At 37.3% G+C, this 72,089-nt stretch overlaps 2 protein-coding genes and 1 pseudogene across 2 annotated transcripts; 1 reads left to right on the forward strand and 2 right to left on the reverse strand.

Annotated features, from left to right (window-relative positions):
* Nucleotides 1-9,736: 9,736 nt before the first annotated feature.
* On the forward strand, nt 9,737-10,306 carry LOC133296830 (uncharacterized). The gene has a single exon (XM_061495888.1). It carries the CDS (start codon nt 9,737-9,739, stop codon nt 10,304-10,306), a length of 570 nt encoding a protein of 189 aa, XP_061351872.1.
* A 6,424-nt stretch (nt 10,307-16,730) lies between these two features.
* On the reverse strand, nt 16,731-23,345 carry LOC133296840 (uncharacterized; annotated as a pseudogene).
* A 9,016-nt stretch (nt 23,346-32,361) lies between these two features.
* On the reverse strand, nt 32,362-35,563 carry LOC133296850 (WAT1-related protein At5g64700-like). The gene is made up of 7 exons (XM_061495902.1): nt 35,391-35,563; nt 35,191-35,253; nt 34,922-35,038; nt 33,486-33,738; nt 33,211-33,369; nt 32,723-32,874; nt 32,362-32,470 (listed from the first exon to the last, which is right to left on the reverse strand). Exons 1-7 carry the CDS (start codon nt 35,561-35,563, stop codon nt 32,362-32,364), a joined length of 1,026 nt encoding a protein of 341 aa, XP_061351886.1.
* Between the last annotated feature and the right edge of the window lie 36,526 nt (nt 35,564-72,089).

The following is a 72,089-nucleotide window of genomic DNA, read 5'->3' on the forward strand; positions in this document are numbered from 1 at the left end:
TGAGACGTGTAAGCAAATGTTGTGGCTCATGCCAAACGCAACGGATTTAGACGTAGGTTTAAGGCCTTTGAATACGGACGCTGATATTGTGGAGATGGTCAAGGCTGCATTGAGTAATGGCAATCTCATAGAAATTTATTTTGAAGATTGCATTGCAACCCCTGTCTATGTTTCACCGGAAGAAGTTATTGCACATGCACATGAGGGTGGCAGTGGTGGGAAGGAGGTGAGGGTGGCAGTGGTGAGAGAAGGATGAGGGTGGCAGTGGTGATGGGTTGGAGGATGAGGGTGGCAGTGATGGTGATGAGGATGATAGCGGCAATGGTCATGGGTTTTCTACTGATTCAGAAGATAGTGTGGAGGATGAGGCATATAAACCTCCTCCACCTATGTATGATACAGAAACAGAGAGTGAAGAGGAGTGCAAGGGGAAGGGTAAAGCTGTCGAAAAAAAAAAGCAAAAAAGGAAGAAAAAAAAGCAGGTTGAAGAGTTGGCAGGGGAAAATACAATGGAAGAGGATGAGAAGTCAATGTCATTCGAGGAGGGTGGGTATGGGTATAACTCTGAAGAGTTGAACACGCCTCCTTCAAGTGGTGCTGAAGAGGATGAAAAGGTTGTCAATCCAAAATTTAATGTGCATGAGGAGTTTGGTCATGTACACTTAGAGGTAGGAATGGAGTTTGTGAGTCTTCAATTATTTAAAAATGTTGTCAAAGACTACAATATTGATCTAGGAAGACAATTCAAGTGGCTGAAGAATGACAAAGTGAGGGCCCGAGCAAAGTGTAGTAATGATGAATGTGATTGGATGATTTACTGTTCGTGGAACAACAAAATGAAAGCTTTCCAAATCAAGACTTTTAATAACATCCACACTTGCTGCAGACTTTTTAGAAACAAGATGGCAAGTAGGGATTGGGTTGCAAAGAAGTTAGAAAAAAAACTAATGACACAGCCGAACATGACAAGGGCTGAGGCCTACGACCACATGAAAGAGGAGTACAAAGTTCATGTCCATTTGAAGAAAGTGACCAAAGCACTTCAGAAAGCCAAGGCCAAAATAGAAGGGTGTGAAAAAGAACAGTACGCAAAATTGAGAGACTACTTAGGTGAGCTATTGAGAAGCAATCCAGGGTCTACATGTCAAATGCAAGTGATCCCACAACCTGATCCGAACTCCTCTCCCATATTTTCTAAGTTGTACATTTGTTTGGATGCATGCAAGAAAGGGTTCAAAGCTGGCTGCAGGCCCTTAATTGGTTTGGATGGATGTTTCTTGAAATAATATTATGGAGGTCAATTGTTAAGTGCAGTTGGGGAGGATGCCAACAAAAGTTTCTATGTCATTGCATATGCAGTTGTTGATAGTGAAACAAAAGAGAACTGGAAGTGGTTTTTAACCTTGTTACAGGAAGACATTGGCCCTCACGCAGTGTTTGGATGAAATTTTATTTCTGACCAACAGAAGGTGTGTTAAGCTTGTTTCATTTGAACTTGCTTTAGTATTCAGCCACATATTTGTTTTCTGATTTTTTTCTTCAGTCAATATACATTTGGTTATTGGTTATTCAGTTATTTGTTGAATGATTTTTTTCTTAGTTACCTGCTTATTAGTTATTGGTTTTTTTGTATTTGCATTCAGTGTATTGCTTATTGGTTTAAAAGCCAATGCTGCATTTTCATGATTACACAAACTGCATTTTTTACTGCATTGCTGATGTTAAGTGCATTGCTGATGTTAAGTGCATTTCTGATGTTAAGTGCATTTGTGTTAATGTCATGGACCAATTAGTCCCCCGTGCAATTTGTCAGGGACCAAAACGACCCTCGAGGGAAATTGCCAGTGACCTAATTGATCCTCGTCTATTTAAGTCAGCAACACTTTGTGACAATCTATATATGTTTTTGTGATACCTTTTTCTTTGGTGTCTGTATGTAGGGGCTGATTCCAGCACTGCAAGAGGTGATGCCTGGTGCATATCATCATTTTTGTGTGCAACACGTTTGGAAGAATTTCATAAAGTAATGGAAAGACAAGGCAATTCGAGCCATGGTTTGGGAGTGTTCAAGATGCACCATTGTCCCCCAGTTCCAGCAATGCATGGCACGGTTGAAAGTAAAGAATGAGGCTGCATGGAAGTACTTGGATGGCATCCAGCCCTCAAGTTGGGTGAAAGCTTATTTCAGCCACTGGCCGAAATGTGATAATATCACAAACAACTTGGCAGAGGTATGGAATGCCAAGATCGTTGGATATAGGTCAAAATCGATTATCACTCTATTGGAGGAACTGAGATGCTACATTATGAGGAGGATGGCTGCACATCAGAGGATGTTAGGAACTGTTCGGGGTAAAATAGCTCCTGCTCAGCAATTGAAACTGGATCAGTTAAAGGTTCTTAGCAATTCATGGACACCCACTTGGACTGGAAATCTGCAGCAAGATATGTATGAGGTCAGTGGGAAAGGTGATAGAGTTGGAGTCAATTTAACAACACATACATGTGCATGCAATGTATGGCAGTTGACTGGACTGCCTTGTGAGCATGCTATAACAACAATTTGTCACAAAAACGAGCCAGCCGAGAACTATGTCCATCAATGGCTTACAGTTGATGCATTGCATGCCACATATGAGCACACCTTAAACCCAGTGAACTCGGACAAGTATTGGCCTGCATCTGATGAACCCAAACCTCTTCCACCAAAACTGAAAAGGCCAATTGGGTGTCCCAAGAAACACAGGAAGAAGGACCCAACTGAAGACCAAGGGAGCATGACAAAGAAAGTTAAAAGGACATATGAAGCCAAGTGTAGTAAGTGTGGTCAGACTGGACACTATGGCAAGAGTTGTAAGGGGCCACCAGCTTCCAAAACAGACAAGAGCCAAGCACTACCACAATCTGTGAGGATTGACACAGACTCAGTAAATGAAATCTCATTAAGTCAAGGAGGCCCGTCAGAAATTGGTAGTTCTCAGGCACAACAAGTCAACTTGAGAGGATGCAGCCCACCTCCTTCAAATCCAGAAGAAGCAAATGCAGTGTTGACTGAAGAGACAATGAAGGCAGCCAGCACTGGCACACGAAGCAGATTTATGCACTTCATGACAACACCTGGTTTCATGCCACCAAGGAAATCCTTAAGAAAATGAGCTGCTGATGAAGAAGAACAAGGGAGTAGTGCATGAGCCAACTGAAAAGGAGTGGATATAATGCCCTTTTTTTGTAAATTCTGGCCATTTTTTTTGGAGGCCTTTTACAGATATAATGTAATCATTTTGATGAATGGCCAAGATTGTATAAATAGGCCTCACTTAAGATTCCTATTAGTTGGCTTTTATTTGTAATGCACTACTGTTTTGTAGTTCTAGGAAGACAATTATTGTGGATACTGGTTATATTCTATACATGCATGTTAAGTGCCATTTATTTTGGTTGATGGCTGATGAATGATGCAGGGTTGATGCATGTTATTATGCACTACTGTTTTCCTGTTTTTTAATTTTTAATTTTCTGATCATCTGTTTAATTTCTGATCATCTTTTTAATTTTGGACTGTTTTTAAATTTTGTCCTATGTTTAGACATATTGGACATCATCTGTAACTGAAATGTGTCTTCTGTTTTGAACTTGTACTGGATAGCATCTGTTTTGAAATGTGACTATTTTGATCTGTTTGGGGACCAAAGGCCCCGTGCATTTTGTTAGGGACCAAAATGGTCCTCGTGCAATTTGTCAGGGGCCAATATGGCAGTATTTATTTTTCCCTGGTGCACAACTATGGCCCTTTTAAATATGGAACTTCTATAACAGCAATTTCATTATTTATGCATCTATATCTGTACATGGCTTATTCATTCCATGCATAACTATGCAATAAGTTAGGGACCATTAAGTCCACTGTGCATTTTGTCAGGGACCATAATGTGCCTCGAGTAACATTTCCAGGGACCTAAATGGCCCTCGTGTTTTGCAATCGATAACAACATTATGCATATCAGTATGCAACTTCTGTATATGCAATTCATGAGTTATGCATCTCTATCAGTAGCAATCTAATTAGGCCATATGATAATAGACACAAACAGATTGGAACTAACACATAATTTGAATAACATAAAGAAGGAGTACTCATTACAATTCACTGAAGGAAAAATACATTTGGGTCACTTGTTTTCACTTTTACCACACTAACAACAAACATACAAATCATTACCACAGCAACACAAGCACCTAAGACCCTAGCTGACCGATCAACTGCCCTAATTTTTTTGTCCATCCTATCTAACTCCTCCACCATCTTCAGGTATACATCATTCAGTTTTCTTTCCTACTGATGAAGCTTCATTCCTTGCTCAGTAATCTTCACATCTTGCTCTCTCATCATCATCTCCACATACTTCAACTTGAAGTTAATTTCAGCAACATCCAACTCCACAGTGTGAATTCTTGCTTCTTCCAGCTCCATGGGTTCATTACACGTCATCTACCCATCTAAAAAAATCACAATAGAGCTTCTTCTCCTGAAAAAAATAAACACCATGGTTAGCAAGTGTTCCAACTCAATAAAGGGGCAGATTACAAATTCGTACCTTGAAATTAGGACACCCAAGGAAAGCCCTGTTTGGGTTCCTCTCAGTTTTGGAGGTATAGACAATACTTTGTCTCCCACATTTGCACCTCCAACCAGTGGTCCTTGCCATTGTTCTTCCCCCCATTGGTTTACTCCTACTTGACCCCCCCATGCCAGAAGAAACACTCATCTTCTCCCACGCCCAGAAATCCGGTTGATGGCTTAATGTCTTTCGTCGAGTTTCAATCATCAAAGTGCAAACATTCTGGGGGCGTTTTGTTGTTTACAGATTTGCACATCAATTTGGGGGATGGAGTTTCCGGTTTAGGGTTCGATTGAAGGCATTTGGTTTTTTTTCAATTTTAGGGTTCATTATTTGGGTTTTATCAATTAATTGGATTCAAGTAAAACGACGTCGTGCTTTCCATGGAAAGCTTTGCAATCCTTTTGATTCAAAACGTCGTCGTCCAGCTTTCCACTGTGTCCACCGTGGAGTCCGCGTCAGCAGATAACGTGCCACATGGGCACCGTTAGTTTGACCGTGATAGAGGAGTTGACAGAAGGACTAACGTGGCCCTTTTTTCATAACTTTAGGGACCAATTTGGTACCTTTCAATTGCCAGGGACTAAAATGGATTTCGCTAATATTGCTAGGGACCAAAAATGGTGTTTACTCTAAAATTTATCAGACTGTCACGTGTTGAAGTTTGCTACTATTGGTAGCGAACTTGATAGCCAATGATTTCGTGACACACTTTTTCATGAAAGCTAACCGCCACATGGTGAAGTTCGCTATGACTGGTAACGAATTTGGTAATAATGATTTCTTGACACGTGGCACACTTTTGCAGGAAAAGCTGACTGGACAAAATTTGTTATGTGGCACAATCTTGTTGTCCGATCAGAATTAATGTATCAATCACAATAAAAAAAAGAAAACGAAGGAAAAGAGCTATTTAATTAGTATACCAATTACAAATAATGTATCAATCATCAATCACAATTAATGTATCAATCACCAATCACAATTAATTTTGATCACAATTAATGTACCAATTACCAATCACAATTAATGTATCAATCACAATTAATAGGGATTTGTACGTTAACTGTGATTAGTGATTGGTACATTAATTGTGATTGGTGATTAGTATATTAATTGTTTGAGATACCATTGTTTCAAATTCGAACGATATTTGTGAGAGATGAAATATGTCAAATGAGATATCATTGCGTAGATCTCCAAAAGTTATGTGAAATAAAATAAAAAATTATCTGATTTGATATCTAAATCAAAAGTTATGGCCTTCCGAAGTGATTGATGATTGATATATTAATTGTGATTGGTACAATCAAAAGTTAGTCTCATTGGTACACCAATTGTGATTGGTGATTGGTACATAAATTAAAGGGCTTTATTAATCTCCATCAATAGGAGAGAAGTATCTCCTACCACTCTCACAATCATGTGGTGGGACCCGCATAGTTATAAAATAAAAAAATAAAAAATAAAAAAGCTCAAGGATCGATGTCTCTGTAGGAAAATAAACCTATCTCCTATGGCATAAGACTAGTTTTTTCCTAAATTAAATAGCCATTTTTCTTCGTTTTCTTTTTTTGATTATGATTGGTACATTAATTTTGATCGTTTAAAAAGAGTGTGCCACATAGCACACTAAGTTTGCAATCCTAGGTAGAGAGTGTGCACACTAAGTTCGTTACTTTATTTGTAATTGGTATACTAATTAAATAGCCATTTTTCTTCGTTTTCTTTTTTTGATTATGATTGGTACATTAATTTTGATCGTTTAAAGAGAGTGTGCCACGTTTCACTAAATTATTGGCTACCAAATTTGCTACAGTCGTAACGAACTTAGACACGTGGCGGTCAGTATTTCTTGCGAAAGTATGTCACATGTCATGAAATCTTTGGCTATCAAGTTCGCTATCAATCTTAGCGAACTTCAACACGTAACATTTTGATAAAAAATATTATTCGCGTGAGAGATCAATAAAATTTTTCCAAAAAACATGGCAATCTCGTCGCTATTCCTTTTTTGTAGCAATTCCAAAAACAAGTTTTGTTTTTGTTTTTATCTCGTGGCTCTGTGTAGCCGATCCCCAAAAGCATTTAATATAGAGCAATAAGAAGGAACAGAAAAAGAGGAGGTTTAATAAGAGCAATTAAGTAAACCTTAGAGCATAATTCGTTTATATGTTTGATTCCATTTAAGTATGATCTTATGTTGAAATTTTTGTGAATACAAAAAATTTCATTTAGAAGAGCTAGTTTTATTATGATATAAATTTTTTGGTTCAAACAAAATTATCTCTATTAGAGGATACTCGTGTGGTTTATATATATATATATATAAGAAAAAATATTTCTGCAGTTAATGCAGATAAGTTATCTGCATTTATTCCCAAAACGACGTCATTTTGGTATTGAAATCTTAAAAAATTATGAATATAAAGATTATTATAACTTTGAAATAAATTAAAATTAAAAAAATACCATGATTTCCGCCCCAAAACGACGTCGTATTGGTTTACTGCAGATAAGTTATCTGCAGTAACTGCAGAAAAAATGAACTCATATATATATATATATATAGGGGTTTACATTTGTCATTTAATATGACACAACCAACTTTTGTACACTCACAACATTTTGTGAGACCCACATTTTTTGAAGAAAAAAGAAAAAGAAAAAATTACAGCACGCAAAACGAATCTCTATAACCAAGGTTGTTAAAATTGAGATCTTAAGTAAAATCAGAAGGGGATTAAAAAATCGTAAAATGTAAAATCGTAATGTAAAAAAATTGTAAAAACGTAAAAGCGTTTGGAATATTAGTAAAATTGTTTTGGTGAAAAAAAATCGTAAAAATGTAAAATCGTAGTGATAAATCGAGATTTTAACAACAATGTCTATAACATTACACAATCACTTTTCCTACAACATAACTCTTATAAAACTCATATATATATATATATATATATATATATGAAAATCCATTTCCAAACTCTTAAAATATAGAATCCCAATTGAAAATCTTCAGATAATATGAAACTTATGATTTAATTTAACCTTGATTTTCATAGAAGTCCATGAACTAAATCAGTATCGAGCCGAAGGTAAAAAGATAGAATTCTGGATTGGGCTATTTTTTCCTTGAGCGCCCACTGGATCGTACTTTCCAATTTTCCATCATCATATTTCTAGCCCTTCACTTTCCGTATGCTCTTTTATATTAAGAGTACGTACTTTCAAGACAGGTCAGCTGTCGATTTCGGGGTCAGTGTCAACTATATGAGTTATGCCTGCGAGTTATAAACTTACATAGAAAAAATATATGTCATTTTAAAACAATTTAAGTTTTGAGTAAATATCTTTTTTAATTTTCAGCAAAATTTATGATATTCATTTTAGTTCCTAGTAAATAAAAAGATTATTCGTGGTTCTTAAGAAATTTAAAGTAGATTCATTTTAGTTCTTTTGAGTGATTAATGTGAGTCTTTTTTGAATTTGTGAGGGACCAAGATTTCAACTAAATAGGTCTATTTTAAATTTTTTAGGACCACGAATAGCCTTTTTATTTGCTAGAGACTAAAGTGGGCATCGTAAAATTTACCGAGGACTAAAAATTGTATTTACTCTTAAGTTTTTTAAAGAAATAGATGAATTGACATCTTATTTTTTTTGTCTTTATTTTTTTTAGTGGGACTCACTCCTCTTTATATTTATCTCTTTTTTAAAAGGACAAAGATTTATATCATTTTAAAAGGATATACACTTTTCTCATATATATATATATAATAAAAATTTAGGTGAGATTAAGACACAAAAAACCTTCAATATCGTGTAAAATTTATGAAAGAAATTAGGAACATTGATCAAAATGTCACTGTTCACTAAATTTTTTATCCAAATGCTACACTTTCCCAATATGTCACGAGAACAAGTTCGGGAACTATAGCAAACTAAGTTTTCTGACGTGTCAAGTGGACACCAAGTACCAAGTTCACTATTTGGGGTAGCGAATTTAGTGTCCACAAAAAACGTGTCACATGAGCATATTGAGTTCGATACAGTGTTCAGTAAACTTGTCCACGTGACATAGGGAAATAACACTGTTTGCATGTTATTTGAATAAAAAATTTAGTAACAGTGACATTTTGATCGCTGTTCCAAGAAATTACAAATCATTAACGAGATTTCAGTATTATTTGCATAGTACAAGATAAAATTATGTCTTTCAACTCAAAATTATATTATTTTGAGTTAAAAATACAAAATATTTTAAGAAATTACGCAGATTTAAATGCGTTATATACTTATATATAATAAAATGACAGCAGATTGGGGCAAGGACACTGCACGGATGTTGAAGCATTATCATGTTATCTAACTTTGTGCCAAAGGCAACAACTCATTCAAACCTGGGTACTCGCTTACTGCCAAAAAGATTTCAACTTAAAAAAGAGTGCCCTCACATCTCGCTGCTCATTCTGCTCTCAACTATTCTAACCGTTGGATATTTCAATTGGAATTTTTTTTCTTGGTAAATATTTCAATTGGAATTAAAACCCCATCGAGATCGCCACCATTCGTTTTTAATTAGGACTAACATTCTTTAACATCTAATACCAAATTTTTTTACCATTATTCTATTTCAGTCCATTCACTTTCTTTTCCGTCGTCTTATATCAAAATTTTACATTAGATTATTATGTGAAATGTTTGTATTTATTTATGGGATTTGCATCTATCATGTCATATGACACAAAAAAAATGCTTAGACATACAATATTTTGTGGACCCGCATTTTTTAAAACAAAATAAAAAAATAAAAATTAAAGTACGCAAAACGAATCTCTATAACATTACACAATCAATTTTTTTATAATATAACTATTATAAAACCCTTTATTTATTGACTCTATTATGAAAATTTAAGAATATATATATATATATATATATATATATATATATATAGAGAGAGAGATAATACAAAATTTTTACATGTCTGAAATTTTAACAAAGACACTTCACCTCTTTAATTTTTTGGATTTGGTAGCAATAACCTTACCCAACAAACATCCAACGTTCTTCTTGGGACAAAACACAATACAACCAAACAACCCTTCTGTGTAGCTATGGCCGACTATGAAACTCAGCACCACCATCACCACCAACAAGCTGTGTCAAAAGAGACAGCTTTTCAAGCCTTGAACACCATCATACAGCTCCATTTCGAGAAGACCCTGGAGAAGAAGCGTGCCATAGACCTCCAAAAGAAGGAGCTTCACAAACTATTCCAGATTTTCTTCATCTTCCTAAGCCTTATATTCCTGGCTCAATCCCAGTCGCCCCGTCTCGAATGCCGCCATTGTTGGATCCCCATCACTCTTCTCTCCATGGCCCACCTCATCTTCTATGTCTCCGTGGCACAGACCCTCAGGTGCATCAATGGCTTCAAGTACCAGAGGCGTTGCCACAAGCTCACCCTTGGCTTGGCAACTGAGAAGCTTAGAGAGATGAAGATGAGGCTCAACACCAACGCTGAGTACGATGGGATTGGTGATGAGGACTTTGAGATTCACTACCAGGAACCCCCTGAAAGCTATTTTGGTAAGTTCAAGAGGAATTGGGCTCTTCATTTTGGTTTCTTGATCTTGATCTATGGCTTTATGGTCTCTTCCTCAGTCGTTCTTCTCTGTTTTTAAGAACGAGTTGATTTAATTTCTTAGAGAAGAGAGGTGCCACAGTATTTATTTATTTATTTTTTTAAATATTTAAAATTGTATGTTTGAATTCATTTCAACTTCAGTGCTAATTCTGAAATGAAATCCACTGAAATGAAATCCATTCCCCTCATGCTAATCGCTCATCATTTCTTCTATGCAATATTTTCCTTTTTTTTTTACCATTAACCGTTATATATTGTCTCTATCAGTCCAAAAGGGCTAAGCGGTTAATGCCAGTCAAAAAGCTATATGATCTATGGTAGCCCAAGAGTATATTCTCTATGAATGAATCTAGTGTTTCAAAAGAAAGTGAGAACTGAGAAGTTTTGAAAGTGAGAACTGAGAAGATATTTGTCATAAAAGGGTTGCCACCATGGATAATCAGCTTCCAGGGGAGATATTCTTGTTGAGCTTCCTCCTTCAATGTTAAGTCCAAGTTCATTTGAGGGGTTTCTTAAAAACTCTAACCCTAATTTCCACCTCCTCTATATATACTCATTAGTTGTGGGTGGAGGCTAGGTCAGATTTGAGAGAACAAATTTGAGAGAAAAATTGTTTGATTGTTTGAGTAAAGCTTTATGCTTTGCATTTGAGAGATCTCTAGAGAGAGTTTGAAGGAAACATCTCTAGGGTAGTTTGATTATCACCATTGTTGGAGAGGTTGAGTTAACCACCACATTGGTGTATTTTGATTCGTTGTAACCATTATTTTCATAGTGAATTTCTGATCTGGACTAGGTCCCGTGGGTTTTTACTTCTTCATTGGATAAGGTTTTCCCACGTTAAATCTGGTTGTGTTCTTCTTCTCTCTCTCTCCTGTTTTCGTTTTGATTTTTCCGCTGCGCTGCCTGACCTGGTGAAGTTCAGGTCGAGGTTTTGCCGAGATCCGAGATCAGGATCTTGCTGACTGACTTCCAGAAAAGGCCCCTGAGCCGAGCTTGAGGGAACCGGTTTCCCAACAGTGGTATCAGAGCCCGGGTTCGACGGGTTCTGAGGGAGACGAGATGGAGACCAGTGGCATAACTTATGATGGAGATATGTTCAAGTTGACCGCAGACAACTTCACTTATTGGAGACCGATGATGGAAGATCATCTCTACTGCAAAGATTTACATGAGCCCATTATCCTTAATGAGAGACCGGCAGACAAAATCGATAAGGAGTGGGAGATCTTGAGTCGGAAGACTGTAGCCACGATCAGGAAATATATTGATAAAAGCCTCTTTGAGCACGTGTCCGAATTCACGAACGCGTATGAGTTGTGGACGAAGCTAGAGTCCATGATTCAGAAGAAGACTCACAGGAACAAAGCACACCTGGTTCGTCGACTTGTTAAGCTTGAATACAAGGACGACATGAGCATGATTGAACATCTGAACACCTACAAAGGTATTGTGAATCAGCTGTCAAAGGCTGATATGAAAATTGATGAAGAATTGCAGGCATTGCTGCTGTTGAGCTTGCTGCCAGAAAGCTGGGATACTCTGGTGGTGACCCTGAATAACTCGACTCCAGATGGAAAATTGAAGATGGATGTCGTGACAGACAGCCTCCTGGGCGAAGAATCCAAGAGAAGAGAACGAGGTACTTCGAGTACGTCAGAGGCCAACGTTGCTGAGAACAAAGGGAAATCTGACTCCCGCGGTAGAAGCAAAAGCCGAGGTAGAGGTCGTGACAGACGAGACAAGTCCAGAGGTCGGTCAAAGCCGAAATATGAGTTGAAGTGCTTTTACTGTGGAAAGACAGGCCACAAGGAGCCAGACTGCTGGACCCTGCAGAATGATGAGAAGAACGGCTCTGTGAAGCCGGATCAGATTGTTCCCAAGAAGAGGGAAGACAAGAGCACCACTGCGGTGGCTGCCAACCCTGATGTCGATATATTCCTCCTTGGTGAGGATAATTATTTGAATGTTGCATATGATGACTGCACCTGGATTGTTGACTCCGGTGCCTCCTTCCACGTTACTCCACACAAAGGTTTTTTCTCCTCTTATCGATGTGGTGATTTTGGAGTCGTGAAGATGAGAAATCAAGTGACCAGCAAGATTGTTGGTGTCGGTGATGTAACTCTGACCACGGATGTTGGATGCCGACTTGTGTTGAAAGATGTAAGGCATGTTCCTGACATGCGTTTGAACCTAATCTCGGTAGGCAAACTTGATGATGCCGGGTTAGTGAACTACTTCGGTAGTGTTAGATGGAAGCTGACCAAGGGAAACTTGGTCGTGGCCCGAGGTAAGAAGGAAGGCTCCTTGTACGTGATGCAAGGAAAGATCAATGGCGGAGAAGCCAACTCTATCCGAGATGAACCTAGCTTGGAGCTATGGCACAAGCGGCTCGGCCACATGAGCGAGAAAGGGCTCCAAATCCTGAACAAGAAAGGATTACTGACCGGGTTGAAAGGCCAAGCGTTGGAAAGTTGCACGCATTGCCTAGCTGGAAAGCAGCACCGAGTTTCTTTTGTGAGACCGGATCAACCTAGACGACGCAGGTATATTCTTGACCTCGTCCATATTAATGTCTGCTCCATGTCGGAAAGATCCCTTGGAGGAGCTCAGTACTTTGTTTCATTTATTGATGACCATTCCCGCAAAGTGTGGGTGTCTTTTTTGAAGTCTAAAGACCAGGTACTCCAATCCTTTAAAGAATTCCATGCTATGGTTGAAAGGGAGTCTGGCAAGAAATTGAAGGTGGTCCGATCTGATAATGGTGGTGAGTATTGCGGCCCATTTGATGCATACTGCAGAGCGGCCGGGATCCGACTTGAGAAGACGCCCCCCAAGACTCCACAGTTGAATGGACTGGCTGAGAAGATGAACCGAACTATTGAAGAGAAGGTCTGAAGCATGTTATCCAATGCCGGATTGCCGAAATCATTCTGGGGAGAAGCCGTCAAAACAGCTGTTGACTTGATCAACCTCTCACTATCACGGCCACTTGAAGGAGAAATTCCAGAAGAAGTCTGGACAGGTCGGAAAGCGGCCTACAATCAATTGAAAGTGTTTGGATGCCGAGCTTTCGTGCATATCCCTAAAGATGAAAGGGCCAAACTTGATACGAAGACAAAAGAATGCATCTATCTTGGTTCGCCGAGATGTGAGTTCGGGTTCCGACTTTGGGATCCAATCAATAAGAAGATCGTGAGAAGCTGAGATGTGATCTTTCATGAGCATGAGAACATTCATGACATCTCGAAGCCCAAAGTCCGGGTTACTGTCAGACGTGAAGAACCCATCCCTCCTGTCCGAGCTGAAGCAGGGGGAGAAAATCAAGAAAATGAAGAAATTGATGACCAGCAACAAGCTGAAGATGACCAAGACATTGAGGTCCGAGTTGAGGATGAGATCCGGGATGAGAATGATGAACCAGGTCCTCAAGCTGGAGAACAGCCGAGATATCCAACTCGAGAAAGAAGACCCTCTACGAGATACCCATATGATGAATACACCGTTATTGCTGAAGACGGTGAGCCTCAGAGTTATGATGAGACTGTGACGAGCTCAGAGAAAGAAGAATGAGAAAAGGCAATGCAAGACGAGATGAAGTCTCTGCACGAGAATCAAACTTATGAGCTGACTGAGTTGCCAAAAGGAAGACGAGCTTTGAAAAATAAATGGGTCTACAAGATTAAGAATGAAGAAAACGGGCAGAAGCAGAGATACAAAGCCCGGATTGTAGTGAAAGGCTGCAATCAGAAGAAATGAGTTGATTTTGAGGAGATTTTTTCTCCTGTGGTGAAAATGACCTCGGTCTGAACCGTGTTAGCCATGGCGGCTTCGATGGACCTCGAGGTAGAACAAATGGACATGAAGACATCATTTCTTCACGGTGACTTAGAAGAAGAGATATATATGGAGCAACCAGAAGGGTTCCAAGCTTCAGACCAAGAAGACTTGGTATGTCGGTTGAAGAAGAGTCTCTATGGCTTGAAGCAAGCACCTCGGCAGTGGTACAAGAAATTTGAATCATTCATGACTGATCATAAGTTTGAGAAGACTGAAGCCGACCACTGCGTATTTGTGAAGAGGTATGAGGCTGGAGATTTTTTGATTTTGTTGTTATATGTTGACGACATGCTTATTGTAGAGAAAGATAAATCGAGGATAACCGCCCTGAAAAAGGCGTTGAGCTCGTCCTTCGCAATGAAGGACCTCGGCCCTGCAAAGCAGATTCTCGGAATCAAGATCATCTGAGATAGACAGAAGAAGCTACTGTGGTTGAGTCAAGAGAAATATATTGAGAAGATTCTAAAGAGATTCAACATGGACAAAGGTGAGCACCCCCTTGCCGGACACATAAAGCTGAACCAGAAGCAATGTCCGAGATCTGATGAAGACAAAGATGAGATGATGAAGGTCCCTTACCAATCCGCCATCGGAAGCTTGATGTATGCAATGGTTTGCACTAGACCTGACTTGGCGTATGCTGTTGGAATGGTAAGCCGGTATTTGTCAAACCCTGGCAAAGAGCACTGGGAAGCAGTGAAGTGGATCTTCAAGTACCTCCGAGGTACGACCGATTTTTGTCTCCGATTTGGAGAAGGCAAAGCCGAGTTGCAAGGCTACTCGGATTCTGATTTAGGGGGAGACGCCGACTCGAGGAAGTCGACTACAGGATATTTGATGAGATTTGCCAGAGGAGCTGTCTCTTGGCAATTAAGACTTCAGAAATGTGTTGCACTATCGACAACTGAGGCTGAGTACATTGCCGTTACTGAGGCAAGCAAAGAGATGCTGTGGATGAAGAAGTTCCTCATGGAACTCGGCCATGAGCAAGACAAGTACGAGCTGGGTTGTGACAATCAAAGCGCAATCCATCTTGCGAAGAATTTGACCTATCACTCCCGCACTAAGCATATTGATGTGAGGTATCACTGGATCCGGGATGTGGTGGAAGGTGGAGAGCTCGAACTCGTCAAAGTGCACACTGATCAAAATTGGTCCGACATGATGACAAAGCCGGTTCCAACAAGAAAATTTGAAGACTGCTGTGAAGAAGCCGGGTTGATGCTGAAGCCGACGCATTGAAGTCGGAGGGGGAGATTTGTTGGGCTTCCTCCTTCCATGCTAAGCCCAAGCCCATTTGAGAGGTTTCCTAAAAACCCTAACCCTAATTTCCACCTCCTCTATATATTCTCATTAGTTGTGGGTGGAGGCTAGGTCAGATTTGAGAGAACAAATTTGAGAGAAAAATTGTTTGATTGTTTGAGTAAAGCTTTATGCTTTGCATTTGAGAGATCTCTAGAGATAGTTTGAGTGAAACATCTCTAGGGTAGTTTGATTATCACCATTGTTGGAGAGGTTGAGTTAACCACCACATTGGTGTATTTTGATTCGTTGTAACCATTATTTTCATAGTGGATTTCTGATCTGGACTAGGTCCCGTGAGTTTTTACTTCTTCATTGGAGAAGGTTTTCCCACGTTAAATCTGGTTGTGTTCTTCTTCTCTCTCTCCTGTTTTCGTTTTGATTTTTCCGCTGCGCTGCCTGACCTGGTGAAGTTCAGGTCGAGGTATTGCCGAGATCCGAGATCAGGATCTTGCTGACTGACTTCCGAAAAAGGCCCCTGAGCCGAGCTTGAGGGAACCGGTTTCCCAACAATTCTTAGTGTATTGTACTGATATACAGAGAGTACTCTTGGTTTAAATTACATTCTAAATACAACCCTCACGTAGTTAGCTTCCACGATTAAACAGCTCCGTAGTGTGTGCTGGAGAGCTAAATCTAATTTGTCAAGTTTGTATTTGCTTTGCCATCCATCTCACAGGTTAATAACTATTGGAACACACTTTGCTCTCTCAAATCTAAAAGGGAGGAATCATGAATGTAATTTCGTGGAATCCACGATCATTGTGCACATGGCAAAAAGGGGACTTTATACCCCATTCCACTGCACGAATCACTTTCTCTGGAGCATCTCATGATCTCTCTTTTGTTGCCTTGACTCATTATCAAGCAACACCTTTTCTGTGCTTAATTTTATGGCATAACCCTCTCGAGGGTATCTTTCTTTTTTCTATTAGCGGATTTCATGTTAAGAGTGCTCTCCTTATATGAATTGGTAAAGAAAACATAAAAAGCACTTTTATATAAAGGCTAAGAATCACTTCACCTTTCATTATCTGAAAGAATCGAACTAATTTAGTTTCGCGTAATTACGCTTTAAAAAGAGAAAAGAAAAATAAAATCCTACTTAGGGATTATACGACAAGAGGAATTTGGGTGTTCCCTTCTCACAAATGGGGAAGATAAAAAGGGCAAAAGAAGAAAAAAATATTGATAAAAATGGAAGAAATTTTTTCCCCTTGTGAGGAACCACCAAATATTTCAGTGTTCTGAACCACTTTAGATTTTTTCTTATCCGACTAGATATCACACAATATTTCTTGGGGGCATACAGTGCGAGCAGATAATTAAAATTTTGCGTAAAAAAAAAAAAAACTATTTCTCTGACTAAACACCTTTCACTTCTCTTCCAGTCCGAGTGAGCACTTATTTAACATTCAAAATTTCAATTCTCTCTCTCTCTTTTCTTTTTGGAGTGGCAAATATTGACCTTTTTTGTGAATGAAATACAAACAAACAAATAATTAAATTTAATCGTACAACATTGACCAGCTCCGATAGATGTCGTTACTGACTTGAAAGTTGTAACAAAGCCACATTGCCACCTAAGCCGGGGAGAGAGCATTGCATAATGACTTGTGTGCATCTACACAGTTTGAATTTCTCTTCGGCCATTGCCTGTTATCATGGAAAGGCAAAGTGAAAACATGGGATCAGAAACCAAAAGAAGGAAGAGAGAAAGGTAGGTTTATGATGCACTGAAGCTTCCTAAACATGTCTCATATAACAATTTTTGATAATTTAGAATCTAACTTATACAAAAGTCATGTGAATCAATGGCAAATATTGTAAAAGCCACCAGAGAAAAAATGATTGATTGTTTATTCATTTGTTCATAAATGTTGTAGATGGTATATAATAGCAATTTCACAGCAATTGGCAACTACTTTTGTGCTTACGAATATATTCATCAAGGGAGTCCCTATAAATGGTAGTTCAGGATGGTTTCACATACAGCTGGCAAAATGGGCCAACTCATCCCATTAGGCTCTAGTTCATATGGGTTAGAACCAAAAAATCCGCAAGATTAAATGAACCACAATAATAAAGGCCCGCATGGGACAAAAGCCCTATGGGTTAGGATCAGCTTGCGGGCCATCCAAAATTATAGTTTTATAAAAAAAATTATTATATTCAATACATTAAAAAATATTTTAACAAATAAATATTTAACACTTTCTTAACATATTTTATACAAATTATAAATTTTTTATAATTTAATTTCTTTAATAAAATAATATTTGTACGCAAATTTACAAGTGAAAATGTAAACAAAATTTTAATATAAGTGAAAATTTAGTTACTACATTCACTAAATTCATTATTAAAAGATACCATCAAATAAAGATTTTCTCACCAGGAGTAATAACAGAATACAAGAACTCTAGTGGAAAATTAAAAGAAATGATGAAAAAATGATCTTAATACCAGTATTGAATAAATGCTCTTAGTATGTTATATATTTCAAAATAAAACTATTGATTTTCTTCACTACTACCGTTACAAAAAAAAATTTAGTTATTATTATTATCCACAAAATTACTAAGGTGCATTGTATACAATATGTTTCAATACAAATTTGGATATATAACATGCTTAGATGTCAATAGAAAATTTCATTTGTATTGATGCACAGATGAAATTCTCTATTGAAACATATTACTGCTGGAAAATTTATTTTTGTTGTAAAATATTATGGACGACCTTCCACGTGGTTCATAACATGTGACTCTTTGTTTTTCATGTATGTATTTTATAACCATCACACTAATGATGTGTTGAATTGTAGAATACATCAAAGGGGGAATGTTGTAAAATACTATGGATGACCTTTCACATGCGACTCTTTGTTTTTCATGACCTTTGATGTATTCTATAATTATCACACTAACGGTGTGTTGAATTGTAGAATACATCCAGGGAGAGTGTTGTAAAATATTATGGAATATGGATGACCTTTTACATGGTTCATAACATGTGACTCTTTGTTTTTCGTGACCTTTGATGTACTCTACAACCATCACACTGGTGATGTGTTAAATTTTAATTATTCCCCTAATTATGTTTAGAGTCCTATATAACAAGATATCTTAGATGAAAAAGTGGTACTTGGTGAATTCAGAATATAATAATATTTTCTTACCTTCAAGAGCTCATACTTGTTTTTTTTCTTTCTACATTTCAGTTTTCTTTCTCTCATCTCACTTTCTCTTATATTCTTCATCAAATTCACAACAATTTTTACTTATATTATGTTTATAATTTATTTTATATTTAAATTTACATAATTTTTAGTTTTTTAAATAAATAAAAAATTGATGAAGGAAAAAGTTTGGACCAGCCCGCTAAATTATAAGGCTTTTGAGGGTTAGGGTTAAAAAAGGCCCTACCACAAAAGGCCTTAATGGGTTAGGGCCAAATATAGGGATTTGCGGGTTGGCCCGCAGGTTTCAGCCCATTTTGACACCTCTTTCACACTTGAGAGTATTTAGTTATTACTATGTGTTGAGTAGGGTGGGCTTGCTGTCAACCTAACACATGAAGATTTCATACACGGTGCCCCTTCCAATTTTAAGTTTCTAAAGGTAAACAAATATTTCAAACTCACCTGGGAAGGGCCTTGATGCTTATCAGGATGCCATTTTAAAGCTGATAACCGGTAACTACAAGGACAAAGAAGAAATTATCAGCAGTTTGTGATGTGTGTAAAATGTCTTTCATGTAAGGTACAAGACCTTGAACGGAACAGGAACCCTGAAGCACTTACGCATTTTTAACATCTTCAATCTGTAATGGACCTATTGGAGGTAGACCAAGAGTAGTTCTATCAGAACTTGATCCTACACAAAATGAATCATCATGATCATACTCAGCATCACTTGCACTTGTCCATTTGTTTGTCCGCGTTGAATGCTTCCTCCATTCAAACCCAGATGTGGAATATTCAGAACCAGATCTCCTCCAATTGCCAAAGGTCCAAGTATACAATTTGTTACCAAATGTTGCCTGGAAGATTTGCTCAGGATGGCCATCAAAGTCCTCAGAGGAATTTTCTCTTCTGATTTTTCCTGAACATATAATGATATCAATAGCTAGGATAGTAAATAAACGTGTTAAGAAACATTCACTCAGACAAGTCCTGGATGGAATACCAAAACATCTTTGGTATCAGATTATTTACTTATCTGCAATATACAAATAATGAATTGTAATGACCATAATGTGTACTAAAACATTATAAAATCTTAACTATAATTACTGCACTCTATAGCTATATATATAGCTGGAACTGGAAGTCTGAAAGTGTGCACTTTCCTAACTATCAGAAAATCCATTAAAAATAGTTGAATGAAATACACATATTTCCGGAGATTTGAAAAATTATAAACACAACTGTAAATGGGGTAAATTACAAAGACATTATTTGACTATGAAATTAAAGGTGACCTTTTTCATATTAAAATTTATAACAAGAGAGGTTCTAGTAATTCGTCCATTTGCCAGGGGTATTTGTAATATTTCAGAATCTCACAGGATATATTTATCCCTCAATAATTAGCTACCAGACTTTCAACTTATCTTCTGAACTAGAAATTTTAACAAATACAGACATGTGATTGAGGCTTGATGAGAGAAGAAGAAAAAAGGAGGAACAAATTGTATAAGAGAACTAAAAAGTAACTCACGTTTATTTTTCTTTTGTGCTTTTCCACCAAACCGCTGACCAGACTTTGGATGACCTTTATTGGAATAGCTATTTGAACAATCATCTTGGTCTCCATGCCATTTGGAGTTTCCTTCAACTTTCCATTTTGTTTCTTTGTCCTAGGAGGAAGCACGTAAAAAACATTACCATTGCAAATTGTTGATAGTTAAAATTTCTTCTACATACAAATAAAACACAATGTGAGGTATTAAGTACAAACAATAACATCATTCAATAACACCATTCAAGTGCGTGAAAAAGGACAAATTGCATTTTTAGATAAAGGTCAGTTCATTAGCACCTCTGCAATTGTTAGCAGAGGGGCATAATTCTGCGGCCACTGCTCATGGCACATCAGGGAGAGGCATTACTCTTTCTAAATAAAATCCAATTTGATTGATTAAATTGCATTTACCAGTTAAAATTTCTTGTATTAAACTATATGCTTGAGGTATAGGGATATTATATATATGCAAGTAATGCATTTTTGTTCTATTTTTTCTTTTCATATTTTCCCATCCTATACCCTTTATCTATGGGCAATGTTGAACAATTCATGAAGAAAGTCCCATCAGCATAGTGCGAAATTCTCATTTCAAAAGCAGCTAGTTCTTGTACTTGCAATCCATCTTTCTTTATTCCACAAGCTTTACCCACACAAATCCTCACCCAGCAAAATTTAAGCAATCATAGTGAAAGTAAACAATATAAAATGTATTAAGTAATAAAAACATAAAATGACAAAGTTTCTCAACATAATAAAGATCTTAGAAAGCATACCTCAAATGAAAATTTAGAGGATCCACTATTGTAAAGGAGATTGTTCAGAGCTTTCTTTGCATCAGCACGCTTTTGACGTGTAACAAATTTTATATGACTCTGAAATTGGCATTTCCAGCATAAGCGAAACAACTATACAAGGTAGTATTGTATATACATGTTAGAACGAGAAGGAACATAAGATATGGGTTTTATTCTATATTTGATGCATTTTAAAAATAAAACTATAAAAAACTAATTCAAGCCAAAAGCTTAAGCTCTATACCACTTGGTTGTATAGACATTAGTACCATGTCATGAACTAACTCTCCCAAAAGTTTAGGAAAAGGCAGATGAATGTTTATATATTATACTATATTTATAACAAAAACAGAACAAGACAGAGGGTTAAAAAAGTAATACAATTCGGTTTCACAAAAAAGGGTGGAACCAAGGAGAATAGAACATAACATAAAGTTCCATTTCATTCTGTTCGCAAGGCAAACGCTACCTAAATAATTATATGGATGTCAAACAAGCAGGGTTTTCCCCATAATAGTTGCATATAGACTGCATGACAAACAAATTTCTATTCAAATTCCTAATGAATCTCAATAGATATTCCACATCACACTAAAGATTCCATTGCATCTCAAAGTTAAAAAAACCCCAAGTGCCTGAGAAATGAGAAATCAATAAAACCTGCCCATAGGAGTGTAATACACTCTAATACACACGAAACTAAAGATTTGTCCAGCTATAAAGACAGGGTTGCACTTAATTTGAGTAATCAACCTTTGCTTTGTTTATAATATGTCAACAAAAAAATATCAACCAGAACACCAGTGCAATTGAAAGCCACGGTTTCATTAAACAGAAGCACATCAAAGACATCAAATGTTAACTAAGCACATTGTATGGTCAAGAAAAAAAAGAAAGAAAGATGATATATAGTACAACTTGTGCATATATCTTTTCTCCCCCAACCCCAACCCCTTCCCCCATTTCTTTTTAATTAGCGCTTGAAACCATCATCTACAAATAGAAAATGAATTTTCATTGCATGCCTAGTGTAAGGTGTACAAAATCTTAACTGCACAGAAAATAGATTAACAGGTTCCAGTTAACTACGGTGCTGTCATGTGTAAATGTGTGCAAGAAGCATGCAACAGGAAGTGTCGAAATTGCTCTAATTATTAACAAATGCTACAATCAATCTGCGTATTCAGATTTCAGAATTTAGATACGTTCATATTAGGAAATTTTGTAAAACTTTAGATGCAGAACACTAACACATGCTATCTGTCACTGTGTTAAATGATGACTACTAAGAAAATAATTTGAATACACATTAGTGGATTATGAAAATAATTCAACATAGGCAGTTGGAAGCCTGGAACAATTGAATCCATGTGTCACAGCAAGACTTTCTGATGAGGTTTCATGATCTCATACAAAGTTAAGTTGTTATGTAATCAAGATACTAACAGAGAACATTTAAAATAACAACAATACATTGACTTGCATAATTTGGTCTAGTTTACTGTTTTACCATAACAAGGTTAATCTTTCTGTTCCATAAATTGCTTATACTTAACAAAACCAAAAATAATTAGGCAGAATGTGCTATGTTGCCTAAAGAAAATGAAACTAAATATTCATTTTTTTTTCTTTCTAAAGTTATATGATGCAGTGCATACCTTAGAAGGTTGTTGACCTCTCCTTATATCCTGCAAGAAAATGAGAACATAAACAAACCAGATTGAGAAAGATGACATATAAAGAGACAAACGCAAAAAGGTAAGCCAATTCCTAGTGGCAAGTCATCTTTACTATCAGGAGTGGAGCACGCAAATTTGGGTTTCAAAAGGCGAAATATTTCCCATTGGAAAATGTAGTAATTCACTTATCAGCCAAAAGTGAATAACAAATTGGTGCAATAATTAAACAGCCCACTGCCACCATATGAGTTCAACACACAATGTAATCATGCCAATTGAATTTGTATGTGATGTAAAAAGTACTCCAATTTTGTCATTTTTTCAACTATTCCACCATTCCATTTCCACCTATACGGTTATCATCACTAAAGTTACCCATTTTTCCTCATTGTTTATGATTGAGACTAAGAGCAACAATGCTCAACATTCAACACGCAATGCAAATGCCCTTTTGAAATCAGGAAAAAAAAAACTCACGGAGTTCCATTTGCTCTTCCATTTCTGACACGAACATGGAGTCGAATGAAATGCAGAGAAACGCGTAGCGGAGGGAATCGTGTGAGTCTTCATGGATAACAAGTTTCGCCATCGCGATACTTGCATATTGATGGAGGTAGAAAGCGTTTGCTATGGCTATGTTACCAAAGTCGAAGGAATCTGCAGCTTACATTCACGACGCTGTCGTTTAAAGGGAACAATCTTTTTTGGGTTTGAGGTAAAGCCACAGCATTGCCGAGGTTGTCTCCGAAGTCCGAACCGTAACCTTCACTCTTTTTCTACCCTTCCTCTATCATAGGAATTATGCCAGACTATGGGCTTCAACGAGGCCCAAGAAGATATAGAAGAGGCCCAAAAGGATATAGAACTACAAAGCACACGTTCCTGAAAAAAAAAAGAGCCCATGTATTCTAACAATAATAATCAATATGCGTATCAAATTTCTGAGTAAGTGTTAAATTTACGCAAAAAAAGAAAAAAAAATGGATTTAGTTTTTAAAAAAAAAATAAGTATAAGGAAAAAAATAAAAAAATTTAGTTGTATAAATAAAAAAATTGATTTGAAAAATATATTTATGGTTATTTTCTTTATAAAATGAGCAATTAAACTAGGCTTTTTGACCCTTTTGCCCCTCATTAATTAATTAATAACCAATTTGCCCCTTCCCCAAAACTATCCACCATCCTGCCCCCATTTAATCGATCAAGTTGAATATATAGTTGATTAAATTGACAAAATACAGGAAACATAAACCCCGAAATTTAATCGACTACAAATGCATCTTGATCGATTAAATTTCGGGGAGATTTAATCGACTAAAAGCATTAATTAGTCGATTAAATTACGCAGAATCAATTTTTTTTAAAAAAACCCCATTTTGCAAAATGGGTTATTTTAAAACCCTAGTCGATTAAGAGCCTCCACCACACTATCTCTTCAACCTCCGACCGAATCCCCTCCCCTTGGCCGTCCAATTGCACCATCATTGGTTTACACCTTGTGAAACTGACATTGTAGGTAACGTTTTGCCACTTGCATTGTGTTTTAAGTTTCGGTATTTTTTTTTCTCCTTTACATGATATTGTTTCTGTTTTTTTGGTTTTGTTTTATGGTAGAAGGCTGTTTGAGTTTTTGTGGCTTTATGTTAGGGGTAGGGTGTTGTGTTTGATGTGAGGGTTAGGGGTAGGGTTTCTGTTTTATGTTAGGGTTAGGGTTAACTTTTCTGTTTTAAGTTAGGGTTAGGGTTTAGATTTTGATATTGATATTTGAAATTTTTTGATATTGTTATTGTCCGAGTTATTGATATTGTTTCCACTTGCATTGTAGGTACGCTTGTTAAAATGGCTGGCCGTAGAAGATCAAGCAGTGCCCAAGATGAGAGACGCACGAAGCAACGACAAGACTGGCCGTCTTCGTCAAGGCCACAAGACGAAGAGCCTGCTACTGTCGACCTCCCATTTGGATACTTATTTGAGCATGACCCATCGGTTCACGATGCATTTGTATGTGACCATTTGAACCGAGCCTTATGTCCTCCGAAATCATTGGATACATCATTTTTTGAAGCTGAGGGATTTAACATTGTGGCATTGTTGGAGGGATCACACCTTAGGGTTTTGGCTGAAATGTTGTGTCCGTATTCAAAGCTGATGGTGCGGGCCTTCTACCATAACCTCAGCTACGTACAGGGTGAGTTGAGGTCGAGGGTCTGTGGGGTGGACATCATCATGACGGCTCCGGTATGTTTGGAGTTACTGGGCTACGACTTTGATTCTTCGCAGACTGTGGAGTATGACGCAGATAGCAGCGTGACACTTCCTAGATATTCCTGAGGTGATGCCGTGGAGGAGGCCAGGAGGCCTGATATCGGACGTGGGCGGAACACTCACTACACGGTGGGGCTGCTTAGTGTAGAGTCTCGTATACTACACTATGTCATCACCCACATTTTGTTTCCGCGAGCGTTCAATTATTCCAGGGTTTTGGAACATGACATTCCTATCATGTGGGCTATCCGACATGGTGTTATGGTGAACTGGAGGCACTATATCTGTTGGATGATGTTTAAGGCCAAACATAAGGGTGCATTTCTATTTGCTTGTCTGGTACAGAGGATATTGGTTCACTTTGGTGTTCCCATGGACAGTGTGACCTTGAAGAAGACCACAAGGTATAATTGCAAGTTTGGAAAGCGTCTACTGGAGCAGTGCAAGATCGCAAAGAACTGGACGGGTGTGTGGCAGTTCATAGGTACGGTTGAGGTTGAAGTTCCTGATGTTGCTCCACATGCACACATGGTTGAGCCCGAGGTGGATGATGATGATGACGACGATGATGAGACTGACTTGCAGGATATAGCTGAGCCTGAGGGTGGGTTTTCATTGCGTGATGTCATGAAGGGCATAAAAGCCACCATGAAGAAGATAGGAAAAATGGCGCTGAAACATAAAAAATGGAGGAAGAGTCACATCCAGAAAGGGAATGAAAGGTTTAGACACATACATGGAAGGTTCAAGGGTGTGGAAGATATGCTTGCTCGTCTAGAGCTTGCACGAGGACAAGAGGTTGAGGAGGATGCAGTGGAGGGGGCTCATGTGTCAGATGAGGATGACGAGGAGACGGCGTCCGAGGAGGAGGAGGATTAGATATAGGTTTTATGTTTTTAGTTCATGTTTGATGTACGGATTTATTGTTATCTACTTTCCTTTTTATCCTATTTGATGTATGATTTATGGTTTGTATTAGGTTTAGTCGCTGAACTATTTCATGTAATGAAGTTGTTGTTTTGTTATCAGAATTATTTGTCATTATTTATGCCATTTTCAATGTTTACCAAATGCCGTGAATGATACTTCTCCACTAACCTTATCAATTTGGTTCAGACCATAGCACAACAAGTCCAAATTGTCCATAGTAACTCAGAACAATCACCAATATTTGAGTAAAATGATTTCACTATGTTTCGGGGAGCGTAAACCAACGTTTGCAATCAATACATGCACATTTAGGGAATATAACGGCCACATTGTTTTTTTGGACCACAAATTGTGTTCCCCAAGTCATAATAAGACAAAACATGAGTGTACAATCGAAACTAAGTCAAAAAAATCAGAGGAAAACAGAATGAGGTGCCAAAACCAGTGATTTAATAGATCAACCTCTACTGGTTTAATCGACTACATTTGTAGTCGATTAAACCAGTAGAGGTTGATCGATTAAATCACTCGGGGAACACAATTTGTGGTCCAAAAAAGCAACGTGGCAGTTCGTATACATTGTTGTGTACGTATTGTCTGCAAATGTTGGTTTAGGTTCCCCGAAACATGGTGAAATCATTTTTCTCAAATATTGGTGATTGTTCTGAGTTGCTATGGACAATTTGGACTTGTTGTGCTATGTTTTGAACCAAGTTGATAAGGTTAGTGGAAAAGTACCATTCAAGGCATTTGGTAAACATAGCACACGGAGTCATCGGTTAAAAATTTGGATTGAAAACAACATACTCCAACATAACGTAACATAAAGTTTACAATACACTGTCACATAAAACAAATACATGAACTAAACCATAAACACAAGAAACCGCCTCCCATGGTGTCGACTAACATTAAGTTCAGAAATACATGCACAACATTGGTTCAACTCTGTCTAATCCTCATAGGACATGTACGTTTATTGTGACCAATTTGTTTGCAGGTGCTACATCTACTCTGACTGCTTGTGGGTTGAGACTCAACCCAATCCATCTCATTCTGTATCCTTGAAGACTTCGGTCTTCCTTGTGCACGTACCAAAGATGCATTTGGGATAATAGTTGGACCATCTATTTATGGAATCAACAACTCATTACCCATTGGATACCAATGTGCAGCATAGACCTTCTCAATTTGTGAAATTGAAAACAGGATCGACATATCTCAATAAAATTTTAAAATTTTCGGTCAACAATTACATCTATGACACATTCCACATCTTCATCGTCACATATATCGTTACCAATGTAGAATATAGCATCATTACCAACAGTAGACTCTACCCTGGCGATCATCCGCTGAACGCATTGGCTGCCTTATAGCCCTAATTTTTGGTGAATTCTCCCCTTCAGCTCATTGTACGTAGTGCCCTGTTTGATTTTCAACATTTTCATTTTTCCTTCAAATTGAACACCATCGGGGCCTTCATAATGCTTTCCATCATAATAGATCATTGTAACATACATGTTTGGACTTGAGCTCATCTTTCACACGAATTTGGGAGTAGGGTTCGGATTTGGGGGTTTTGGGTTCGGATTTTGGGGGCAACAAATGAGAATATAAGTAGAATGACAATGATTTCACAATATTAAGGGTTTGGAGATGGTGGGATGCAATGTAATCGTGATTGGAAGGATCACAGATGACAAACAAGAGATAGAATGGCTTACAAAACGAAAATATTTCAAATGTGATCGAGAAAGGGCTGCATATAGGGTTTTCTGCGTAATTTAATTGACTAAATAATGCTTTTAGTTGATTAAATCTCCACAAAATTTATTCGATCAAGATGCATTTGTAGTCGATTAAATTTTGGGGTTTATGTTTCCTGTATTTTGTCAATTTAATCGACTATATATTCAACTTGATCGATTAAATGGGGGTAGGATGGTGGGTAGTTTTGGGGGAGGGGCAAATTGGTTATTAATTAATTAATGAGGGGCAAAAGGGTCAAAAAGCCAATTAAACTATATATATTCTTAAATTTTAGTGAAATTAAAATTACAATACACTTTAAATTAAATTGATAAAACTTACACCTCAAAAGTGTATCTTTTGTTAAGCAGAGACGATCGACCTATCTAATAAATTTTTTATCCATTTTCTAAAATCAAATTATTTATTTTCTCTAATTTTTAGTTACTTTTGTGTTTTTTTAATATTGTAAATTTGTTTGTATACATATTGTTGGGTCATTCCTCCTTAAATGCTACCCAAGGTCTAATGTCATTTTTTGTGGGGCTCAAGAAATTCTAGTCCCCACTTTCATATTCTGGAGCCCTCATCCTCACCTATATGAGCTTATGGTATGTGAAAGGTTAGGATAGATAATTTTTTAGAGAAATTTGAAGAAAGACTTAGAGCCTAGAATTTGAAAGCACCTATAGGGAGAAGTTTGAGTGATAGACCTCCTCAGGTAAATTTAAGTGAATACCACTATTAAAAGAGTGGTTTGAGTATACCACCATTTGTTAGTGAAGTTTGATCTATTGTAATCCATTTTTTACATAGTGGAAGTTTGACTATGTTCATCTCTATCTCTCTCTGTATTTTTCATTTTTCCACTACGTATAGGCCGACCTGGTGACTCAGGTCAACCTCTGATTGTGATTGTCGAGCGCTGAGCTCGACATTTGATTTGCAACACGTTTCTACTCGAAGAAGATAATTTTTTGAATGTTGCATATGATGACTGCACTTGGATTATAGACTCAGATGTCTTCTTCCATGTTACTCCACACAAAGGTTTTTTCTCCTCTTAAGGGAGTGGTGATTTCGGAGTCGTGAAGATGGAAAATTAGGTGACCAACAAAATTGTTGGTGTCGGTGACGTGACCATGACCACGGATGTCTGGTGCTGACTTGTTTTAAAAAATGTAAGGCATGTGCCTGACATGCGTTTGAATCTAATCTCCGTTGGCATGCTTGATGATGTCATGTTAGTGAACTACTTCGGAAATGGAAGATGGAAATTGGTCAACGGAAACTTGTGGTGGCCCGAGGTAAAATGGAAGGCTTCTTAATTATACGTGATGCAAGGAAAAATAAATGGTGAAAAGCCAACTCTGTCTGTGACGGACCTAGCATGGAGTTGTGGTTCAAGCGCCTCAGCCACATGAGCGAAAAGGGAATTCAAATCCTGAACAAGAAAGAACTCTTGATCGGGTTGAAAGGCCAAATGATGAAGAGCTGCATGCATTGCCTAGTTGGAAAGTAGCACCGAGTTTCGTTTGTGAGATGACCTTTTGCAAGGTACCCACCTGAAGAGTACACTGTTATTGCTGAAGACGGTGAACCTCAAAGTTATAATGAGGCCATGACAAGCTCAGACAAAAGAAGAATGAGAGAAGGCAATGCAGGACGAGATGAAGTCCTTGCATAAAAATCAAACTTATAAACTGATGGAGCTACCTCAAGGAAGACGAGCTCTGAAAAATAAATGAGTTTACAAAAATCAAGCATGAGGAGAACGACAAGAAGTCTAGATACAAGGCCATGATTGTGGTGAAAGGCTGCAATCAGAAGAATGGTGTAGATTTTGAAGAAATATTCTCTCCAGTGGTGAAGATGACTTCGGTCAGAACCGTGTTAGTCATGGCAGCCTCATTGGACCTTGAAGTAGAACAAATGGATGTAAAGACAGCATTCCTTCACGGCGACCTTGATGAAGAGATTTATATGGAGCAACCAGAAAGGTTCTGAGTTCCGGGATGAGAAGACTTAGTCTGCCGATTGAAGAAGATCATGTACGGCTTAAAGCAAGCACCTCGACAGTGGTACAAAAAGTTTGAATTTTTCATGACTGAGCACAAGTTTGTGAAGACTGAAGCCGATCACTACATGTTTGTTAAAAGGTATGAAGCTGGAGACCTCTTGGTCTTACTATTATATGTTGGCGACATGCTGATTGTAGGGCAAGACAAGATGAGGATAGCCTCCTTAAGAAGGCGTTAAGCTCGTCTTTCGCAATGAATGACCTCGGCCCTGCAAAATAGATACTTTAAATCAAAATTATCAAAAATTGACCTAGAAAGCTACTGTGGCTAAGTCAAGAAAAATACATTGAGAAGATCTTGAAGATATTTACCATGGACAAAGCCAAGACAGTGAGCACCCCCTTAGCCGGACACATTAAGCTGAGTCAGAAGCAGTGTCCGAGGTTTGATGAAGAAAAAAAAGAGATATTGAAGATCCTGTACTAATCTGCCGTCGAAAGTTTGATGTCTGCAATGGAATATATGAGACCCGACCTGGCGTATGCTAATGGAATGGTGGGTAGGTATCTACCGAACCCTGACAAAGAGCATTGAGAAGCTGTCAAATGGATTTTCAAGTATCTTAGGAGAACAACAAATTTATGCCTCCGATTTGGAGAAGATAAACCGAGTTGAAATGCTATATGAAAGCTGATTTAAGGGGAGATGCTGACTCGAGGAAGTCGACGACGAGATATTTGATGACATTTGCAGGGAGAGCTATCTCCTGGCAATATAAATTATACAATTTTGTGGCTCTTTCAACAATTAAGGTCGAGTGTATAGCCACAACTGAGTCTTGCAAAGAAATGATGTGGATGAAGAAGTTTCTCTCTGAACTCGACCATGAACAAGACAAGTATGAGGTAAAATGTGACAATCAATGCGCAATTCATCATGCGAAGAATTCGACCTATCACTCCTGCACTAAACATATTGATGTGAGGTATTATTGGATCTGGTATGTGGAAGAGGATGAAAGCTCGAACTTGTCAAAGTGCACACCGACTTCAGTTGGTCCGACATGATGACAAAGTCGGTACCAGCAAAGGAATTTGAAGACTGCAGTGAAGGTGTTGGGCTGTACATGATGACGATGCATTGAAGTCGGAAGGGGGAGATTTTTTGAGTCATTCCTCCTTAAATGCTACCCAATGCCCAATGTTGTCTTTTGTGGGCTCAAGAAACCCTAGTCTCCACTTTCATATTCTAAATCCCTCTTCCTCTCCTATATAAGCTTGTGGTATATAAGAGGTTAAGGTTAGACTATTTTGGGAGAAATTTGAAGAAAGGCTTAGAGCCTAGAATTTGAGAGCACCTCTAGGGATAAGCTTGAGTGTTAGATCTCCTTAGGGAAGTTTGATAGAATACCACCATTAAAGGTGAGGATTGAGTGTACCACCACTTGTTGGTGAAGTTTGATATATTGTAACCCATTATTTACATAGTGAAAGTTTGATTCTGAACTAGTTTTCCGTGTATTTTTACTTCTTCACTTTGGAGAAGGTTTTTTCACGTAAAATAACTTGACTGTGTTCATATCTATCTCTCTCCTTTGCATTTTTCTATTTCTGTTGCATACAAGCCGACCTGGTAACTCAGGCCGACCTCTGATTGTGTTTGCCGAGCTCCGAGCTCAACATTTGATTTGCGATACGTTTCCGTGCCAAGTTGAGGGAACCTAGTTCCCAACATATATATGTGTGTGTTTGCGCTTTTTCGGGTAAACATGTATATCAGCACACATGCATGTTTGTTTGGTGGTGAGTTTTATATAGTGGGGAATCAAATACATGTTACAGAATCGTTTATTTACCTTTAGCAGATTGCATGATATGAGAATTTGGATGATCTTATATTAATGTTTATGATATTGAAATTATTTGGATTAGACTTTTATGTCACATAACTGGACCTAAGTCGCCTAACAATGATCTTAGGTCAATTGTTTATATGATTTTATGATGAAGTGTTCTTTCATTTTTTTTCTCTCCAATTTTCGTTTAAGATAATTTTATTTAACATGAAACTTTCTACAGAAAGCACCGAATAGGCCTAAATGAATTTGCTCAAAGGTTTTGAACGTGCTCGTGTTTGTGGCTTTCAAACGAGTTTCCTAAATAGACAACCATATAATATAAAATCTTATACTGAGGTTCAATTATTCGAAAAATAACCAGGAAAAATTGAAAGGCTTACAATCCGGAATATGAGACCATTACAACGAATAAATCTTTGGTACTATTGCTGTACCAAAGATTCAGTACATCTTACCAATGAAAATATTACATATCATTTAAATTTTTATTTTTTTTGTCAAATTTTTTTTTTCTCCTCTTATGTGTAATGCTCTCATTGATGAGATGCACTGAATCTAGGTATAATAGTAATACCAAAGATTTATTTCATTACAACCTAGTTAGCACAGAAAAACATAAAATAGCACCTACAAGTCTACAACCCAATATTATAATGGAAAGACTAAACAATGTAGCTTGGGCCTAAAAGGGGTTACTCAGAGATTTATATTTTAATCTGCTCCTTGCTACATATCCGCAGGCTTAAGCACTGAGATGCATTAACTGTTGGCAAAATTTTGGCAAACATTCCAAAATATGTATTGCCTTCTTCACAACCATATATTTTCTTAACAATGTAGCTTGTGCCAAAAAAATATCACATATCCCATATGCATCATTGCAATTGCGAGTTCACTCTAACCCGATGCTTGCTCCAAGTCTAGCGAAGCTTTCGACATTTGTTCTCTACTCTTTCCCCACAGGACGCTGTAGAGTCCTAGAACCAATACGAACCCACCTAAAAGGCTGATAAAACACCAAAAGCAATCACTGAATTAATTGGTAATTTTAAATTGACACTAATATTATCTCGATTTATAGATTGGGTTCCTGCACAAAACTCAAACATATCATAAGTCTTTTTATGCAGGAATTAGACCAATCTTTATAGAGTAATTGAATAAGTGTAAAGAGTATCAGTTTACAATTTATAATAATAGCCACTAGTAAAAGACAAAAATTGAAACTTTCGAAAATTTATCAGTGGAACTAAGTTACCTTCCCAAACTTATTATCTCGCCCAAGACAATTGCAGAGGAGAAGATTGTAATAATCAGAGCCAGTGGCGTTGACATGGCTAGAAATACAGGTCCTTTCTTCTCTATAACCCATGTCTGTAAGTAATATGTGACCCCGGTGACCATAATTCCCTATCATTACAAATTGATTCCGATCAGTCATGAGTTTATAGATTATATATAAGTTACTTTTTTATCATGTTGCTGCAAAAAAAGTTATCTTACGTCACACATTATAATTATGTATTTTGGGAAATATATAATTATAATATTAAAATTATATATTAAAAAATATTGTTTTTTTTTCTATCTTTATATCAACAAACAAGAAAAAAAATAGCTTTAATATTATAAATATATATATTTTCGAGTGATATAAGATAATTTTTTTTGCATCAAGAATGATTTCATAATGTTTATGTAGAGATAAAAGTTAATGAATTTAGTTGTAAAGTTTGAGAGGATTACACAGTATACTACAGCGAGGAGCCTGACATTCCAACCCAACTTCCATTGCTCAACGTCCCTTTCTATGGCCAAGGCAACGACCAAAGACTGAATTGAGCTTAAGAAACACTGAAGAGTTGTGAAGAGCAGTTTTGAAGGGTAACCTTTTATAACAAAAGCCTGGTTAAATCAACAAGGAAAAACTCAGATAACTAGATATATAATATTAAGTAATTAGGGATATATGACTTATGAGTTGATCACAAAAGGGAAAAATAAAATAAAATAAAGATTACCTGCAGCACAAGCCACAACCCCCAAAACGTGTTCGACAGGAGCAGTAAGAAGCAACCCTTGATCCATGTACCAGATGATGAAGCATGACCTTGTTGTTGTTGGCTTTTATGGTATCCCAGAAGGTGATGATGGCTTAGAAGTTTGAAATTTGGACCTTTATAAAAGGCAAGGGTTGCTGCACCACCCAAGCATGCCACAATACCTACCAATTTAGCAATCCCAGCGGGTGTCTTTATTTTCAAACTCTCAATTCTGAAATGTAAAATTGTCACGTGGATTAATAGCATATTAAATGGAAAATTAAATACCTATAATGAAATGTCACACGGTTCAAAGTGGTTCATTTTGCTGGGGTTGACGCCAACCACTATGACATAATTTGTATTATTGCATGGAGATATAAATTCAATGATCATAACATGGACGTTTTTCTTTTTAGAAACAGTCGTTTCACGAATCACGTGATCTCGAAAAGTGAGTGACACCATGGGGTAAAAAACTCCCCGATCAAGGTTATCCCCTCAAGAAAGTTATTTTTAAAATTTTAATTGAAATTTTCAAGTTCCTGACATAACACACCCAGGGGTTGTTAGGACCTTAGCTAACATGTAAGCTTTTTGAATGTGAGCTAAGACAGCGTTGAGCCAGCTCAACCAACTTTGCCAACAATGATATTTTATATTTATAAATTTTTTTTTACAAATTTTAAAAAATTATATTATGTACTCCTCAGAGTACATTCCTGAGTAGGGGTGTTCTCCGGAATATATAGTATAGTTTATAAGTAAAAAGTTTATAAAGATATCTCTCTCCTAAATAATTAATTAAAAAATAAATATCCGGTGAGAATCACTTGAAAATTTGCAAAAGTTGTTTGAAAATATGAACCGAATCTATGATCTGATAGGTGGTCTTTTTAAGTGCGTTATCTTTACCCCTTTTTTTTTAATTTTATTTGTGTCGACTCTCAGGATACCCTCATATTTGTATTTGAAGTATGTACCGGTGTGATTCTCTGTCTAAATGTTACATATTCACTGTATACGATCTCATGATCTGTGATAAATTAAAACTACATGTGCTTAATTTTATTCATGCTTTCTCTAGTCCCCTGTCCGAAGAAGAGAGGAATATCAAATATGAGAAATTTTAGGTGCGCTCGGTGTGTTATTCATAGAGAATCTATGCAAAAGCTGAAAACCGGAATCTTTAGTCACCTGCAAAAATCATTAATGATCGAACAACGAGATAGAGATGAAGTTCAATTGTGCTTAGCCTTACCTTTACATTTTTGTAAAGGGGCTGATTTCCAAACTCCAATTCAGTCACAAGAAACAACTTTTACGACTGCTTCAAAACTCACTCCACTAGGATAACTAACTATAATTGAATAAAATGCAAAGCAATCATGTGAACTTGATCTTTTGTACTTCACCTGAGTAGGAGAGCTAAGAAGAAAGTGATAACTGGAAGGCAGTTTGTGGTAGCAGCAGCCAAAGTTGGAGTGGTGTAAACAAGACCAATACCATATATGTCCAAGCTTAGAGTAATCCTGAAAATTAGTACAATATTAATGAAGGGGGGAAAAAACAGGACAACTTCACTATAGCAACGCCATATATGGTTTAAATCATGTAATTAATGTAACACAACACTATGCTTCCACTTTAATACATTACATATCAACTCAATATATGGACTTACCCACAGAATGAAAGGAAGAAAATCTTGCAGAATGTCCCGAAAGGCAAAGGAGGTGCAGCTTTCCTACAGTAAAAAACGGTAAACGTATTGGTAGCTTTCAATAATCAAAACTTGCATATTATTACCCCGGAAAAAAAAAAGTTGAATTAAGATCATCTATATATATCTAGGGGATGAGTATATAAGACATATGTACATACCATTCAAAGAAGAGTGTGAAAGGGATGAGAAAAAGGGTTGCTACTGCCTGTCTGTAGAAGACAAAGATGAAATTGTTCATGCCATGGTTGAATGCAGCTTTTGAGAGCAAAAACATGACAGCGTATATGGCTTGTATGACAATCACAACTAGATAGGGCTTGTTTCCTTTCATTGTGTTTTTTTTCTTTTTGTTCTTGGGTTTGAGTTTGAGGGGTGTGGTGAGATTCTTCACAGTTCACACAAATATATGCATACAGGTTCTGCCTTTTAATGGCAATATATGAAGACAATGTTTTAAGTGAATGAGAAGGACATTGGCTCTTCTACGAGGAAGTGTGTGGTAAAGATGATAAGCTGCTTTATATGTTTGGGGACCACCCTTTTACGTGTTGACGGTGTGTCACCCTTGTTTGCAATCCCCATGCATTAAACATAAGGGAAACAAATTAATGGCCACATTCTTTTTTTTTTGGTCACGTGCCTTTTTTTTTCTTCTAATTTCTGTATATTGTTTTCAATTTCTACTCTTAATTGGGAGATATTATTTAAGAAACATTTCTCATAAATATTCTTGAAGTATTTATGCAGTTTTTCAGTGTAAGTTTTGGTTACGTTCTGTAAAGAATCTTGGGATACACCACCCCAAAAGCTAGTTCAAAGGGTGAGAGTGTCCAAGGCCTTATAAAGGCCATATTAGTTGCCCATCCAATCAATGTGAGACTATATATCTCAACACGCCCCCTCACGCAAGAGCCCTTTGGGCGAGAAGCGTGAAATTGCACAGGCCCAATTTTTGGTTTACCTTTTTGTGCTTTTTATTTTAATTCCACTTTTTAAAGTGGGAGACGGTGAGGCTCTGATACCATGTAAAGAACCTTGGGATACGTTCCACAAATTGGTTGGTTCCACAATATGACCTTGGAGGAGGCAACAAGCTTGAACTAAGGCCACATTCTTTACTCTCTCTTTTTTCCCACTCATATTGAGAAATTCAGAGATATTGTGCAAGAAATATTATTTACTCATCATTTTTAAATACATGACTTAGCTAAATCGTTGTCTCCAATATCATGGTTCGACGTAGCCAATTCGCTACCTCAAATATCATGGTTAGCTGGCCATGGGGAGACTACCATGCATTAATAAGCTATGTGACAATTTCTCATAATAAGTGAATTCAATACTTTTTTTTGGAGTTAATCCGACTATAATTATCTCTTCGAGATAAGTTGGCTTCCCTCACTATTCTCACAAGCTTCGACTCTTTGAACCGGCTATCGGAATAATTTGGAGTCACTACAAGAAAAAAATCTTATTAGTGACAAAATTTAAGAAATTTCGTCACAAATTCTTGGGTCGCAACTTTATTTGTGATGGATGATAGATATATACCTTCCAACTTGAGGGGGGGGTGATAGATATCAATCTTAACTACTTTCTGTTATAATCTTAACTACTTTCTGTTATAATCAGTTAGTTTACCTTATGTCATGGTTAGTTCACTGTTATAGTTAGTTTACAGTTTTGTCCACATGGTTGGACTTGCACCGATTCATTTCATCTAGGACCAATACTATTAATAGGCCCTCCTCTGTAAATTGTTGATACTTTTTGATTATTCAATTCATTGATGACTTTCCAGTTTATTACATTTTGTAAGATGATAGATATCAATCTTAACTACTTTCTGTTATAATCTTAACTACTTTCTGTTATAATCAGTTAGTTTACCTTATGTCATGGTTAGTTCACTGTTATAGTTAGTTTACAGTTTTGTCCACATGGTTGGACTTGCACCGATTCATTTCATCTAGGACCAATACTATTAATAGGCCCTCCTCTGTAAATTGTTGATACTTTTTGATTATTCAATTCATTGATGACTTTCCAGTTTATTACATTTTGTAAGATGATAGATATCAATCTTAACTACTTTCTGTTATAATCTTAACTACTTTCTGTTATAATCAGTTAGTTTACCTTATGTCATGGTTAGTTCACTGTTATAGTTAGTTTACAGTTTTGTCCACATGGTTGGACTTGCACCGATTCATTTCATCTAGGACCAATACTATTAATAGGCCCTCCTCTGTAAATTGTTGATACTTTTTGATTATTCAATTCATTGATGACTTTCCAGTTTATTACATTTTGTAAGATGATAGATATCAATCTTAACTACTTTCTGTTATAATCTTAACTACTTTCTGTTATAATCAGTTAGTTTACCTTATGTCATGGTTAGTTCACTGTTATAGTTAGTTTACAGTTTTGTCCACATGGTTGGACTTGCACCGATTCATTTCATCTAGGACCAATACTATTAATAGGCCCTCCTCTGTAAATTGTTGATACTTTTTGATTATTCAATTCATTGATGACTTTCCAGTTTATTACATTTTGTAAGATGGTATCAGAGCTCTATGTGGAGCTCTGATAATCGCCGTTCAAATTTTTGCTGTTCCTTTTCATCTTCGTAAATCGTATTCATCGAGAGAGGTGATATGGCGAATCAGAACTCCACTTCTGAAGCTTCCGCTTTTGATATTTCAGATCCAGGTAATCCTTATTACCTTCATCCAAGTGAAAATCCTTCACTTGTGTTGGTCTCTGCACCATTGAGTGGGAGAAATTACCATGGCTGGGCTAGAGCCATGAAAATGGCTTTGATTTCAAAGAATAAGTATTCCTTTGTCAATGGAACGATTTCAGTTCCAGAAACTTCAGATCCTAAATTTGCTGCGTGGGAAAGGTGCAACACCATGGTGATTTCATGGTTACACCGATCGATTGCTGATTCTATTTCGCAATCCATTCTCTGGATGGATTGTGCAGTTGATGTGTGGAATAATTTGAAGGAACGCTTCTTGCAACAAGGTGATAGTTCCATTAGTGATTATTACACAAAGCTAAAAATACTGTGGGATGAACTTGAAGCTTTGCAACCTACACCTACATGTAGATGTGTTAAACCATGTTGCTCGATTGCTACACAAGTCAAGGAGATTCGTGACAGAGACTACTCCATCAGGTTCCTAAAAGGATTAAATGATCAATTCACTCATGTAAGATCTCAGATCATGCTAATGGACCCGTTACCTAATGTGAATCGAGTTTTTTCGTTGGTGACTCAGCAAGAGAGGCAAATCATGCACTTGGAAGGTACTGTTCCGAAGTTTGAAGCTCCAAAAGTTTTTTATAATTCTGCTGATCAGAATTATGCAAGAGGACGAGGAACCTTTCGAGGCAGAGGTCGTGGGTTCATAGCAGGACGAGGGAGGACAGGATCATCTAGGCTATGCACTCACTGTGGGAAAACTAGCCATACTGTTGACACATGTTTTGAGAAACATGGGTATCCTCCAGGATATAGGCAGAGAAATCCTGTACACAGAGCAAATGCAGCTGGGGTAATGGATGAGAATCAAGGAGCAGAAGCATTACCCTATATCAACTTGGCTGATCAAGGAAAGGACAGCTTTACCAAATGTCAGTATCAAGCTATACTTGACATGATTCAGCAGCAAATGCAGCAACAAAACTCAACTACACACATGAGTAATTTGGTGCACACTAAGGCTTTCAACATAAGCGATGAAGCATCAAAATCTCAAGGTAATTTTTCAATCCCATGGATTCTAGACACTGGAGCAACAGATCATATTACTTGTTGTTATGCAAGTTTATGTCATGTCATGAAAATTGATCCCATTCCAATTTCTCTACCAAATGGAAATGTTGTATACTCTCACTATTCTGGTGTAGCCATGCTCACAGACTGTTTGACCTTGAAAAATGTCCTGTATGTCGAAGGGTTTACTGTGAATCTTATATCAGTTAACAAGCTTATTCATGACGTTAACTGCCATGTATTGTTTCAGCATCAAATTTGCATTATTCAGCAGATACCATCAAGGAAGATGATTGGTTCTGCTGAGTTAGACAAGGGATTGTATGTCCTTAAACAAACTTCCAACAGTGAAGATAAGTCCATCCATACTCAGGAAGGCAATGTGAAGACAGAGAGAATAGTTGATTTTTCTAAAAATAGCTATGCTATTAAAAACTGTATAGATGATGTGTGGCATTTACGTTTGGGCCACTGTTCCAAAGCTGTAATAAGAGCAATGATGCTCCAATTTCCTTTTATTACATGTAAAAACATTGATGATCCTTGTGACATTTGTCATTTAGCAAGACAAAGAAAAATACCTTTTCCTATTAGCTATACACGTTCAGCTTCCCCTTTTGATCTTGTGCATGTTGATATATGGGGGCCATGTTCAATTCCATCAATACATGGTTATAGATATGTTTTAACTATAGTTGATGACAATACCCGTTTTACTTGGGGAATTCTCATGAAAGCCAAATCAGAGGTGAGAAATCACATTCAATCATTTGTATCTCTCATTGAAAATCAATTTAACAGAACCATCAAAGCATTTCGTAGTGACAATGGACCAGAATTCTTGATGACTGATTATTTTCATAAAAGAGGCATATTACATCAGACTTCTTGTGTTGAAACTCCTGAGCAAAATGGAGTAGTGGAAAGAAAACATCAACACATATTGAGCATGGCTAGAGCAATTTTCTTCCAAAGTAAAATCCCTCCTGGTTTATGGTCTTACTGTATTATGCATGCCATTCATCTAATTAATCGGTTGAACACTCCTGTGTTAGCAAATAAATCACCATTTGAATTGTTATATGCTGAGCCACCAACAATCATGCATCTCAAGGCTTTTGGGTGCCTAGCTTATGCTTCTACAACTATGGGTAATCGTTCAAAGTTTGACCCTAGAGCAAGGAAATGTGTTTATCTTGGTCGCAAGGATGGAGTGAAAGGCTTTGTACTTTATGATATCAGTTCCAAACAGATATTCCTCTCAAGGAATGTTATCTTTTATGAACAACATTTTCCTTTCACTGAGGAACAATCATTCCCTCATGCTCCTTGGCCACTAGGAGGTGATCTTAGCAACCCATATGATGTTCCTTATGTCAAGGAAACTGATGCCGTCTCTTACAATCAGGATACTGACTCAATACCTATTGAGCCAACAGGACTCAACTCAGAATTGGTAGCTGGACATTCACTTGATCAATTGAACGCACACACTGTATTGCCTGTTTCTCCCACTGCAGTAGATGCTTTGCATCTAGAAGTCATTCCTAGACGTTCCACTAGACCAAGGATGCCTCCCACACATTTGAAGGATTTTCATTGCAATCTGTCAGCCACAGTCCAGCAGACACCCAACTCCACATCAGGTTGTTTGTATCCACTATCTTCTGTTATATCCTATGGAAAATGTTCTAGTAAACATTCATCTTTTTGTCATAATATTAGTGATGGAGTCTGCTATTCATGTCGAAAATTGTCATTTGTGACGAAATGTTTCGTCACAAATAAACTTTTTTCTAGTAGTGAGTGCGGGACGGGTCATGAGCGAAAATATTTAATCTTCTTCCAAATATGACATGTGGAGATCGAATCGATACCCTTTCTTTTTTTCACTTTTTCAATTCCCTTGCTACCATATGAACTACCACCGTTTGATGTGAACTCAATACTATGTCTTAATATAAAATATAAAATATTGGGTTTATGAATCCTATTTATATAATCATTAATTATTTAATCCATTCCTAAGTAACGCCAAACTTTACAACTTATATTTATATAACCATAAAGAGAAACAGAGTGCAAACGAGACTTAAATTAAATTGGAAATGTTTAGCTATTTGATGTTTGTAGCTATTGGATTAATATAATACAAACTCATGAAAAGAAAAAGGCGCATGCCATTGCCACCCATGAAGCATTCTTTTCGATTGGTTGTTATTGTGTATACATGTTTTTTTCCTGATTTTTGTACACATATTGATAATACTTATTAATCAAAGTTCAATAAATCATGTGTTAAATACGTTCAGCCACCAGCCGTATGTTTGCGTAAATTGTAAGGGGATATTGGAGATATTTAAAGTTGAATTTATTATGTTTAAAACTAATAATCAAATTAGAGTCTAGTTTTTAAAACCATTAAAATTTAATTTAATTAGTAGCGGAAAATATGAATAGTCTATTAAAAATTACGTTTAAACGTTAATATATGAATATACAATAAGGATTTAATTTTAAACTTAGTATAAAACTTTAGTAAACTATTATTTAATTATATATCATCACGGTTTTGAATAAGTTTAACTCTTTTTATTATGTACCAATATAAGAAAATTGATTCCAACAACACCGTCAAATTTAATTAGACTTATATCATAAATAAGGTGGCTAATTTATGGATTTAGAAAAAAAATGGAAAGTTGTTTTGATTGGAATCAATAGCAAAAATGAAAGGTGATCACAACAAAATATATGCTGGACTCTAGAATACTGCTTTATGAATTATTCTTTTATATGTATATTAAAATATAACTAATTGGTGAATTATTGTAAAAAAGAAATACTACTTAATTAGCGAACAAATCCGGAAAGCAATGCTATTCTGGATTGTTGTCTGCTAGCTGCTTTTAATTTTTTTTCGTAAAATAACGGAAAGTTACTTTCTTTCTTTTTTGGGGGTAGGCTGGAATGCTTACTTTTTCAATTATCAAATGCTACGAAAAGAATTATTATATAAATAAGAAAGAATTTTGATATAACATTTCAGACACATATAAGTTTTACATATATAAAATTCACTTCATTTTTACTACGTTCTCACAAGTTTGAATCTTAATGTTTTGTCAATTTCGTAGGAAGCCACCGTGAATATCTTGTGAACCACTTAGTTTCAAAACGTGTTTAATCTGTCTTTTATTGGATCATGAAGGCGTTGATATAAACACTATTAAATTATAATAACAAAAGAAAAGGTATTTGCCTGGAGATATTTCCTAGCAATTTAGTGGAAACCCTCTGATGTTTATATCGAAAAAACTTAAGCAGCAGGGTTTTCCTTTATTGTTGAAAAAAAAAAGTAATAATTCCTATTTATATTAAATAAGAGAGTATAAAATAAATAAATAAATTACTTTTACTAATTTGTATATCCTAAATACATAGAATTTTTTTTTTTTGGATAAACCACATGTATCATCCATGGAAGCAACCTTGTTCGTTGAGAACATTCACCTCATGTTGGGACTACAAGAACTTGAATTCAAGACAATCGGAATCAAATATATATCTCTTGAACCAAGCCCTTTTGGTTATCCTAAACACATAGTTAATAGTAATTCTAATTGATATTAATGAAGACTAATTAATATTAATTTAATAAATGCTACTAAATTTATAACGTAATCTCCCCATCAACCGTATCAGCATAATTTTTGTGGTATTTCGAGAATCAAAATCTCTTATTGCTAACATTGATATTTTAAATTTTCAGAATTATTAGATAGTTTCTCCCTACAATCTTTTCTTTCATGCAATAATTAATCATAAATACATTTATCAGATTAATCATATAAGAGAAAGGATTTGACCCCTCTAATTTTACTTACTTAAATGACAATTGTTATGTTATGAAAGAGGATTACATAAAAATAACTATATACTGTAAGACTTATTATTGTTTATGGTCTATTAAATTTCTTTTTGTATTTTTCTTTCCTATAACAAGATATTATTGTATTAGTACGTAACATTATTGACAGAAATGCACTACAAAAAAACAGACATTTAGCGGCGGTTCATTTTTGGTATACGCAACGGTTACAACTGCCCCTAATTGCAAAAATGAATTTAGCGACGGTTTTAACCGTCGCGTATACCAAAAATGAACCGCCGCAAATTGCCTGTTTTTTTGTAGTGATGCTATATATATATATATATATATATATATATATATATATATATACATATGAGTTTCGATTTTCTCATGCGGCAGGAGAAAATTTTCTCATGTTGTAGATACATTTTATGTGGGGCATGTAAGAACTCGCACCGTTAATTTTGAAAATTAAATGAATTAAATGTGAATTTAGAAAATAATTTCATAATTTACCTAATAATTATGATAAGACATAAATAATTATGGTAAGTAATTAATAATGTTGAAAGTCGCTTTTCTGACGAAAAGTGCAGATACCGATTGTAACACCCCGTGTATACCCGGAATATTAACATTACATCGTATTAAGCGGTGCTTAATTAAAAATGCGGAATATTCTTTTTCTTTTCAATTATGACGTCATTATCAATTACCAGCTTGATTACTTAATCAATTTCATAAAAATATCGCCTGTATGTAAATTGCAATAAGATATCTACTGAAATACCTCAATATATAGATAAAGCGTGTATCTAAATCACGGCATTACATCAAGTAATCCGGACAATATCCTGGTACATTATTACAACTCCAAAAGACTCAAGACATAACCAAGACATAATAATACTATGTGTCATGGACAATCCCCATGCTCATCAAATAAACATAGTAACAACAAGTCTCAACATAAAACTCCATAAACATAAACTGAAGCTATAAGCATAAGCAGCACGCAAATCCAGCATCCAAACATGGCAGCATCATATGACAGCAATCTAACTCAGCTCCGGCCTCCTGCCGCCTGAGGTCTCAACATTACCTGACCCTGAAATAAGCATTCCCCAAACGTGGGGTGAGATCTCTAAACTAGAAATCTCAGTAAGACAAGGGGTCCTCAAGGATCTTCCACCCCAAGCTCACTTACATGTGCAATATATGTTTAAAAAGCATTTATATCATTATCAGTTCCCAAACTATGTAGTGCAACAAATATCTATGGCATGTGTGTAATCACTATCTACTGGCCAGAGAAATGTAGGAATACGTTTATTCCCTACATGTAGTACAAGGAACACCGCTTGCACCTCACCCACAGCCTCACCCTCTTGTATGTTCTACATACTCAGGCTTACCGTATAGGTGGAACACCTCCATGCATATCAACAAGGCACTAACATATAATAGCTCAACAGCATTTCCAAAACATCAAAAGCATGTAACACAGCATGCATATACCATATCCCCATGGGACATGGTGGAACCACAACATGGCTAAACCGAGGACACGAAAGCTTACCTCTAAGCTAGCTATCCAATGCCACAAGCTCAAAGTCCAATCACTGCAGATCACAATCTGATATGGACCAAACATAAATCAATAACATGTATCACATGCACACAAATTAAAGACACGCCTTTTCATTACGTTTTCAAGTCTTAAAGCTTCTAACAAGGCCACAAGCCCTTAATCCCATGATTCTGGCTTAGTCCATTAAAAACAGAAGTTCAACTTCATCAATCTAGGGTCTACAAACCCCCAATAGCCTACTGTATGCACAACACATCTTCTGTTCTGCGAAATCCCAGAATATCCGGATATCTCACTGTCCATATCCGGATATGCAATATCCGGATATACAGATTCACATATCCGGATATCCAATATCCGGATATCCCAAAACCACGTATCCGGATATCCAATATCCGGATATCAGTTCGACAAATATCCGGATATCTCACGACAGAATGCAGTTTCTGCATTTTCGTGAAGATATCCCTTAAAGGTTCCCTTTTTACCGATTTTAAACACCTAATCATGCATTTCTAGATGTGTTAAGCCTCACCCAACAACAAGTTATCATCTTTTAACCTTAACATGCATCAAGCTACCATTTTTAAGCCTTAAAACTCAAGATCAAAGGTTGGTATACATACCAAAGGCCAAAACAGAGGTTCAACTGCTCAAGAAGCTCCCAAAACAGCTTCAACAGCTACTGGGAATATAGTGTACAAAAATGCTACACCAAGACTTGACCTTTCTACCCAAAGGTTGCTTCTTTAAGCAACAAAATGCCCAACTCAAGCTTCCACAATCAAGCCAACCAAGTCAGCCCCAAAACTCTCACCAACAGCAGCTGGAGTACCACTGAAGAACACCCTCACCCACCCACAATGATGTCTCTCACTCACACCAAGTGTTTAGGATGATGAAACAACCAAGAAAATGGGTTCAAGGTTGAGTTTTGGTCAAGAACAAGAGAAGAGAGCAATGGAACAGTGCTCCCTCCCACGAAGGAAATAAAAGAGTCTAGGGTTTTGTGCCCATAATGGGAGTATTTATAGCCCAAACACACTTAAACACACAGATTAACTTTAATTGCTACGCTTAGCATTTTAATCCCAAACTTTGGATTCTGAAACTACATAATTTTCTAAGAATTATCATATTTTTCTTATATTTTTCTGATTACCTTTCCGGTACGCGCTTTTCAAAGCCAGTACCGGTTTCTAGCACCAGTTCTCATTATTTGGACTTGAAACTCGTTTTACAAGTCCTACATGTTATTATACTAATTATCATGCACTTACTTTAATTTTCCGGGATACTTTTTCGGTACACATTTATACCGAGTAGCAGAACCGGTATCTGCACTTTTCTTCCGAAAAGCGACTTTCAGCATTCTTAATCACTTATTATGATTATTAAGCCTCATAAATAATTATTAGGGTCAATTATGGAATCATTTCTTATTTTTGCATAATTAATTAATTAAATACCTTAATTAACGGTGCGGGTTCTTACATTCACCCCACCTTTTTAGGATTTTGACCTCAAAATCAGAAACATACCTGGTCGAAACTCGGGGTACTGCCGGAGAAGCTCGTCCTCACGCTCCCAAGTACACTCCTCAGGAGTCCTTCCGGTCCACTGCACCTTGACCATAGGAATGATCTTGCTCCTCAGCTGCTTCTCGCCACGATCGAGAATTCTGAGTGGTCCGACGGGAGTCTTTAGGTTCTCCCGAACCTCCACATCATCCGGTTGCACCACGTGCGACGGATCTGCTATGTACTTCCGAAGCTGAGACACGTGAAACACGTCGTGGATGTTAGCCAGGTTTGGAGGCAAGGCAAACCGGTAGGCAACAGGTCCTACTCTACCAAGAATCTGGTATGGCCCAATATATCGCGGGCTCAGCTTCCTCACTCTGAGGGCCCGACCTACACCGGTGACAGGTGAAAGTCTCACAAACACGTGCTCACCCTCACTGAACTCTAGAGGACGATGCTTGACATCATAGTAGCTCTTCTGGCGATTCTGCGCCTGCTTCAACTTTTCACGGATCATCTGGATCTGCAAGGTGGTATCTTGGACAAAATCCAAGCCAAAAAGCTCCTTATCCCCAACCTCAGACCAACAAGTAGGAGTCCGACACCTCCTACCATATAGTGCTTCGTAGGGCGCCATGCCCAGGCTAGCAAGGAACACACAATCACCAAAACTCTACCAATGACAGGTACCTATCCCATGCAGGGCCCTGCTCCAAGGTGCACGCCCTCGACATGTCCTCCAAGACCTGAAGGGTCCGCTCAGTCTGTCCCACAGTCCGAGGGTGATAGGCCGTACTCAGTCTCAACTGAGTTCCAAAAGCTCCCTGCAGCGCCTCCCAGAACCGAGATGTGAACTTCGAGTCCCTATCATTAATGATACTCTCGGGCACCCCGTGAAGCCTCATGATCTCGCGAACATAAAGCTTGGCCAACTGCTCTGACGAGAAGCTCACCTTTACCAGAAGAAAGTGGGCAGACTTTGACAATCTGTCCACAATGACCCAAAAGAGTCATTAACAGCCTGGGTCTTAGGCCAACCCATCACGAAGTTCATGGAAATACCTTCCCACTTCCACTGCAGTACCTCAAGAGGTTGAAGTTCACCAGACGGCTTCTGGTGTTCAATCTTCACTTTTTGACAAATCAAACACTTGGACACATACACAACTATGTCCTTCTTCATTCCTGGCCACCGGAAATTCCTTTTCAGGTCTTGAAACATCTTAGTAGCACCAGGTGAACAACAAACTGTCCCTTATGGCCCTCTTCCATAACCTCTTCGGTCAACGGACCTCGAGGAATCACAATCCGCTTCTGAAACAACAGAAGTCCATCCCCAATCCAAGACACACCATCTTGGTTCTCCACGTAATCGAGACACTCTCTCTGCATATGCGCCTCGTGGATCTTCTCCATAAGCTCAATCCTGACTCTTACAGTCTCAATCTCGAGAAGTGCATCCTCAACAAAGAGGTCACCGCCAGAACTCAAAGTTTCACAATGACGTCACAACGTCATCCGATTCTCTGGGATCATCAGTCATTCCCTCAATAGAGGTGACCTACCCCACAACTCTAAACCACACGACACTCGAGTGAGTTGGGTCTTCTTCCATGACTCTAACCTCAACAAGACTAGCAATTATGATCAATATCCTCAGAATAACTTCATATTCTGTTCAAAGTGCTAAATCATATTCATGTTTAATCCCACCCATACATGTTAGTTAACCAATTCAATTACATAGTAACGTACCTTAGTTCACGTACACCTGCAAAATTTCAATTTCAACAACATAATAGCTAAAAACTCTATGTAACGGTATACCTCACTCTCCATGGTATCTGCAAAATTGAGAGTTAGTCAAAGGTGAAATAACATTGATTTATTATCACAGTTCATGGTACTCATTTCATGCTTAACACTACCCCTAGTGTTAACATGCCAACTACTTACGAAGCATAACAAACTCAACATAAAATCCTGGAGTCATGGAGACCACTCAACTCACAAGCTACTTGTACATGCACTGCCCCACATATACAAGATCACACGTGTCCTTGCCACCAAATCTAAGTGTTACACACTCAGTTTCCCTGAAGAGAATTTCACATCCTCCAACAGAGCACCGTCACGCTTAAGTAATGGCGTAAGGCCTCTTGCCTTACAACAAAAATGACCGGTGCTCCCAAGGAGACACGCTCAGTCGAAGAAGTCTTTCGCTGAAAGATCCTCAATATGCTTCTTCAGCTCTGCCAACTCCGGTGGCGACATCCGGTATGGAGCTAAAGAAATCGGCCCCACACCAGGCAATAGATCTATGGAGAACTCTATCTCCCTCTATGGCGGAAACTCAGGAATCTCCTCAGGAAACACCTCGAGGAATTCCCTCACCACAGGAATGCCAGTGAGATCCTCTTGTGTCCCACTCATCAAACCTCCCAACAAGACATATCCTAATGCCCCTGCTCGCCAAGCTCTCCTGGCCTGCAGCAATAAAAGGCGAGGAACTGGCTGTGGAATCACACGGAGACATCACCACTCGCTAGGCACAACAAACAATCAATCAATCATCTATTGGACAATCCATCCACCCAAGGATGATTTCCAAAATAGCCATTGGCAACCCTATTAGATCTACCGAGAAGTCACAGCCCTCCCACTGAAACACGACATCTCGATGTACAGTGGTAGCATCACATATTCCTCCGGCGGCGGTAGTCACCCGCAACGATGGAGAAAGCACAGACATGGGCAACTCAAGCCCCAAAGCAATCGGGGTAGCAACAAACGAATGCGTAGCCCCGGAGTCAAACAATGCATCAACAACAACACCACCAATAGACACAGTACCTCTAACAAGGTTTGGAGTGCGGTCCGACTGCTGCCTATCCAAGGTGTACACACGCCCAACAGGAGGTGGCACCGCAGGTGCCGAAGTAGAAGCCACCGAAACCATCTGCAAAGGAACTGCCTGAACAGCTGCAGCTCTCGCCGTCGACGACGGACAGTCTCTAGAGAAGTGGCCCTCCTTGCCACACTGGAAGCAAACCAACTGCCCTGAAGCACAACGTCCCACATGCTCCTTTCCACATCCTGAACATCTCGGAGTGGAAGGAGGCCTAGTAAAACTCCCTTGCTGTGAAGCAGCCCTCTTAAATTGACCAGGCGCCTGCCTAGTCGCCAATTGTTTACCCTTGCCCTTCCCAGCAAACCTCTTGTCCTTCCAGGATGTAGGAACAGGAGTGGAACTAACAGTCCCCTTGGTCTCGTCGACCATGGCCCTCTTGGCCTTACTCGCTATGCAGACATCCTCAAAGTCCTTACACTGCTGAACCAGTGTACCAAAGTCCCTCGTAGCAGCTCCAGCAATATGCTCAGCAATCACCTCACTAAGTCCTCTGCGGAACTTAGCAGCCAGAAACATCGGAGTAGGAGGAACCATCTGGAAGTGCGCAAACTTCACCAGCTCATTGAACTTGGCCAGGTACTCGTCAAGATAACATCGAGCCCCGAACCAATCTATCAAACTCTCCCTGCTTCCTCTCCCGCGCATCATAGGGAAAGTATCTGCCCAAAAAGCACTCCTCAAAGAATGGCGATGTCACGACACGACCCTGCATCTCATAAGCACGAGAGGTGTTCGTCCACCACTCGTGGGCATCGCCCTCCAGCATGTAAGTTGAGAACATCAGCTTCTGTGGGTCTGTACACTGCATGACCTGAAATACCTTGTCCAGCGACTCCAGCCATCTCGTAGCAGCAATAGGATCCAAAGACCCCTCAAACACAGGTGGCTTATGCTTCCTGAAAGCATTCAGCCGACGATCTGTCACATCACGATCCTCAGCAGGCTCTACAAGAGTCTCCCTCGTCTCAGCGACATGAGTAGCACTGCTAATGTGACTCAGGCTCTCATCCTGAACACTAGGTGGAGGTGGCGGCGGCGGTGGCAGTGGCGGTGGTGCCTGGCCTACAGCAGGACCAGACCTCATCTCCTCCAACATGACTCTCATCATCGTCATGTTCGCCATCCTGTTCGCCTCGAGGACATCCTCAGTGGTCCTCCGGTTCACTTCACGAACCTCAACTGCGGCTATCCGGTTCGCCTCGCAAACAACGTCCATCATTGCCTCGTTGGCCAATCTAGCGGCCTCCTGATCGACTAATCTAGCCGCCTGCATCTCAGCCAATGCAGTCAGGATAGGGTCGGGTTGACCCTCAGAAGTATCTCGTGTTCTCCCGGATCTTACCATGACTCTGCACAAGTTACACATATAGTGAGTTGATCAGGCCCACGCACTGTGATCACGTATGCATCTTCATAATAAGATTCGACGGAGTAAACACACAAGACAGACACAACCACACATCCTAATCATTGCAATACATACAGGCTTTTCCCTTGAACCGTTGCTCTGATACTATAAAATGTAACACCCCGTGTATACCCAGAATATTAACATTACATCGTATTAAGCGGTGCTTAATTAAAAATGCAGAATATTCTTTTTCTTTTCAATTATGACGTCATTATCAATTACCAGCTTGATTACTTAATCAATTTCATAAAAATATCTCCTGTATGTAAATTGCATTAAGACATCTACTGAAATACCTCAATATATAGATAAAGTGTGTATCTAAATCACGGCATTACATCAAGTAATCCGGACAATATCCTGGTACATTATTACAACTCCAAAAGACTCAAGACATAACCAAGACATAATAATACTATGTGTCATTGACAATCCCCATGCTCACCAAATAAACATAGTAACAACAAGTCTCAACATAAAACTCCATAAACATAAACTGAAGCTATAAGCATAAGCAGCATGCAAATCTAGCATCCAAACATGGCAGCATAATATAACAGCAATCTAACTCAGCTCCGGCCTCCTACCGCCTGAGGTCTCAACATTACCTGACCCTGAAATAAGCATTCCCCAAACGTGGGGTGAGATCTCTAAACTAGAAATCTCAGTAAGACAAGGGGTCCTCAAAGATCTTCCACCCCAAGCTCACTTACATGTGCAATATAAGTTCAAAAAGCATTTATATCATTATCAGTTCCAAAACTATGTAGTGCAACAGATATCTATGGCATGTGTGTAATCACTATCTACTGGCCAGAGAAATGTAGGAATACGTCTATTCCCTACATGTAGTACAAGGAACACCGCTTGCACCTCACCCACAGCCTCACCCTCTTGTATGTTCTACATACTCAGGCTTACCATATAGGTGGAACACCTACATGCATATCAACAAGGCACTAACATATAATAGCTCAACAGCATTTCTAAAACATCAAAAGCATGTAACACAGCATGCATATACCATGCCACATGGCTAAACCGAGGACACGAAAGCTTACCTCTAAGCTAGCTATCCAATGCCACAAGCTCAAAGTCCAATCACAGCAGATCACAATCTGATATGGACCAAACATAAATCAATAACATGTACCACATGCACACAAATTAAAGATACGCCTTTTCATTACGTTTTCAAGTCTTAAAGCTTCTAACAAGGCCACAAGCCCTTAATCCCATGATTCTGGCTTAGTCCATTAAAAACAGAAGTTCAACTTCATCAATCTAGGGTCTACAAACCCCCAATAGCCTACTGTATGCACAACACATCTTCTGTTCTGCAAAATCCCAGAATATCCGGATATCTCACTGTCCATAATATCCGGATATACAGATTCACATATCCGGATATCCAATATCCGGATATCCCAAAACCACGTATCCGGATATCCAATATCCGGATATCAGTTCGACAAATATCCGGATATCTCACGACAGAATGCAGTTTCTGCATTTTCGTGAAGATATCCCTTAAAGGTTCCCTTTTTACCGATTTTAAACACCTAATCATGCATTTCTAGATGTGTTAAGCCTCACCCAACAACAAGTTATCATCTTTTAACCTTAACATGCATCAAGCTACCATTTTTAAGCCTTAAAACTCAAGATCAAAGGTTGGTATACATACCAAAGGCCAAAACAGAGGTTCAACTGCTCAAGAAGCTCCCAAAACAGCTTCAACAGCTACTGGGAATATGGTGTACGAAAATGCTACACCAAGACTTGACCTTTCTACCCAAAGGTTGCTTCTTTAAGCAACAAAATGCCCAACTCAAGCTTCCACAATCAAGCCAACCAAGTCAGCCTCAAAACTCTCACCAACAGCAGCTAGAGTACCACTGAAGAACACCCTCACCCATCCACAATGATGTCTCTCACTCACACCAAGTGTTTAGGATGATGAAACAACCAAGAAAATGGGTTCAAGGTTGAGTTTTGGTCAAGAACAAGAGAAGAGAGCAATGGAACAGTGCTCCCTCCCAAGCTGATCAGCTCACTCACGAAGCAAATAAAAGAGTCTAGGGTTTTGTGCCCATAATGGGAGTATTTATAGCCCAAACACACTTAAACACACAATATTAATTTTAATTGCTACGCTTAGCATTTTAATCCCAAACTTTGGATTCTGAAACTACATAATTTTCTAAGAATTATCATATTTTTCTTATATTTTTCTGATTACCTTTCCGGTACGCGCTTTTCAAAGCCAGTACCGGTTTCTAGCACCAGTTCTCATTATTTGGACTTGAAACTCGTTTTACAAGTCCTACATGTTATTATAGTAATTATCATGCACTTACTTTAATTTTCCGGGATACCTTTTCGGTACACATTTATACCGAGAAGCAGAACCGGTATCTGCACTTTTCTTCCGAAAAGCGACTTTCAGCATTCTTAATCACTTATTATGATTATTAAGCCTCATAAATAATTATTAGGATCAATTATGGAATCATTTCTTATTTTTTCATAATTAATTAATTAAATACCTTAATTAACGGTGCAGGTTCTTACACCGATTCTGCTCCATGGTATAAATGCGTACCGATGAAGTATCCCAAAAAATTATGAAAAGTATGTATATGTTACTAGAATAATATATAGGACTAGCATAACAAGTTTCAGGTCAAAATAATGAGAACTGGTGCCGAAACTGATACTGGCTAAGTAAAAGCCCGTACTGGAAAAGTATTGCGAAAAATAAAATAAAAATATGAGAAATCCTAGAAAAATGGCTAGTTTCAGAATCCTGAGTTTGGGATTAAAATAATAAGCGTAGCTATTAGAGCTAATGCTGTGTGATTAAAATAAGCACACCTATAAATAGAGGTGGCACATGATCCTAGGTCATTTGGTTGAGCCTCCTACGTGAGAATTTCTGGTGCTTGGAGTCAGCCACCTTGCCTCCCTTCTCCTTCTACATTGAACCTTCAAGAGCTCACATTTCCTCTTGAATCCTTCACAAAAGCTTCATAGTTGAGTGTGGTTGAACCTTGAGTGAGTGAAAGGTGCCCCATTTATGAGTTTAGTTTCTTAGTTGTGAGGTTTCAGAGGGGTGCATTCTGAGTTTGGGTGTGTGGGGGTCATCTTCTTGGCATTTTGGGCCTCATGGTGCCATTTTGATGGAGAAAGGTCTAACCTTGTAGTACATTTTCGTGTTCTTACAAAGTCAGAACCTTTGAGCATTGTTAGAAACTCCAAGGAGGAGTCTTTTTCTGAGTTTGAGCCACTTGAGGTATACCATGATCACCTCTTTGGTATTTTCATAATTTAAACTTGTTTAATCCATTAAAAAGTAAAATTTGGATCGTTTGAGTTAAGGACTGTGTTTCTGAGTCCTAAACATGTTAATAAACATCTATTTAAGGAGTCATTGGACTCCAAATCGAGTTTGGACACTTAAAAATGGACTTATACAGAAGAATGCTTGAGTTTCTGCATTCTGTCTGATAAGTATTCGAATACTTTTCGTGTAGTATTCGAATACTTATCCCTTGGTAGTCGAATACTCCTTGGAGGAGTATTGGGATACTTTTCTGGGAAGAAAAGTATTCGGTGACCTATGAAGAAGTATTCGAATACTGGATAGTATTCGAATACTGTGGGTTTTGTATTCGAATACCTTGTGGTATTCGAATACTGAGTGAAAAGTATTCAGATACTTTGTATCTTCGAATACTTAAGTGAAAGTAGTCAAATACTTTCTGGAGACTTGGAGTATTTGAATACTCATCGGGGAGTATTCGAATACCTCCTGCAGATACAACATGAAATGACTTAAAATGAGTTAGAAAGCCTTAATCACTTAATGGAATCTTGAGCAATGATTATTGATGATTAATTATTGTATAAACAGATTGTGATTGTGCTGTTTGTGGGCATTGATCTAGTGTGAGCTTGGCTTGGATAGTTAGCTTGCGAGGTAAGCTTTCGTGTCCTCAGTTTAGCCATTGTTGGTTCCACCATGCCCCATGGGGGAATGGTTTTATGCATGATGTGTTTTCATATTTTGATGATTGAAATGCTTTTGAGCTGTTAAGTGTAAGGGCCTTATAATATGCAAGTGTTGTTCCATCTAGACGGTAAGCCTGAGTATGTGGCGTCATACAATACGGTGATTCTATGGGTGGGTGGAAGTGGTGTCTTGCACTAAATATGGGTAATAGACGTATATAAATCCTACATTTCTCTGGCCAGTAGAATATCTTGACACACATGACATGATTATCTGTTGCATTGCACTGATTTGGAACTGATATTGTATATTTCTTTTAGAACTTATATTGCACATGTAAGTGAACTTGGGGTGGAGAAATCCTTGAGGACCCCTTGCCTTACTGAGATTTCTGTTTAGAGATCTCATCCCACGTTTGGGGCACATATTTCAGGTTCATATAACTTGGGGGTTGAGACCTCGGGCGGCAGGAGGCCGAAGCTGAGTTAGACATTGCTGCTTTTGCTGTTATGATTGGATGCTGGCATGTATTCTGCTATCCTTATAATTATGTTGCTATTGTTGAGACTGCTCTTGTGCTTTGTTGCCTTATTTGGTGAGCATAAGGATTGTGCATGCCACATTGTATTGACTTTATTTCTTTAGTTTTGAGTTGTATAATTGTATCAGGATCATTGTCCGGACTACGTGTTGTAGATCCATGACTTAGTTACTCACATACTTATATTATGAGGTTATTCAGTGTAGGTAGCTGTCTATTTGCAATTACATATAGGCAATATTTTGAAATTGATTAAGTAATCAACTTGGTAATTGATAATGACGTCATAATTAAAAAGAAAAAGTTATTCCGCATTTTTAATTAAGCGTGAGTTAATACGATGACATGATAACAAACCGGGTATACACAGGGTGTTACAAGGCACACATCTATTAAAAAAATAAAAAAAAAAGAAAATATTGCACGAAGATCGAAGGGTCACTAGTAGGAGTAAACAACTCTCCTACGACATGAGAAAATGTTTTCCCCATATATATATATATATATATATATATATATATATATATATATATATATATATATATATAGGGTCAGGATCATTTTACACCAGTGTAAGTTACACTCTCAATCTTATCCGTTGATTCCATTTATATCTAACAACTAAACTTTTTTTTAGTAATGTGAGCTATTGAATACAAGTGGATCAATGGTCAAGATTGAGTGTAAAACTTCTAACTCTTACACCGGTGTAAGAATATCCTGCCCCTATATATATATATATATATATATATATATATATATAATGAGGGTTATATTTACAAATATTTTGCTTATAAACTACACTATGTACTTCTGAAAGTATACTAAGTTATACTATGTACTTCCGAAAGTATACTAAGTTACACTATGTACTTCCCGGAGTACATAATAGAATTTACAAAAATTTGTAAAAAAAATTTGTAAACGGATCCTTCTTTATATATATATAAAGATGATTATTAAATTTGTTTATGTTGTATTATAATATTTTTTAAATCATTTAAGGTAACATTTCTTTAGGTCAAAATTCAAAAATACATAATAAATAATGATAATTCAGTTGGTGCATGAAAGCTGACCAAGTGGAGATAAAAAATCTTGAACAAGCTTTGAACAAAATTGTCTCCCATGAAAATTATCTATAGTTTATAAAAAAAATAATACATAATAGCGGTATTCTTTTGGGAGCTAAAGGTACTGAGACTTAAAACTTTGGAACGAGGTTATGCTTTAATTACACTTTGCCAGCTTTTTTTTAATTATTATTTTTTACATACATGCACCTCGCAAACTGCGGAACATGCAGATTACATATTCAAATTTTTATACCTTTTTTATTTTTTAATTAGATAGTAACCATTATTCAAAAAAGTTATTGTCAATTAAGAAATATATTTATATATCTTCCCCCAAAATTATTGTATTCAGTAAGGAGACTTCTGAGAATTGGACGGGAAAAAGAAAAAGAGATTTTCAATCAGTGAATTCTGCCACTCTTTACACGTAAGCACTCTTAGCTGACCTAGATCACATTTATAGTTCGTAGGATTTATCATGTGACTCTTAATCATGTTTCAGCGAAACAGACCAAAAAGATGCTTATGCCAAAAAATTTACATAAAAGTTTTTCACCAGATTTTTCAACTTCATTTTACTCCCCATCGAGCAAAGTACTTGATAGAAGGAAACAGAGAATTGTATAACAAACAGTCAATTTTATTCAGATATCCCTATCAGTACATTCTCAAATGTCTTTTATACCTTGTCCTATACAAGTTCACTAGTAAGAGCATTCTAATTTCTAGAACCATCTTTACAAACAGAGGACACATAGTCCTTGGCCCATAATGGTGCGGACTTGGGCCTCATAGACTTCCTTAATGTATCAGTTACCCCTCATTACAGAGACCTTGTCCTCAAGGTCTAGAGATGGATAAGCTTTATGTAATTCTGAAACAAGTTCCCAAGAAGCATCTTCAGGGACAGAATCAGACCATTGCACCAACCTTTGAGATTGTGGCTTATCCCGGACCTTGATCGTACGAGTTGCCAAAACTGCTATTGGAGTTTGAACTGGTCTATTATCAATGCTGTCAAGAGGCAGAGGGGAGAACCCAACAGTGTTCGAACCATGGAAAAGCTTTAAAACAGAGATATGAAATGAGGGATGAATCTTACTTTTTGGTGGTAGTGCTAAACGTAGGCCACTGCACTAATAACCTTTTGGACTGAAAATGGTCCAAAGAAACGTTTAGACAGCTTGTGATTGGAACGACGTGCTACCGACACCTGACGATGTGGTTGTAAGCGTACCAATACTAAATCTCCCATAGCAAAGAAGTGGTCTTTACGCTTCTTATCAGCTAAGTTCTTCATTCGGTTCTAAGCTTGGGCTAAGTGTGACTTAAGAGCATGCAACAAATCATTTCTATGAACCAACATAGTATCCAAGGTTTCAATCTTAACAAGACCACGAGGGTAGTATGGAATTATGGGAGGTATGCGACCATATAAAGCCTGAAACAGAGTCATCTTAATAGAAGAGTGAACTGAAGTATTGTAATGTAACTCAGCCCAACAAAGATATGAAACCCAGCGATTGTTTTGCTCTGAACAATAAGCTCTCAAGTATTGCTCTAAGTACCTGTTGGTGACCTCAGACTGCCCATCAGATTGTGGATGATAGGTTGAAGACATGTTGAGTTTGGTGCCACTAAACTGAAAGAGTTTCTTCCAAAACTGACTGACAAAAATTGCGTCCCTGTCTGACATTATAGAATGTGGAAAGCCATGTAACTTTATCACCATGTCGCAAAATAATGCTGCAACAAAAGCTGCTGTATAGGAAGCTGCCAATGGTCCAAAATGAGCATATTTCGTTAAACGATCCGCTACAACCAATATTGTACAAAACCCCTGCGAAGATGGCAAGCCAGTAATAAAATCCATTGTTAAGTCCTCAAATACTGCCTTAGGAACCGGTAATGGGTGCAGCAACCCCAAAGGAGCTTGGGTAGATGTTTTAATTTGTTGACATGTAAGGCTTTGCTTGACATACTCAGACACCTCCCTTATCATATGAAGCCAAAAAAATGATGCTGAGTGTAAGAACCCGCACCGTTAAATAATTAACTAAATAAGATTATCAATGCTTTAATAAATATTATGCATAATTATGGTAAAATAATTATCTAGAAGCTAGAATAATATTTAAGTCGCTTTTCTGATGAAAAATGCATATACCGGTTCTGCTTCGCAGTATAAATGCGTACCGGTGAAGTATTCTGAAAAATTATAATAAAAATATAAATATTCCTATAAAAAATATCTCGGTCTAGGATATCAAGTTTGGAGTAAGAATAATAAGCGGTGATGCCAGAACTAATACCGGCTATGTATAAAATGCGTACCGGAAAAGTGTTGCGAAAATTATAAGAAAAATATGATAATTCTTAGAAAAATATCTAGGTTAAGAATATGAGGTTTGGTAGAAAAATAATGAATGGAAGTAATAGAACTAATACCAAGTGTTCTAAGTGTAATAAGTGGCACTACTCTAAAAGCCCTCACTTTCTTTTAAAAACACAATCTTCCTCATTCCTTACTAACCTAAGTCAGCCACCAACACCCTTCATGGTAGAAAATTCCTCTCCTCTCTAGGGTTCTTCATTCTTTCAAGAACCAAGCATGAACATCCATCAATGGTTAACATTTCATCACTATACCATAGATACAACTTAGAGTCTTGAGTTTTTGAGAGAAAAATATTATCTTGGATGATTTTCGTTTCTGCCATATGGAGTAAAAGTGGGATCTTTTCGTTGTTGAAGGCATGGATCATCTTGTTCTTCTTGTGTGGAGCTTCAAAGGTGAAAAAACTCAATCTTTCCTTTGTTATTTATGATAGGAAGTATGATTTAGGTTAAAGTTTGAGTCTTGAAGTTGTTTTTGTGTTTAAAACGTGTTGGTATGTTAATTAAATGACTAAGCAAGTTTGGGGGATCATTGGAGGTAAATTACACCTTAAAAACTCAGTCTTTTGCATTCTGTCGAAGAAGTATTCAAATACTTTTCTAGAAAAATGCAATAACCGAATACTTCGCGAGACAACAACGACCTAGTTTAGTAAAATCGTGATATCTCGAGCTACAGAGCTCCAAATTGAGTGAGATTTTGACCTATGTGAATCTAACACATAGGGATACAACTATGTAAATTTTCAAATACATTGGATATGTATATTTATTTCGGTTTATGTTTTAAGTCACGACCCTATTGCTGAAAATTCAGTTTGTTGTAAGAACTTTGCAAAAATCATACCCGGAGTTATACAACTTCGATTGAGACATAAAATATGTTGTTGGAAATCTTGTGATGTCTAGTTTGACATATTAAAATATCAAAGCCTTTGGTAAAGAGGTGCAACACTGGTTTTAAAAATGGTAAAGGTAGTTTAATGTCAAATCGGGTAATGGAACCCATTCCTTTGAATTGTACTTCAATAAAAGGACTCATGAACCCTTATTAATAATTTAGAACCTTAAGGAGGTTAGTGTGGACATTGGTAAAATTTGTATTTAGTCATAATTTAAGTATCCCACACTCGTGGCTTTAAAAGAAGCATTAAGCGTAAGAAACGAAAAAGAAATAGAGTCCCTTTAGACATTATGTCTTTGTATATATTTAATGATGAGATGTACCTTGTTAAAATAGGTTTTGATATTGTTGTATACCACGTTGGTGATCTCTCGGACACCGAGTTATTATTGAAGGACTTTATCGAAACAGGTAAGTTTTTGGTCCTCGGTTTTATCCGTTGCTTGTTCTACCAAACCCCATGGGGGATTGGTTTATGTGTCTTGTGTATTTAGCAAGTGTACTAGTTACACAAGTAATAAAATGATGAGTAAAGATCGTTCCCACGAAGATTTGTGTTCAAGCACCGATTAACCATAGATATTTAAGTTGAATCAAACAAAAGAATATTGATTGCATTGATTTCTTGTCACCAGAAATTAAACTGAATTGAATTAAAACTTGATAAATAAATGAAATGTGAATTATAATTTAAATAAGTAGTCAGACATCAATTTCCCTCAAGCATGAATTTATGGACGAACCAATTTCTATAATGAATTATCTTCCATGTGATGTTGATCAACCTTTTTCTTATCATCAAGATGTAATCCCTTACTACCCTGATTGATACATTAATCAGAAACCCCAATCCCTTGGTGATTCCCTTCTTAATACATGCATTAAATACTAAGATCTTAAGATCACACCAGAATTCTAGCATCAATCCCTTGAATACTAGAACACTGATGATGAAGTTGTTAATTACAGAAACAATGTAAACATCCCTGTTCTACACTATTCCCTTGATGGAAAGAATTAATAAAGACAACTTCATATCATCACATAAAAGATAAACAAAATATTCAATTAACCATTCACAAATTCACACTTGAGTTCCATTGAATCAGACTACAAAGGACTCTACTCAAACATAATGAAAATATAAACAAGAGAAGAGGAAAGATCAAACTCCATTGTCATGATGTTGAGTCTTCAATCTTCAATTACAATTACATAAGTATACTAAACTAATACAATACTAAGAGCTAAGAAATTTGGAAATTCAGAGAAAATGAAGAGTCAGATAAGATCTATAAAAGATCTAATCTGACCCCCCTTCCTAAGTATTAGAGATTATAGATAATAGGATATGATAGGATGAAAGTCCTTTTCCCCTTTTATAGTTTACAAATTCTAACTGAATAACATCCCAAAACTGAGACGGGCGCTAAAACTCTCATTGTTGGACGTTTAGCGCTCAACTTGACGGGTGCCTAACCACTTTTAACTGTCCTGGGCGCTAAAACGCTTTACTTGACCGTTTTAGCGCTCATGACCAACATCTTTGTGAACAGCAGGGCGCTAAAACGTTTGCTTTGGGCGTTTTAGCACTCAACACCAGCACTTTTTGGCTTCATTTTGCAGCAGAGCGCTAAAACTCTTGACTTTGGCCGTTTTAGCGCCCAACACCTAGAATTTTCTCATTCTTCAGAATCTTCTTCCTTCTCTGTTTTGCTTCTTGAGCTTCATTTTCCTACAAGAACAATGTAAATTTTCAACATAAGCTTCAGAACTAGTATTTAGGGCTTTCTAGGACATTAACCCTCTTTTCCATCCATTAAATCACATAAATTAAGCTAATTCATGCTTTAAAACCTTATAAACCAAGGGTTTATCACAATTCCCAGATTTGAACATTGCTGTCCTCAGTAATGAATTAAAAACAGAGAAGGAATTGAGATTCTTTACAGATGAAATTTATGAGGATAGACTTCAATTAACAAAAGATCAACATTTCATGATACAAGCTTATAACCATGCAATCTTTTATTTCCTATGATTTGCCCAAAATCATTTGTGACTTTTCAACAGATCAGCAGAGGTGATATACAGAGACTTCCAAACAAAACACCCCCTCACTAGGAACTTCTCAAAAATTATGAGAATTTAACTCTCTTGAACTCTAGTATTTAAGGATACACTTATCATTCAATTTTCACTGTACTCAAATTACCATAAGCTTGCCCATCTTTTCACTTTCTACAGTAACAATGATCCATAGAGCAGATAAAAAAGGTCTTTGAATAGTTAGCAATATGGCTTGGTATGTGGCTTGACTAGGGGTAGAAGTTTATGTTAAAGGAAGGGTTCAGATTAAATGAATCAGATTCAGCTAAGAGGAGGATCACAATATTTATCATCTTTTTCTTAATTCCCCCAACTTTCTTCCTTTTCATTCCTTGTACTTTCTTTGAACCTTTCTTCCTCCTTTTTCTTCCAGACACTTTGTGTCTTTAATCCTTTTTTTCTTCTTCTTCTCTTTCAGACACTTTGTGTCTTTAATCCCCTTTTCTTTTTCTTCCTTCTTTTCTATATCTCCAACACTTTGTAACACTTTGTGCATTCATTCATTACAGGAAACACCTTTCTCCCAACAGAACTTTTCATCCATTATCACTTATCTGAACCTTTTAATCTGAAGGATTGGAATGAATGTAGGTTCTTGGTTTTATAGACAAACAGGCTTAAGCTCAAGGGTTTCATGTAATGAAAACATTAAGGTTGGCCATTTAAACATTCTGGTTCAAGAAGGAAGTGCCTCAATCATTTCTACCCCACACATCATAAACCATTTCAAGCAAGAAACAAAGCAAATTCTAGAGTTATTCATGCAATGAAGTGTTCTCTGAACAAAATTTTCTGTATAGGCTCAAATTCTCACAGTTCAGAGTGCATGCTTGACTTTCTCCATATGCATCAAAACTAATCTATTTACTCTTACACATTGAATGAGTCATGCAATAATTTCATTTAAGCTCAACATGCAAGGTATAAGGTTGTATCCTTAATTTGATCAATCATATAAAACTTTGATCAGTCTAATCCTCATGGAATTCCATATCACAACTGAAATCCAAAATCCAAATCACACAAGAAAACTTAGAAAAGAAAAAGATTGAGATATTTCCCTGTTTTGGCTCATCAATTTGTGTGACATCTCCAGGAAGTTTGCATGCCATTCAATCACACCCAATTCCCAGATTTAAACGTTGTTGTCCCCAGCAACTAATTTAAATCTAAAACAACAATTGATCGCTGAAACACATTCATATATAAACCAATAGCATCATGCAAAAATAGTGAATATCCCAATGTACTTAACTGAATTACAAAAGTAAACTAATAGAAAAATAAAACTAAAAGAAACTAAATCAGAATAATAGAAACTAAAGAGGAGTGAAATCAAAAGTCAATGTGGGACACAAGAGAAGAACAACCCATGATGCTCGAAATGAGGAAGGAAGATTGTAACATACATTGTGGTTGATTGGTGGACGGATGCATAAGAGAGGTAAAAGAATTTGAGAGTGTGTGAAATGAGAGTGAGGGAGTAGAATATGAGAGTGTGTGAAACATATGAGATAACCATGTAAATCATATAAGTGGACCAGCGCTAAAACGTTGAAATCAAGCGTTTTAGCGTTGGTCTCCAGAGACATATGCACATTGATGTGCGTCGCATCACGCTAAAACAGTCACGTCTGAACGTTTTAGCGCTCTGGACCAGAATTTTGAGAAAAATAAAACTTCACACATAAATATAGATTGCTGAAAAATAAAAATTCAATCTCAAATATTAATGGTGTCTGTCAATGTTGAAAGAACAAATCCCCGGCAACGGCGCCAGAAACTTGTTGCAACTTTAGCAAGTTTACTAGTCACACAAGTAATAAAATGATGAGTAAAGATCGTTCCCACGAGAATTTGTGTTCAAGCACCGATTAACCATAGATATTTAAGTTGAATCAAACAAAAGAATATTGATTGCCTTGATTTCTTGTCACCAGAAATTAAACTGAATTGAATTAAAACTTGATAAATAAATGAAATGTGAATTATAATTTAAATAAGTAGTCAGACATCAATTTCCCTCAAGCATGAATTTATGGACGAACCAATTTCTATAATGAATTATCTTCCATGTGATGTTGATCAACCTTTTTCTTATCATCAAGATGTAATCCCTTACTACCCTGATTGATACATTAATCAGAAACCCCAATCCCTTGGTGATTCCCTTCTTAATACATGCATTAAATACTAAGATCTTAAGATCACACCAGAATTCTAGCATCAATCCCTTGAATACTAGAACACTGATGATGAAGTTGTTAATTACAGAAACAATGTAAACATCCCTGTTCTACACTATTCCCTTGATGGAAAGAATTAATAAAGACAACTTCATATCATCACATAAAAGATAAACAAAATATTCAATTAACCATTCACAAATTCACACTTGAGTTCCATTGAATCAGACTACAAAGGACTCTACTCAAACATAATGAAAATATAAACAAGAGAAGAGGAAAGATCAAACTCCATTGTCATGATGTTGAGTCTTCAATCTTCAATTACAATTACATAAGTATACTAAACTAATACAATACTAAGAGCTAAGAAATTTGGAAATTCAGAGAAAATGAAGAGTCAGATAAGATCTATAAAAGATCTAATCTGACCCCCCCTTCCTAAGTATTAGAGATTATAGATAATAGGATATGATAGGATGAAAGTCCTTTTCCCCTTTTATAGTTTACAAATTCTAACTGAATAACATCCCAAAACTGAGACGGGCGCTAAAACTCTCATTGTTGGACGTTTAGCGCTCAACTTGACGGGTGCCTAACCACTTTTAACTGTCCTGGGCGCTAAAACGCTTTACTTGACCGTTTTAGCGCTCATGACCAACATCTTTGTGAACAGCAGGGCGCTAAAACGTTTGCTTTGGGCGTTTTAGCACTCAACACCAGCACTTTTTGGCTTCATTTTGCAGCAGAGCGCTAAAACTCTTGACTTTGGCCGTTTTAGCGCCCAACACCTAGAATTTTCTCATTCTTCAGAATCTTCTTCCTTCTCTGTTTTGCTTCTTGAGCTTCATTTTCCTACAAGAACAATGTAAATTTTCAACATAAGCTTCAGAACTAGTATTTAGGGCTTTCTAGGACATTAACCCTCTTTTCCATCCATTAAATCACATAAATTAAGCTAATTCATGCTTTAAAACCTTATAAACCAAGGGTTTATCACAATTCCCAGATTTGAACATTGCTGTCCTCAGTAATGAATTAAAAACAGAGAAGGAATTGAGATTCTTTACAGATGAAATTTATGAGGATAGACTTCAATTAACAAAAGATCAACATTTCATGATACAAGCTTATAACCATGCAATCTTTTATTTCCTATGATTTGCCCAAAATCATTTGTGACTTTTCAACAGATCAGCAGAGGTGATATACAGAGACTTCCAAACAAAACACCCCCTCACTAGGAACTTCTCAAAAATTATGAGAATTTAACTCTCTTGAACTCTAGTATTTAAGGATACACTTATCATTCAATTTTCACTGTACTCAAATTACCATAAGCTTGCCCATCTTTTCACTTTCTACAGTAACAATGATCCATAGAGCAGATAAAAAAGGTCTTTGAATAGTTAGCAATATGGCTTGGTATGTGGCTTGACTAGGGGTAGAAGTTTATGTTAAAGGAAGGGTTCAGATTAAATGAATCAGATTCAGCTAAGAGGAGGATCACAATATTTATCATCTTTTTCTTAATTCCCCCAACTTTCTTCCTTTTCATTCCTTGTACTTTCTTTGAACCTTTCTTCCTCCTTTTTCTTCCAGACACTTTGTGTCTTTAATCCTTTTTTTCTTCTTCTTCTCTTTCAGACACTTTGTGTCTTTAATCCCCTTTTCTTTTTCTTCCTTCTTTTCTATATCTCCAACACTTTGTAACACTTTGTGCATTCATTCATTACAGGAAACACCTTTCTCCCAACAGAACTTTTCATCCATTATCACTTATCTGAACCTTTTAATCTGAAGGATTGGAATGAATGTAGGTTCTTGGTTTTATAGACAAACAGGCTTAAGCTCAAGGGTTTCATGTAATGAAAACATTAAGGTTGGCCATTTAAACATTCTGGTTCAAGAAGGAAGTGCCTCAATCATTTCTACCCTACACATCATAAACCATTTCAAGCAAGAAACAAAGCAAATTCTAGAGTTATTCATGCAATGAAGTGTTCTCTGAACAAAATTTTCTGTATAGGCTCAAATTCTCACAGTTCAGAGTGCATGCTTGACTTTCTCCATATGCATCAAAACTAATCTATTTACTCTTACACATTGAATGAGTCATGCAATAATTTCATTTAAGCTCAACATGCAAGGTATAAGGTTGTATCCTTAATTTGATCAATCATATAAAACTTTGATCAGTCTAATCCTCATGGAATTCCATATCACAACTGAAATCCAAAATCCAAATCACACAAGAAAACTTAGAAAAGAAAAAGATTGAGATATTTCCCTGTTTTGGCTCATCAATTTGTGTGACATCTCCAGGAAGTTTGCATGCCATTCAATCACACCCAATTCCCAGATTTAAACGTTGTTGTCCCCAGCAACTAATTTAAATCTAAAACAACAATTGATCGCTGAAACACATTCATATATAAACCAATAGCATCATGCAAAAATAGTGAATATCCCAATGTACTTAACTGAATTACAAAAGTAAACTAATAGAAAAATAAAACTAAAAGAAACTAAATCAGAATAATAGAAACTAAAGAGGAGTGAAATCAAAAGTCAATGTGGGACACAAGAGAAGAACAACCCATGATGCTCGAAATGAGGAAGGAAGATTGTAACATACATTGTGGTTGATTGGTGGACGGATGCATAAGAGAGGTAAAAGAATTTGAGAGTGTGTGAAATGAGAGTGAGGGAGTAGAATATGAGAGTGTGTGAAACATATGAGATAACCATGTAAATCATATAAGTGGACCAGCGCTAAAACGTTGAAATCAAGCGTTTTAGCGTTGGTCTCCAGAGACATATGCACATTGATGTGCGTCGCATCACGCTAAAACAGTCACGTCTGAACGTTTTAGCGCTCTGGACCAGAATTTTGAGAAAAATAAAACTTCACACATAAATATAGATTGCTGAAAAATAAAAATTCAATCTCAAATATTAATGGTGTCTGTCAATGTTGAAAGAACAAATCCCCGGCAACGGCGCCAGAAACTTGTTGCAACTTTAGCAAGTTTACTAGTCACACAAGTAATAAAATGATGAGTAAAGATCGTTCCCACGAGAATTTGTGTTCAAGCACCGATTAACCATAGATATTTAAGTTGAATCAAACAAAAGAATATTGATTGCCTTGATTTCTTGTCACCAGAAATTAAACTGAATTGAATTAAAACTTGATAAATAAATGAAATGTGAATTATAATTTAAATAAGTAGTCAGACATCAATTTCCCTCAAGCATGAATTTATGGACGAACCAATTTCTATAATGAATTATCTTCCATGTGATGTTGATCAACCTTTTTCTTATCATCAAGATGTAATCCCTTACTACCCTGATTGATACATTAATCAGAAACCCCAATCCCTTGGTGATTCCCTTCTTAATACATGCATTAAATACTAAGATCTTAAGATCACACCAGAATTCTAGCATCAATCCCTTGAATACTAGAACACTGATGATGAAGTTGTTAATTACAGAAACAATGTAAACATCCCTGTTCTACACTATTCCCTTGATGGAAAGAATTAATAAAGACAACTTCATATCATCACATAAAAGATAAACAAAATATTCAATTAACCATTCACAAATTCACACTTGAGTTCCATTGAATCAGACTACAAAGGACTCTACTCAAACATAATGAAAATATAAACAAGAGAAGAGGAAAGATCAAACTCCATTGTCATGATGTTGAGTCTTCAATCTTCAATTACAATTACATAAGTATACTAAACTAATACAATACTAAGTGCTAAGAAATTTGGAAATTCAGAGAAAATGAAGAGTCAGATCAGATCTATAAAAGATCCGATATGAGCCCCCCTTCCTAAGTATCAGAGATTATAGATAATAGGATATGATAGGATGAAAGTCCTTTGCCCCTTTTATAGTTTACAAATTCTAACTGAATAACATCCAAAACTGACACGGGCGCTAAAACTCTCATTGTTGGACGTTTTAGCGCTCAACTTGACGGGTGCCTAACCACTTTTAACTGTCCTGGGCGCTAAAATGCTTTACTTGACCATTTTAGCGCTCAGCACCAACATCTTTGTGAATAGCAGGGCGCTAAAACGTTTGCTTTGGGCGTTTTAGCGCTCAACACCAGCACTTTTTGGCTTCATTTTGCAGCAGGGCACTAAAACTCTTGACATTGGCCGTTTTAGCGCCTAACACTTAGAATTTTCTCATTCTTCATAATCTTCTTCCTTCTCTGTTTTGCTTCTTGAGCTTCATTTTCCTACAAGAACAATGTAAATTTTCAACATAAGCTTCAGAACTTGTATTTAGGACTTTTTAGGACATTAACCCTCTTTTCCATCCTTTTAATCACATAAATTAAGCTATGTTTTAAAACCTTATAAACCAAGGGTTTATCAATGTGCATGGTATGTTTTTTGGAAATTATAATCATTATGTTATAAGTATTGGATATGCTATTGAGCTGGATTACAGTATTATATCTGTTTATGTTATGAGCATTGGATAAGCTGTTGAGCTGAATTGTGAAATTATATCTATTTATGTTATGAGTATTGGATATGCTGTTGAGCTGGACTAAGATATAGTGCATTTGTCATATGTATATGTATGTGGTGTACCACCTAGACGGTAAGCCTGAGTATGTGACGGCATATAAGGTGGTGATTCTGTGGGTGAGGTACAAGCGGGGTCCTTGTACATATGTGGCATTGCACACCCATTTGATATATTGCATGGCACTATTTTAGAACTTATATTATACCTATAAGTGAGCTTGGGGTGGAGGATTCCTTGAGGACCCCTTGTCTTACTGAGGTTTCTGTTAGAAATCTCACCCCTTTTTGGGGCACATTTTCAGGATATGACGTTCGTGAGACGGACATTGATAGAGGCAAAAGGCTAGCATAGAGATTTCATTATTATTATGAGTCATGCATATTATGATCATTCATTCTACAATGAGGCGACTTTATTATGACTAGACTTGATTGGATTTGTTGTTATTTGAGGTCAGCATAGGGGTTGTCTATGTCACTATATACCCATTGAGTTTGTTTGCTCTTGTTGGAAGATATGTATAAGTTTATGTCTTTTGGATAATTGTATTGCTTGATCCATTTGATATTGTGTCATATGAATTATGTTTCATGGACTTAGTAATTAAAGTCTTTAAATGGCTTAGGTCAGCTATAGATATAAATGAAAGTCCCTAAGGTGAATTGTATGGAAGTTGTAAGGAGTTAAAACCCCAGTGTGCAGCATTATAGGGCTGATGTAAGAACCTGCACCGTTAATTTAGAAATTTAATTAATTAATTATGAGATTAATGAGATAATTCCATAATTGACCCTCATAATTATGAGAAGGCTTAAATAATTATGGTAAGTAATTAATAATGTCGAAAGTCGCTTTTCTGACGAAAAGTGCAGATACCGGTTCTGCCTCACGGTATAAATACGTACCGATGAAGTATCCCAAAAAATTATAATAAGTATGAGAATATTCCTAGAATAATATATGGGACTGGTAAAACAAGTTTCAAGTTGAAGTAATGAGATTTGGTGTCAGAACTGATACTGGCTAAGTAAAAGCGCGTACCGAAATTTCAATATAAAAATATGGCAAATCTTAGAAAAATGAGTAGGTTCAGAATTCTAAGTTTGGGATTAAAATTCTAAGCATATCTATTAGCGCTAATACAGTGCGATTAAAGCTTAAGTGGCTTATATAAGGCCTTGGCACATTATCCTAGGTCATTCCTTGTGCCTTCTACGTGAGAACCCTTGCAGCTGATCAGCCTTCACTGTTCCATTTCCTTCTCTTCTTCATTTTTGAACCAAGGAGCCACCTTTCTCTATGAAACCTTCACCAAAACACCTTTGTTGAGTGAGAGTTAGTCTTGTGAGGGTGTTGGGTGCTCCATAAGCTAGTGTGAGCTTCTGAGTTATGGTATTGAGGGGGCTGACTTCCTTGTAGGTGGAGTAGTAGCCATTGTCTTGAGTGAGGAAGCTTCAAGAAGCTACCTTTGGTGAGAAAGTACCTTGCTTGCTTGGCATTTTCGTGTCTCTGTGGAGTCTGAGTCTTGTGGCTGTTGTGAGAGCTCCAAGAGCACCTCCTTGTTCTGTTTTAAGCTTGGGTAAGCTTCACCAACCATGATCATGAGTTTCCTTAGTTAAAAATGAAGCCTTGATGCATGTGATAAGCCAAAGTTCATAACTTAAGGTTGGGTAAGGGTAAACACACCTAGAAATGCATGTTTAGGCTTTTGGAATTGTTAAAAGAGCTACCTTTGAGAAGGATATCTCGCGAAATGCAGAACTGCATTCTGTCACGAAATATCCGGATATGGTATCCTGATATTGATATCCGGATATCAATATACGGATATGGGGTCTTGTGATATCCGAATATGGATATCTGGATATGATATCCGGATATGGATATCCGGATATGACCCCGACATATATCCGGATATTCTGGGAAGTTCGAGACAGTAACGGTACTGTTCATACAGAATGCTATTTTGGGTTTGTGGACCCATGTTGGGTTAATATGGACATATGTAATAATTAATCTAAGTCAGAATCTAAGTGATTAAGGGCTTATGGCTTTGTGAGAAGCCTAAAGACATGAAACGTAAAAGGGAGGCATGGTCTTTATGTCTTATGCTTGTAGAGTATGAATATTGATATGATTATTGGTCCAAACAGATTGTGATTGTGCTGTGTGTGGACTTTGAGCTGGTATGGACCTTGGATTGGATTGATTGCTTAGAGGTAAGCTTTCGTGTCATCAGTTTAGCCATTGTTGGTTCCACCATACCCCATGGGGGAATGGTTTTATGCATGATGTGTTCTTATGTTTTGATTATTGAAATGCTTTGAGCTGTTAAGTGCAAGGGCCTTATAATATTCATATGTTGTTCCATTTAGACGGTAAGCCTGAGTATGTGGCGTCATACAATATGGTGATTCTGTGGGTGGGTACAAGTGGCGTCTTGCACTGATGTAGGTAATAGATGTATGTAAACCCTTCATTTCTATGGCTAGTAGAATATCTTGACACACATGACATGATTATCTGTTGCATTGCACTGATTTTGGAACTTATATTGTTAAACTGCTTTTAGAACTTATATTGCACATGTAAGTGAGCATGGGGTGGAGAAATTCTTGAGGACCTCTTGCCTTACTGAGATTTCTGTTTAGAGATCTCACCCCACGTTTGGGGCACATATTTCAGGTTCAGGTAACTCAGGGGTTGAGACCTCGGGCGGCAGGAGGCCGGAGTTGAGTTAGACCCATCTGCTTATACTGTTATGATTGGATACTGACATGCTTTATGTTATGATTATTATGATGTTGTTGTTGAGACTTTGTTGGGCTTTGTTGCCTTATTTGGTGAGCATGGGGGTTGTCCATGCCACATTGATTGACTATGTCTTATTTTAGTTTCGAGTTGTATTAATGTATCAGGATTATGGTTTGGAATGCATGTTGTAGTTCCGTGACTTAGATACTCATATATTTATATTATGAGGTTATTCAGTGTAGATAGCTGTTTATTTGCAATTACATACAATCAATGTTTTAAAAAGATTAAGTAATTAACTTGGTAATTTGATAATGACGTCATAATTGAAATGAAAAAGATTTTCCGCATTTTAATTAAGCGTGGCTTAATACGATGACATGATAACAAACCGGGTATACACGAGGTGTTACATTTTATGGTATCAGAGCACTTTCTAGGGAAAAACTTGTATGTATTGCAATAACTTATTGTTGTGTGTTTGTCTTGTGTGTTTTCTCTGATTGGGTTTTGCTATGATGATGCAATTGCGACCACATTGCGTGGGCCTGATCAACTCATTCTTTGTGTAACTTGTGCAGAGTCATGGTAATGCCTAGGAGAAACTGAGAGACGAACGAGGATCAACTTGATCCTGTCCTGACTGCATTGGCTGAGATGCAGGCGGCTAGACTAGCCGATCAGGAGGCCGCTAGATTAGCTAACCAGGCGATGATGTATGCCGTTCGCGAGGCGAACCGGAAGGCCACATAAGATTTTTTTGAGACGAACAGGCTGGCGAACATGAACATGATGAGGGTCGTGTTGGAGGAAATGAGGGCTGGCCGCAATGAGGGTCAGTTTCCTCCACCACCACCACCACCGCCTCCACTTAGTCTTCAGGATGATAGCCTGAGTCACGTGGAGGGTATCCGTCAGCGTACTAGGGTGATGGAACCCTACCATGAGCCCATGGAGGACCGTGATGTGATAGACCGCCGGCTTAATGCTTTCCGCAAGCATAAGCCACCTTCTTTTGATGGGTTGTATGATCCTATTGCTGCTACGAGATGGCTTCAGGCATTGGATAAGATCTTCTGAGTCATGCAGTGCACTGATCTGCAAAATTTGATGTTTGCGACATATATACTGGAGGGCGATGCACACGATTGGTGGACGAACACCTCTCAAGCTTATGAGATGCAGGTTCATGTCATGACATGGCTG

The sequence above is a fragment of the Gastrolobium bilobum genome, unplaced genomic scaffold (assembly GCF_033153095.1).
Source record: "Gastrolobium bilobum isolate Gb01-03AN ecotype WA unplaced genomic scaffold, APGP_CSIRO_Gbil_v1 utg18539, whole genome shotgun sequence".
Classification (NCBI taxonomy): Eukaryota; Viridiplantae; Streptophyta; class Magnoliopsida; order Fabales; family Fabaceae; genus Gastrolobium; species Gastrolobium bilobum.

Excerpts from the sequence above, each read along its gene's own strand:
- LOC133296830 (XM_061495888.1), top strand. The coding sequence starts at position 9,737 with ATGGCCGACTATGAAACTCAGCACCACCATCACCACCAACAAGCTGTG.
- LOC133296850 (XM_061495902.1), bottom strand. The coding sequence starts at position 35,563 with ATGAAAGGAAACAAGCCCTATCTAGTTGTGATTGTCATACAAGCCATA. Across the intron at positions 33,739-34,921 it reads TTCTTAGCTCTCCTACTCAG|AATTGAGAGTTTGAAAATAA; the intron begins GTGAAGTACAAA and ends TTTACATTTCAG. Across the intron at positions 32,875-33,210 it reads TCCTCGCTGTAGTATACTGT|GGAATTATGGTCACCGGGGT; the intron begins GTAATCCTCTCA and ends TTGTAATGATAG.